Genomic DNA, 72,089 nt, shown 5'->3' with positions numbered 1-72,089 from the left:
AAATCTCGAAATTTGATTCAAGAAATGGATTTTCATAAATCTTTGTAATCTTAGTTCAAAATATTTTATTATTCAAGAACTATTTCTGTTTCAAATGGATCATTTGGGAATTTCCTAAGCAATTATATTTTATGTCTATGAAAATTGAGAATTTTTCAAAACATCAATAGAGATTTTTCAGAACTATTGATATCTGGGCATAAGTTAGGTACGCATACCCAGTACGCATACCATGAGTTATGAACTCGTGAGGGAGGGAGGTACGCATACCTAATATGCACATCTCAAGGTCCCGAGTTCGTGAATAGCTTAATGGGTATGCATACCCAGTACGCGTATATTGGCTCCTTGAATTCACAAACTAGTTCATAGGTACGCGTGCCCTTTCGCATACCTACCCGGCAAGAATTAAGCAGATGCTCATGAGTTATTTTCATAAATATGTTTGGCGTTGCTACAACTCTCATAAACACCTCTAGTACATTTTTGATCATTAAATTATTATGTGTTTGTGTATCATGATTTAAGTCTTAAATGCTAAATGAACAAGATTTTCCTTATAAGTTCTGAAGGCATATTTTCCATGAACTATCATTATACACAGTTCCGGTACTCTGGACCATAGTGGATACTATTCTATGTAATTTCAAGACAAACTTCTTACATGCTTATATGAAATACTAACAAGAGTTTCATCTAAATAGAGAAAGTATTTACTTGAATCTCAAGTTATCTTAGCTTGAATTCAAATCACCCTTGGTCTTGAAAGTCTATAAATAAAGAGACTCAAATAACCGGGAACTTCAATCCCTGAAACTTCTGTGTCCTAGTTGTATGTTAGAGTCATCTTATACTAACCTAGGTTCCCTCTGATAAAAATAATTAGGTTTAGGACCTAAAAACTTCATTTAGGGATTCGTAAAGCCAATTCCAACTATCTTTACCTTGATAGTTCGTGTATTCTGATCTCGTTCTTTCTATTATCGAGGTTTTTTTTTATCTTCTCAGGAATGAGATAGATAAAAATGACAAAGTTCTCTTCGTCTCAGACTTTGTGATTTCTCAAGATAGATATCTAAAACTCTTCTTTATTGATCGGTTTAATAATTTTCTTGAGAGGTGGTTAACAATCCAGGCTTCTCAGTTAACTGAGTGTATGTGTTCTGGATTTGTGAGGTTCGCTAGCTTTGTCTATTGCAAACAAAATTCCAAGCCTTCATCTATTCGATCTAAAGGGAAATCAATAGGTTTATCTGTTAGAGGCAGATTGGTATGAAAAGTCTTTACTTAGGTTGAAGTAACTTTTAGGCTGTAAAGTACGCAAGAGCCTTGCGGGGTTCAAGAGACCTAAGGTGAACGACTGTAGATGAATTATTTGAAGGGTGTTCAGTCTCAACTACATTCCATTATGATCGTAGGCTAGTAGTGTCTACAGTTTGATGTTCAAATTTGGACTAGGTCCTGTGGTTTTTCTGCTGGTACAGTTAATTTCCTCGTTAACAAAGCTTATAATGTCTTACGTATTTCCTTTTCCGCATTATATTTTTGTATCTTTATAATAGGAATACCACAAGTAGTACATAATCAATGTTATTGGATAATTCCATACTAATTTTGATCAACTACGAGACTCCTTCTTATAGAAATTATATTTTAAAAGATAGATAAAAAGTTTCATACTTGGCAGAATTCATATCCTCTCTATTAAGCTACGACTACATTGATCTTGGATATTGACTTTTGAAATCTTCCAAGTAATCTTATATACAATCAAGTTCATGAGATTTATTGTCCCGACTTTCTGATTGTGAAGAGAAAGAGATATAAACTCCATATATGTATTGTTCAAGAATCCTTAATTGGATATACTTGCAATAATATTAGGTTTTGTCCATAGAGGTTGTTGAACGGAAAAGTTAGTGATGTACTTGGTACCCTCTCCTTTTCACTCTATAATAATTGGTAAGGATAGATTTAAAATATACTACTTAAAGTATCCCCTTGAACTTCCCTTAGTCTTGCTGTTTTGGTATACACATTTCTTGGTTAATTAATCTTTGGAACTTAAAAGTAAAGAAGCAAAATAATAATAATATTTTACCTCAAAATCCCAATAATGGGTTCCATTTTGCCCAAACCATGTTTGTACTTTACCCGCTATACAATCCCCACATGCTTTACGTACCATATAATATATTTGTGCTAATAATCAAGCAGTCAACTCAACTTCTCATTTTAGGTTCCAACTCTCTAGATTTATTTAGAAAATCACAGTCACTATTGTTACTAGTTGATTTCTTCAGAAATCATATATTTGCGTTAAGAATCAAGAACCCAACTCAATTACTCTTTCAGGCTCCGACTCACTGTAGTTGAATGAAAACTCACACTTGCAATATGACTATATCAATATGTGATATCAGACACTAGGGCTGCACAACTGTAAGTCGGTCGGGTTTTCAGGAAAAACCATCGACCGAACTGTATGTTGGTCGGTTTCCTTCTTTTGAAACTGTAATTGAACTGTGGTGACATCTATTCAGTTATAAAAAATTCCGAGTGGTGCAGTCGTTTTCAATTTTTCAGTCATTTTTTTTATCCAAAATCAATACACATAGATATCATAAATTTCATCTCCTCAATCTTATCACCATTCATAAATGCAATTTCATCTCAATTACACGGAGATTCATCAAATACAATCAGGCAAAATAAAACTAAAAACAGGAACTCTGTGGCCGTTTTCAATATAAATCAAAATGATATTCTCTGGAGATAAAGACCTCCACTGCTTACATGAAAAATGCTTCAACTCATCTAAATTGCTCTGCATACTAACACGGAAAGAGGTCGGATGCTTATCATAATTAAGAATAACATATACAACATTCTCATACATGGTTGATACCTTGTATATTACGAATAAACATATATTGTGTACATTAAAGTTCACAAGTTATATAAACTGAAACATACACAGCGTACAAGAAAGGAGACATGCTATATAATCATCATAAAAAGATCTTAGTTACTTCATCAATTAAACACCATGGAATAAATTCATCTTGTTATAAAAATACAAATATAGACACACCAAAGATCCATATCACATATAAAAATCTGAAAAATAGTTATCCTAAGGATTAACCAGCACGTGGATGACAAAATCAAAAGATCTGAATTACATCTAAAAGATCCCAAGAACCAAAACAACTAACAAATAGATTTAAATCAAAAGATCTGCATCATGTTAAAATATATCAGAGAAGAAAGCTAAAAACACCATAAACTGAAACATATACAGTATAAAAGAAATTACACATTCAATATAATAAGAAAATAAAAGAAACCAATCACTCTATCAGTTAATCACCATAAATTACTTTCAACGACTTATAAAAACACACAAATGAAGAAATCAAAAACATCTGAATCACATATAAAGGTATCAAAATTGAATCAACTAACACATAGCAAGAAATATATGGTGAAGAAACAAAATCATATATTTGCATAAAATCAAAACCTAAACATAACAAGAATAAAAAACAGATCTAAGAAAACGTGAAAGATTAAACCAATTTCATATCACGCATTTCAAAAAAACACAAAATCGAAAAAATAAACAAACTCGAACAAAAGGTTAAAGATTGAAAACTAACCTGAGATCAAATATTGATGAAGAAACGTATTAATCCCCCCAAATCTCTTTCTTTTTCTCTCTCTCTCTCTCAATCTCTGCTGATTTGAGATCTCACGTCTAAATTTAGGTCCATTTCAAAACAATCGCATATATATGGTAACTCTGCAATGGTAATTTTAGTACTCGAAAAACACGAGAATTTTTAAATCGGCATGAGTTTGGACTAACTCGTCCAAATTTTGGACCAGGTCTACACACGGAGGATATTTGGATAACGTGTACCGGGCTTGGGAGGGGAGGAAGGTCAGGAAAATGAGACTAAATGATTATTTGAAACCATTTTTTGGGGACCATGAGTTTTTTGAGGGGACCATGATTTGATTAGGCCACCTTCCCTATAATTATAAGGGGTGTCCTAAAAGATGGAGATGACTAGTTTACCCTTTTACCTAATTAAAATTATAACTAATCTACAACTTGTTCTTCCTCTATTCTACAATTTTTCTTCTTCTCTTATTCATCGATTTATGATCATCTAAACCTGATCATATACAAATCTAATCAAAATCATCAAATATTCATCGTCGATTAATCAATCTTTTATAAACAAACCTATCCATAAGTATTTTCCGACAAACCCATTACTTCTAATTTGTTTTTGATTGAAATTTGAGCCGTAGTCATCAAAAGATGTTGAATTTGGAAGTTACAGTAGTAAGTTCGGTTAGGAAAATTTTGAAAAAAACCATAGTTTTATAACTGAACTTTTAAAAATGAAGAACACGAAGAACACTTAGGCTAAGATTTTTTTTTTGCCTAACCGAACACCTGAGTTCGGCTGAGTCGCAAAAATAATTTCAAAACCGAACTCTTCTCTATATAGCCAAATGTTGAGTTCGGTTTAATCGCAAAAAAAAAAAAAAATCCTAACCGAACTTTACTCTGAAAACCTATATAATGAGTTCGGTTAACTCGCATAAATAATTTCTAAACCGAACTCTTCTCTATATAGCCAAATGTTGAGTTCGGTTTAATCGCAATTTTTTTTTTGCGAACTTACGAACTCTGTAAACTCAAGCATAGTAGTTCGGTTACGTTTGATTTTTCATCAGCTAGCCGAACAAACAAAAACTCCATTTTAAAGCTCTGGCTCGGTTGCCTGTGATTTTGGATTTATTAACCGAACTGCATTTGCAGAAAGTTCGGTTACATGTTCTTCATATAATATAACCGAACTTTGTTGACCTGGTTGAAAATTTTTTGTTACAATTTTGATTTTGAAGATATTTTAGGCCATTTACAACAACATTCACTAAGTTACAAGCATACTTAGGTATCCAGAGGATGTTTTTTCTCCATATTCACCCATCTCAAAATAATTTTTTTCTCCATCTTCTTCTTCTTCTTCTATCACTTTAGTCACGCAATAATTCTACTTCTTTAAAAAAGAAAAAATCTATTAATTTAACCTTAATCAATCATTAATCACAATAACTAATCATTATATAAAAATAATCAGGAGGATAATTTTTATATTAAAATAAATATTCAGAAAATGGGCGATTTAGAAAATGTCTTACCAAAATAAAACAATGGTCCCAAAAAAAAAAAAAAAGTCTGGTCCCCATTACAGGATTGTTTCTGCCTTCTGGGTCACCAGGATCCAACTCCCCTTATCTTTTATTTTTTTTAATCATTCCAGTTTCAAGTCCGTTTCACTTTTTCCGCTAAAATGGAGAAAACCTAGGAGGAGGACGACGTCCGAGTAGTAGTTATGTTTCATCATTACCGAGTTTCCTCATTGAGTTCTCTGTTAGAGATTATCGGTTTCGTTGTCTACATGCACCAACAAATCCCAGCGTAAGCACCAGCCCCCTTCGGTTTTGCATGATGTTTTTTGTTCTGAATTTCTTTTAAAATATTGTTGAGTTAGTAATTGAATTATGGAGTAGGATTCCTCTTTTTGAGATTAAGTCAAGTTATGTCAAATTAGCTTTCCTCTGATATTAGTTACATTTCTGAAGCATTGTGCAAGATATCACTATGGAATTTGATTCGATGCAGAGAGGACGTAAAGAATTGGAGACTTAGCTGAGGAAAGATTGTACGGTGCATTATAAATAGTTTTTTGGATATGATTTTGATTCTAAGATTTATAAGTTTTAGGAAACGGGAGGATGAGAGGACCAGGAGACTGCAAAATTTGACGAAACCTTTATTCAACGTGTAAACTGCTTTTAACTGATCTTGATTCTTGGTGAAAGCAGCAATATGTTCTCAAAATGTTACTCTACCATGGAAGGATTGTTGCAGATAGTACACTAAAAGTAGAATTGCGGATGCACTTTCATAGAGGGTTCCTGTTATCTTTACTCTGCTTATGGAAATATATCTTGTTGAAGACTAATGCCAAAATTTTTTTTCTCTTTTCAGGCTACTAAGGCACTGATCTCAAACAAGGACGGATCATTTTCTTATGAAGGTTATCTTCTATGCGTGCCTTGCAAAGAGTGTTGCGTCAGCTATGAACCACTTGCTTTTACAAAGTTATATCTTCTGCTAAAAGCTCCCGCAACTTTCAATATGCATTTACATTTTTCCTAAACAGGTCTTAAGATGCGACAAGAAGGTAAAATGTCTTTGTATGAAGCCGCAGTGTCCTTCAGTTGTTCATGGAAACAAACAAACAACCCATGTTAGTATCTCCGTTGTAGTAGTTAGTGGAAGAGAGGGGGTCAAACACGTATCTGAACAACTCTGTGCTAGTATTGTGATAAAAAATATCTTGTATGCATTTCAGACTCAACGATGATTAATTATTTCAGAGGATTTGACGACTTGTGCCTACTTCTTGATGTTTAGCTAATTTAGGACCCCTATGAATTCCTGCACTGTGTACTCTTTCACATAATTACGTTCAATTTGCGTATTAAGTGCAAGTTTGACGATCACGACATGAGCATTCCAAGTCACTCTTTGAATGATTTGAAATGGTATTATTCTACTTGTCATGAACGTTCCTTCATTGTTTTAGAATTTAAATGCCCTAGATTTCATGGAATGACCAAATCTATAAGATTCTTTTCTTCCATATCTTTATCCCTTCTTTGTTATCATTGCAAGTTTCACTGTAGACACACAATCGAAAGCCTACCTTCCAGGACACCAATACACGATGATTGGATAAAGGATCAGCTTCATCCACGATTAATGAAGTCATTAGCAGCTATGGTGATGAATGTATAGGGGATTAACATCAGCCAAGGTTTGAAGCTTCAACTAATATTTGAATATTTGCCACTTCAACAATTCCTAGATTTGAACCTTTCACGTACCACTTCTCTTCAATAAATTTTTACAGTCAAGAATATGAAATCGGGAGAAACAGTAAAATTGATATCTGGCTATTAGTATTCTCAAGATTGTTGTGTTCTTTAAGTTTACAATGACTAGTATATGAAAAACAAGTAAAATAGGAAGAATTGGTTCACTGAATTTAATGGCTGTCTTAAGTAGTTTTTGCTAATTTGTTGATAAAAAGGACTTGATACAGTAATATCATTCATATACTATATGCTAGTTTGAATAAGAAAAACTACTAGCACTTTCAACATGCACAAGACTCGGACTATACTCTGTTTAGTCGTCTGATGGTTCAGCTTCAACATCATATCATCATCATATTTATTATGGCCATCATCGTTTCATCGGTAAAATGTAGTAATTCATTTGATCCATCATCTGATTCAGCTGTTTCATAACTATCTGAATCATCTGAGCCAGTTGACTCGTCAGAGTTATTCGCGTCATCTGAGCTATTTGACTGATCAGACTCATCTGAGCTCTCTGATTTATCAGACTCATCCGAGTCATCTAACTCCTGTCTTTTGTTCTTCCTTCCTTTTTTCTTCTTGGCCTTCTGTTTTTCTTTAATATCAGACCCTAATTTCTTCTTGGTATCTTTCTCTTTGTTTTTGTTGTTCTTCGTATGCAATCTCTTCTTCAGCTGTCCAACCACATTTCTCATACCCATGTCTGGATCTTCATCATAACTCATTAAACACTCGGCAACATCAGCTGGTGTAATCTCAACTAAGCCCAACAGTTCTTCAATTTCTTTCATCAACTCATGTTCTTCGAGTTTCAAGTAATTCTTGGCTAAAACCTTAAATGATTCCATGTTGCAATAAGAAAGCAAAATATGTTTGTCCATTCGACCTGACCTCAGTAAAGCTGGATCGAGTTTCTCTTTATGATTTGTAGTAAATATAATCAACCTTTCCCCTGCACAAGGTGACCAAAGCCCATCAACAAAGTTCAAGACACCAGACAAGCTCACAGAATTAGAGTCATTGTTCCTTCTGCGCTTGTTTTTCTTTTTTCGATTGTCAATATGTATCGAACAATCAATATCTTCGACCACAATAATTGATTTGCTTGAAGTATTTATTAACAGCTCTCTTAAATCTTCGTTCCTGCTAACAGAAGTTAATTCCATGTCATATACATCAAATTCCAAGTGATTAGCAATTGCAGCAATCAAACTTGTTTTTCCTGTTCCAGGAGGACCATAGAGAAGGTAACCTCTTTTCCATGCTTTTCCAACTCTAGTATAAAACTCACTTCTGCTAACAAACTTGTTTAAATCATCTTGAATCTCCTTTTTAAGAGAAGGATCAATCGCAATTGTATCGAATGTAGAAGGATGACTGAAAAGACAAACCTGTGACCAGCCATCTCCATATCGATTGGTATAAAGTGTCTTCTCTCTATTGCGGAATTGGAAAACTTCGGCTTCTTTGGTTATATGAGGAAGATAAGTTGAATCCACTATCTCCTTATATTTACTTTCAAAAGAAACTTCCAAATAGAATCCTCTAGCACTTTTGTATCGTTTTGTCTCATCATTCTCCAACAAAGTCCACCTGAATTGGACTCCATTGAAGAAATCTTTGATTACTTGCTTCGGAACCATAGCGTAAGTGTGATTCTTTGCGTTTTTGATCTTCGAAAGCCTTAGCAATTCAGAAGAAGATGTATAACACTTGGTACTAAGATAACATTCAGCTGCTTTGAAAATTGAGTTATCATCATAATCGTTTTCATATTGTTGAATATGTATTGTAAGAAACTTGGGTTGAACTTTAGAAAAGAAGTAAGAGTATGAACTTTTTGCAGCTTGATATACTTCAGGAGGTACTAAATCTCTAACAGCACCTCTCAGTAATGTCAGTGCTGCGTACATAGAAGCCATAGATTTCCAATCTGTGAGAGCATCTTTCCATTTCCCATTCATGATATCTTCCATTGTCTCTCGCGCTCTCTCTCTCTCTCAATCTATCTCTGGCTTGTGATGGTGTGAAGCTATGAGTTGATAACTTGAGTATTTAAATTATGGTTGAGTACATACTCATGTTTATCACTACAGATCAGCTAATCGAAGTAGGCTTCTGATAAGTGGTTAGACGCATTGAAACAAGATAGTAATGGTATCGTCCGTATAGTACTACTGATGAAGAAATGGTATTGTCAGTATCGTTGTCATGTTGTGACGTGTAAGTGGGGGACAAGAAGCATTTTCGTGTAAGGTTGGCATATAGTTTTCATTTCTCCAGAGAGGGTAAGGATATAAAGTGAGACATAAAGAAGGCCGGCTCTTTTAAGGAAACATTTGGACTGATGCACGCGACCTGTGAAGCAGCTCACACTTCAAAACATGTAAATGGTTTAAAATATGCAAAAGGTTTAAAGAAAGCACACATTTATGATCCATGCATGCCAATGGGTCATAGCTTCACAGTTCCGTACTTTGATTCCATAGTAGATGGTACAATTTGGCTTGCATGCATTAAATTTTATGGCCCACGGCACTTTCTTGGATTCAAAAATGAAAACTTGTTCTTTGGTTTTGGTAAACCAATTGTGAAACCCTGTGTAGACGGTAGAGCGTAGAGTATGCAGGCAATGTGAAAAATGAGAATTTTGATCATCCACGTGGATGGTCAAATACAGTTTTCCACTATGGAAAATGCCCTCAAAATGAACAAATTTGAGTTTAGTGGTCCGGCAATTGAACTCGTCTCTACCACTATCACATCATCCCACTGAATTCGTCCAATCACCACTATCATATTCTATACAATAATAATAGAATATGTTTATTTATAGAATATAAAATATTTTTAATTGTTTAAAATGGAAAAGTAGTACCTGATTAGCAGTGAGCGTTTGTTCAAAGAACGCCATCGTCTGATTGTTGATTGCGCGTTTCTGGCTCAAACACAGGCTATTATGCCACGGTCTTCCGTCATTTTCACAGACGCGTGTTGGTTCTACCATCTCGATGTTCAAACAACAAATTTGATGGTTTGAACATCCATTTTCCATGTTTGTTAATTCCATAAAGGGAGCAAAATGAACAAACTTTGAATTTGTTCATTCCATAGGGATTGCCCATAGAGCAGTTCCTATGGACTCAACAAACTTGAAATTTGTTGATTTTGATCCTACTATGGACTCAACAAACACGAAAAATGGATGTACAGACCAACAAATTTGTACAAACCAACAAATTTGTACATCCCGTACGTAACTCACTTTCAGAAACCTTAAAATCTCTCTTTAGCTCTCACCAATTTTAGGTAACTATAGAAAATAATAACGATAATATCTTGAAACTTTTACTGATGGACAGGCGGCCGCACAACTAGTCTCAATCTTCCTGCGACACGTTTTTGTATGGCTTTCTCTTAGCATCTTCAAAAGTCGTAACTTTTGAAGACTCTTTAAAATGATTTGACATTTTACCTGCAATTGGTGTACCTACTGCCCATATATATCATTAGAGCAACTGCAGTGGACGACTAAACCCAAATTTTTAGTCGAGTAGGCTGGCGTAATGGGACGTACCATTGATCAAAATTTGATCAAAGAGTAAAACCCAGACCAAATTTGGTCGGCGATCAAGACCAAACCCAAATATAGTCGGGAGTTTATATGATGTCCGCCTACACTACGAGCGTTAATATAATCTCCGCCTTTCATCGCGCGTTGGTATACATAACGCCTCTCTTTGGGCGTTCATATAATGTACGCCTCAAGTTTGCAAGTTTTTCAAATCTTTCTTTGGGGCGTTATATTTATCAACGCCCCACTTCTTTTTTCTTTTTTTTTTAATCTCCCCGCCCAAACTCAGGCGAGATCTTTATAAACGCCCCATTTTAGGCGTTATCTTTATCAACGCCTGATTCCAGGCGTAAGCTTTATCAACGCGCGACCAAATTTACTCTTTCCCCACTGCGTCACAAGACGGACTAAACCCAAATTTGGTCTTTTTTTTAGTCTTTGGTCTTTGGTTATACTCGCACCACTGTGGACGCTCTTAGAGCATCCACAGTGGGCGAGTATAACCAAAAATTTGGGATGAGATCGTAACACAGTGGGACGGAGTAAAGATCAAATCCCAACCAAAGATCAAATTCCAGACCAAATATGGTCGCGACCAAATCCCAAATTCTAATATAGTCGGGCGTAAATTTAAAGTACGCTTGTTGCTGGGCGTAAATTTAAAGTACGCTTGTTAACGGGCGGAGATTTAAATTACGCCCGATGAAAATTCAAATTAAATAAAAAAGAAAAAGAATGAGGCGGACTTTTAAAGTCCGCCTGATGAAAGCCGAAAAGAAATGGGGCGGACTTTTAAAGTCCGCCCGATGAAAGTTACAAAAAAAAAAAAATTGGGGCGAATTTTTAAGGTCCGCCTGATGAAAGTTTAAAATGGGTTAATCATGTACCGTTGCGTCACAACACGGACTAAACCCAAAATTTGGTCTTTTTTTTGATCTTTGATCTTTGGTTTTGATCGCACCACTGCAGTTGCTCTTAGGAACCCTGCACCAAAGACCAAAACCCTTTTCCAGTAGCAAGTATCGGGTCGGGTAGGAAACTTAACTCCCGCAAGTTAGACATAGTTTTATCTTAAGAGAAATGCATTATCTTGAGTCTTTCAGTGGTACCTTAGTCCACGACTTGCGTCATAACGGGGCTAAGGAGCGAACAATTACCCCACAGTCGCTTACGAGCGGATTGGCATTATCGCAGTCCGACTTCCCTTCTAATTCTGAGAAGATAACAGAAAACTTCCCTTTGTTGGCATTAATCAGTGCATCCAGTCCAAGCTCTCGTGTTAAGCTACCCACGTTCCTCGATGTGAGTGTGGTCTAGGAAGATGAAATGGATCGGTTTTATGAGAAGATAATAATAATATAGTTATATAACATGCACGTGAGTTTTAAGCCATTTTTTAGAGTGTAAATAATAACAGTCATGGAAATATCCTACACTTTTTAAGATTCCCAACTAATATGAACCACATACCTTGATAATGCTTGCTAAATTAAACTTAATAATTGGTCAAACAATTTATTTTCATCTCGCATAACAAAACTAAGAGCGCAAACCAACATGCAATAATCTATAATTTCATTAATAAAATATACGACTAATAATTTAATCCTACTAAGCTAATACAAATCATTCCACCCTACAAAAATAGTCAGAATGCGACAAATAATTTGATATTTCATTCGAAAATGATATATTGACTAAAGGAAATGCACCGAACGTGCACCTTGTGAGAGGATGGTAGGATCCATTCATGCGCATCCCTAGCCCAATGCAGAGAGGGTGACCTTGAAGTCGTCAGATTCCTTCTCGGTGCACAGCTCCGTGTCCACCTTCCGTGGATGTATCATAACTGTATTTCATTCAAACTAAGGAAACAATAACAGTATGTACATGCATTATCTAAGCACGATCCGTACTTTAATGTTAAACAGTTTTTAAAAATCTCTCTTACCTGTACTCTATTCAAGCATGGACTAAACATAATTTCAATTTTCTCCTCATTCGATTACCTTAACCACAAGAAAATCTGCTAAACAATCACTATTATCTGTTAATTGTCATCATTATCACCGGTAATTCGTACATTCTCCTAACAGGTACTTCATTATCAAAGCAACGTAAGACATAACAAGATGATGGGTCATAACGATAATAATGCATGCATCTGTGATATACAAGTGACCACACAGTCAATATCAATCAATTAACTTAACTATTTAAGAGCCATAACTCTAAACAACAAAACGAAATAACAAGGGACAAGCATCGACAAGGTTTGTACAAAATGGAGAAATAAATGTGGAAGTATCATTTAAAAGAAACTATAACACACCCCGTGTGCAACCCACTTACTCTAAATCTAGACAAACAATAGCTTTCTCAATTGGTACAAGATGCAATAAAAATGATCTGGAGAAGGAAAAGGCGCGTCGTTAGGGCGACCCTGAAATTAGGGGCGATTAATAAGATAAAATAGGGTCACCCAAAACTAAAATAAAGCCACCCCTTATTTCAAACTTTTTGAAATGTCTAAAATACCGTCCATAATTGGTAGACTATGTTGGTTTATGTTACAAAATTTATAATCGGTAGTTAAAATAGTAGTTTCATGGTGTTAATTTTCTACCTATTATGGTAGTATCTCCAAATTCAAATTTTTCAAAAACCAATGGAATTTTGAATTTCTCTATTTGCACAATTAGTAGACTCGTGATGTTTATTATCTACCGATTGTGTAATCGGTAGTCTCGTGATGTTCATCTTCTACCGATTGTGATAGTAGCCCCAAATTCAAAATTTTCAAAAACCAATTGAATTTTGAGTTTTTTTATTTTCACAATCGGTAGACTCGTGATGTTTATTATCTACCGATTGTGTAATCTGTTGTCTCGTGATGTTCATTATCTACCGATTGTGCTAGTAACCCCAAATTCAAAATTTTCAAAAACCAATGGAATTTTGAGTTTCTCTATTTTCACAATCGGTAGACTCATGATGTTTATTATCTACCTATTGTATAATCGGTAGTCTCGTGATGTTCATTATCTATCGATTGTGCTAGTAGCCCCAAATTCAAAATTTTCAAAAACTAGTGGAATTTTGCATATTTCTATTTTCACAATCGATAGACTCGGGATATTTATTATCTACCGATTGTACAATCGGTAGTCTCGTGATGTTCATTATCTACCGATTGTGCTAATAGCCCCAAGTTCAAAATTTTCAAATATCAATGGAATTTTGAATTTTTCTATTTGCACAATCGGTTGTTTCGTGATGTTAATTATCGATCGTGATGTTATTTATCTACCGATTGTGGTAGTAGCCCCAAATCCAAATTTTTCAAAACCAATGGAATTTGGATATCTCAAAGAAGAGAAGAACATAGTCACAATCGGTAGATAAAAAAAAAACTAAACTACCGATTATGAAGGGATATATAAGTATTTTCAACCTATTTTGTCTTATTTAGTCGCCCCTAATTCTTTCAGGGTCGCCCCTAATGACGCCAGGAAAGGAAAAGCATCAAAAACTCTCAAAGCGCCATGGTTGGAAAGCCCTGGATTAGACATCTTAATCAAATTCTATTCTTTCTGGAGGTATTCTTTGCAGAGGAAACCAAGCCAATTTATAGAATGAAGGAATCTTTGATTTACAGTGGTTATATCATCAACATTAATGTGAGGCAAACTAATCGATTCAGAGGAGAATTCAATACTCAATACCAACCCAATTCTTTAATTTCTGAATTCAGGAAAGTGTACGGTCTCACGCAACACTTGATGTTCTCTGCATTATCTAGCTTCGGTTACTCAGAATTCACATTGATTGTGTATCTGAATCGGCAAGATAAGTACAACAAACCCGAGTCACCTGACTCAAAGGTTCGATCATGGTTCCTTTAGACTATCTCTCAAAGGATTGGTCCTCATACTGTTGAGAGTACAGGATCCGTTTTGGGTCTACGGGCTACTAATTACCGTGGTAATAAATTGAATGAGAGTTTTACTAGTCTCAATCCAAGCATAAAGATTTGCTGGTGCAACAATTACATAAGTTTTGGCAAAAATGAATTCATGATGTATACACATCTACCACAAAATATTTCAAGAATTGAAAGGCTATCAATTAGAAAAACACATAGATCATATAACAAAGCGATGAGTGAAAAATATATGATGAGATCCTTAAAATGGTTGCGAATTACATCAAAAACAAGGCGGGTCGGATCAGATCTAATGGAATACAAAAAGCCCGATTCCTCCTCAACGGCCATATTTCAACGGCACTATAGGCGCAATATCCTCCCAAAAATCTCCATCACCCTGATACAAGTTATTAAAAATGGGTACCATATGGATACAACAATCCAAGACAAAATTGGGTCACACGGGACTACTATGCACAAGCAAAAAATGTATATGGTCCCGACAACCAATTTCAGAAACATTGAATACCACTTTAAAGAATTGGCATTGAGTTACCATACTCCAAACGGTAATAAAAATTATTTTAATAACAACAATTCCTAGAACACTTCTATGATGTCAGTTGAGTCAAACTTAACATCTGAACACATTAAAGAAGGAAAGTCATTTTCCTACGCAATGAGCAAAAGTCTCACTCTTCGGAACACTAGCATTAATAATCTGAGAGACGTACCACATCACGGGCGAACACAGCCTGCAAAGCTGGTATGCATGCTCTCAGTTACCAACAAAAATTTGGGGCATGCCATCCAATGGATTGAGAGCAACAACAAAGTTACTGTCGGATGTTCTAACACTAAAGAGTTGTCTTGCCTCTATCTCGAGAATGAATTAAAGCAAAGTAACAAGTGGTTGCTAGGTTCCAAACAAGTTACTAATCACTGCAATAAAAGTTACAAGGGGTCAAGTTGATTGAAAAAGTTGGGAGCAAAAAATGTAATAACTCTAGGTCAATATTTGTCCACATCCAGCAGAGCATAATTGATACAATGCTAATTAAGTTCATTTCACCAAAGAAGTCATGAAGATACTTTTTAGTCTCTAAATATGTGGTTATGATATACTACAGTTGGCAAAGTACAAATATGTCATGCCAATTCAAAAAAATCCAGGTGCACTATACCAGAGAGCTGTACATTATAAATCACTATTGCAATGAGAGTATACACTCCCTGGGTGTTATCTTCATCAAAAAAATGGAGTCATATCAATCCCTACTACAATCTATTTGAGGGGTTTCTGCCAGTTTCCCTCAAATACCATAAGATAAACAAAAAACTGCCCATCCTAAGGAACCCACGTGGTCCAATGCTTCCAAAATTAACTTATACCCAAAGGGATTTTTACACAAATGAAGTAGTTCTAGTTATTGGGGATAAGAGTTTTCACCAATTGACTCAATTTTCTCAGACAGAGTCAAAATTTCAAAACACTATCTCTCTCAGGGGAATCTCTGCATCTCCTATCACTTTCAGTTGCAGAACCTATCCTCACAGAGTTCATGGAAATTTCAAAATTCAAAAGTTGTTTCTCTTCCTCCATAAATTTGATACAAATCAGTACCATACAGAAAAACCCACAACCTCTCAACCTCTACCTAGGAGCTACACTTTCAAAATCTTCTTTCTCATGGTTGAATCAGAAAACACCATAAATCTCCTTGCTGAAAAAAATGAAAAAATCTGTTACTATTTTGGATTCTGGTGAACCTTGTATAGAAATAGATCCATCTTACCTCAAAACCCCTGAAAAGAAAGAATGGAAACTCAGCTTTGTAGGAAGATTTTTTAGCCCTCATAAACCTCTTCTCATGAATCTGACTGATTGCATCAAAAGAACCTGGGATATTTCAAAGGGTTTCAACATCTCAAAATTCAACAAAGGGTTCAATTTATATGTAATAAAAGTTAATGATTATTGATTTAATGTGGGTTGTAGTTGTAGTGGTAAGGGGTATCGTTCAAACTCGAACTTGTGAAGGTGAAGGATTTTTAGATTTAAAAATAAAAATATATACAAAAAAAATATTAACAATATGGGCAAGAGTACTGGGACTAAAGATTCGACCATTTTTCATTTTCAAGCGGTTCAGAATTTAATTCTAGGCGATTATAGTTCAAAACAAAACAAATATTAACTCTAGTTTATTGCCAAGATAGATTTTATAAAATATTACTTGTATTTATTAAGCATGGAATATCAAAAATCCCTAGGACTAAGCATACTCCATCAAATGAAATCACAAGTAATTAATTTAAAATCTTATTTCAATTAAAATTGGTGCAAAAAGTAAATAAAGAATTAATTTAAATTACCACATGGATGAAACACGGCCTCCTCCGTCGTCCCAGTGTTGGGTTTAGCTCATCATGTTGGAAAACCCCTCAAAGAATTTCATTGATGCTCAAAAGTGTTTTACAATGAAGAGAAAGATAAGCAAATAGTATTAAACAAGATTCTGCAACCCACAAAAGGCGTCCAAAATAAACGACACAGAAGAGGTGCTATTGTTACTGAATCTCTAAGACCCACACCTACGACCCACGCCTGTGAGTCTCTTTCACTGTTGATAAACGACTGCTGCTGCGAGTCCGTTCTTCGTGTTCATCAGCAGCAGCAGCAGCAGCAGAAACCGAGTTTGGGAAAACTCGAATTTCTTCTTCTCTGAACCTCCTTTCGACCCCAAACTCTCGACAGACTCTCTGTAGAACATTAGGAACATATTTATACGTAATTGAACCATTGAATCTCCTCCATTAATCCAAAAAATCTTCCCATTACTCGGCAGTGAATGAAAATATTCCCGATATTTTTTTCTTTAATTCTCTGATTTGTTACGGATTGTTCCATGTTTTATCTCTTCTCACGCGTCATCCTTGAGCTGTAGGGATTGTTTCCAGCCAATAAAATCAACCCATGCACGTCTCTTCCATCCAAGAATTCCAAGAATATAATATTTTTCTTATTTTAGAATATCTTCCCTGATTTGATTACCACCGGTTATCTAACCAATTTTGACCGAATCCAACACCCATACCAGCTCTATCTAGGCCCTAGGAACAAACCCATTTAATTTGGGCCATTGAATCTCCTTTAATCCCGTCCAAACTGCCAACCCTAAATCTGCCAGTTGATAACAATTTTTTCCCGCCAATTTTGTTTTTTTTTTTGAATTTGGGAAGAAGATGTCCTCCCCCCTAAACAGAAATGGGGTGCGAATAGCAGCTTCCTTGGGGTGACCTGGGGGTGCCCCTTAGTAATTAGGTTACCCCTTATCCAAAAGCGAGAGTCCGAATAACACTTGTCCTCCGGGTGACAAAATCAACTTTTCGAGCCGAATTTTCCAAAAATGTTTATTTCCAAAAAATACCTACAAATACATAAAATAAAAAAATTAGTACAAAATCGAGTGCCAACATTATATAGTATTGAGATCAAATTAGACACAAAAATGTGTCTATCAGTTAACAGTGAAGAAGATAGAATTCATTTAGCTACTAGAGGTCCTTGGATTGCTCTGGGAAAATTCATGGTCCTAATAGAAGTTCCAAAGTATGGTTTTACAAATTTCAACCCAACCTGGTTTGATTTTGTTTTAATGAAGATACATCTCAAGAGAGTTCCAGTTAGAATGACTGGATGGGAAGCTCTATATGAAATCTGCAGACCAGCCGGAATCCTTAAGGATTCAAAAAGACCATATGGGAGAGATGACGATGAAAAGAATGTAGATGTGATAGTCATGATCAATCTGAATGAGAAAATGCAAACAGGAATGTGGGCTAAAGTTGAAGGTAAGAAAACAAGAATTGAGTATTCTTATGCCATATCCCCAAAACTGTGCCAAATATGCAGAATCCCAGATCACAGTTCAAAAATTTGTGTACTGCTTGAGGATGAATCCATCCAACAAAAAGAGTTAACTGAGAAAAGAGCCATGGAGTTAGGTGGTCCCTCAAACATTAAAGCGACAGATGCCCCTCAAAATGAAGATGATGAATCTGACTCATCAGACTCACACAACATCACAGTGCAAGTGACTAAGAATGAAATCCCAAATGCCCTCCGTATAGTGGGATTCACAGGCAAAGAAAAACAAAAGCAGAAAGAAGTAGAAGAGGAAAATGAAATGAATAGCAATATGACGTATGAGGAAGAATTTCATCACAACTTACTGCCATATGATCTCTCCGACCCATTCATACCCACTAGTGGTAAAAAGTTGGTGGAATGGGGAAATGAAATAATGTTCTCAGCAGGTGCAGAAGGAAACTCGGCTAGCAAAAAGGCATTTCAAGCTAGAAGAAGTCCAAAATTGGCCTCCATAAAAAATGCTGCTAGAACCAAAATGAACAATGTAAAGATCTCTCCTTCATCCGTTCCTCCTGGTTTCGAGAATGTCATCCCTTATGGATTCGAAAATGTTAGTCCTCAAGCTACCAGTTTGGGCAATCCCACCAAGTCTTGGACTAGACAACATCGTCCAACAAACCTCATAAACAAATTTGAAGAAGAAGGCCAAGAGGAACGTGCTCAGAATCCTGGTCTCTCAAAGAAAAAGAGAGGATATGAAGAACCAAAACAAGCTACCAACAACATCAGCTCAATGGAGGAGCATGGTAATGAAGCACTAAAGAAGAGGGAAACAATGCAAAAGGAGACTCCTGAAATCAAAGTTGAATGGACTCCAAATGCGCAGAAGGTAACTTTAAACTATTGTATCTACTATAACAGAACAGAAAACCATTTGCATATAACCATTACACTTAATTCCAGCACACCATATAACCCACTTCCTAGGAAAAAAGGATAAGGAATACCCTATAATTTCCTACTTTTGGGAGTTTATTATTGTCATTACTTGGAACTGTTAGGGTCTTGGCCAACCAAATACCCAAAATTATCTTCTAGAGTTATTAAACAAGGAAAACCCTGACATTTTATGCTTACTAGAAACTAAGCAACAAAATCATAATATGCATAAGATTCTAAAAGTTGTTAATGTACAACACTAATGGCTAGAACCACCTAGAGGCCAAGCTGGAGGTATGACCTTTATTTGGAAACATCACTTGAAACTCACCATAGAAAGCTCTACTCACAATCAAATAAATTCCCTCATAACTGATAATTGCACGAACAAGTTATAAATGATTTTTGCTTTTTACGGTAGTCCTTATACTGTCGGGAAAATAGATTCTTGGAACACGTTGCGAAGAATATCTAATAATATTAATATACCCTGGCTTGTAATGGGTGATTTAAATGTTGTTCTAAAGCAGGAAGAGAAAAAGGTTGCAGACCTTTTGATAGAGGTGAAGCCGATGTGTTCAATGACCTTATAACTGATATGAACCTCCAGGACTTGGGTTTCAGTGGATATCCATTCAAATGGTGTAACCAAATAACTGATAACTCAAGAGTGGAGTAAAATCTCGACAGGGCCCTAAGCAATGAACTTTGGATGGAATTATTTCCAAAATCTTTCATCCAACATCTCATAGATGGGGGTTCAGATCATGGCTCGATAATCCTAAAAACTAACCCTGATTGGAAATATGGAGCATACCCTTTCAAGTATTTTGGCCCTTGGATGGAACATCCATATTGTTCTAGAATTATAAAAGAGGCTCGGAAAAACCACCAACATGGTCTTACCGGTTTCTCTTTTGCGAAAAACCTCAAAAATGTGAAACATTCCCTGTATAGATGGAATAAAAACACTTTTGGGATCATACAAAATAATATTGCTAATATAAAGAAAGAAATAGATCAAATGGCTGGTAACAGCAACAAATGCAACAGAAACATAAAGAGGCTTGGAATTTCTTTGAACAAATGGAAGAACATAGAGGAAAACTTTTGGAAAACAAAGAGCAGAAATAATGTGATAAATTTGGGTGATAGAAACACTGTTTTTTTCCATAATGCTGCTAGAACCAGATATCGTAGAAACAGAATCGATGTTATGAAAGACACTCAGGGTAACTGGCTAAAGGATAGAAAATCCATTGCTAACTGTCTTACTTCCCACTTCCAGAGTATAGCTATAACCAATAATCCAACTCTAAACAGGGACATGTTAGAACCGATTCCCACAGTTATTACTGCCACTGAGAATGCTAGTCTTATAGAAATACCCCTTGAGGGAGAAATCAATAGTACGCTCTTCGCTATGAAAGGAAATAAGGCACCTGGTCCAAATGGAGTCCCTCCAAATTTCTTCCAAGATTCGTGGGAGACCATTGGAAAGGACCTAATTGGACTAGTGCAAAATTTCTTTAAATTTGGTTATATGCTTAAGGAAATGAATTCCACATTTATCTCCCTCATTCCTAAAGTGCAGTTCCCATCTTCTCCGGGTGATTTTAGACCAATATCATTATGTGATACTACTTACAAACTGATACCTAAACTCATGGCTTAGAGGATGAAACCTCTTCTAAGCAAAATCACCTCCCCCTATCAGTCTGCATTTATACCAGGCAGACAAATAAACGACAATACCATGGTAGCTCATGAAGTGATACACAATATGTGAACTAGAAGAGATAATCAAGGCTGGATGGAGGTAAAAATAGATATGTTTAAGGACTTCGATATGGTGGAATGGCCTTTCCTCTTAGCTGTATTAGAAAAAATGGGCTTCTCCAGTGAATGGCGAAATAGAGTCAATTAATGTATCTCCACCACCAGCCTTGCTATTCTTCTAAATGGTGTTCCTTTAGACTTTTTTAAACCTTCTAGGGGACTCAGGAAGGGGACCCCCTCTCCCCTCTCCTATTCATACTATGTATGGAAGTCTTCTCTAGAATCATAATAAAAGCGGAAAATGAAGGTAATATTCATGGTATAAAAATAGTAAAAAAAGACTCTACCCATAAGCCACCTGCTTTTCGCAGATGATTGCATCATCTTCTGCAAAGAAAATATTAATTAAGCTAACAAGCTACTGCAGCTAATAGCTTAGTTCAGTGAATGCTCAGGGCAGATGATAAACCTGGATAAATCAGGCATTTTTTTTCCAGTAATAATACTTCTCCTGAGCTAAAATTGGACATTACTGAAGTAATGCAGGTCATTCCTATCTCCCCAAAGGACAAGTACCTAGGATCCCCTCTTTTTACTAATAAATCCAAGGTTAAAGCTTTCAACCCTGTGATTGATAGCATCAAACATAGGATTCATGGATGGAACAACAAAACAGTAAACCCGGCTGGAAAAAGGGTCCTTATAAAACATGTTACCTCCTCTTTGGATAATTACCAGATGAGCACATTCAAAATACCAAAAACTATCACTAATGAAATAAATAAAATCCAAAGAGATTTTTTCTGGGGAAAAGATAAGGAAAAATCTAAAGGAATTTACCCGAAAGCTTGGGTAGGGATATGTAAACCTTTGGAAGAGGGAGGCCTAGGCTTTGTCAACTTAGAGAAATTCAACAGTGTCATTATCTCAAAAATGGGCTGGCGCATGATGGAGCAACCAAATAGTATAGGAGCTCAAGTCATGAAAGCTAAATACTATGAGAAGGAAGATATTATGCATATGTATACCCTTCCAAAACCAACTGACTCTTGGTTTTGGAAAGGGATCCTCTCAGGTGTAGCTAACATCAAAAAATATGATGAATGGGAAGTTGGATCTGGAACCAAAATCCACATTTGGAAGGATAATTGGGTAAACAGATTAAAGGCTCCTCCAACTAGGCCAGACAACTTCCCAGAAGGAGTGTAAATGGTAGATGATCTATTAAATGAAAATAATCAGTGGAACAGATCCCTTATCTATAATCTTTTCCCACATAATATAGCTGATAAAGTCATACACACAACAATAAGAGCCATCCAGGAGGATAGGGTAAAATGGTCTCTAACTAAGGATGGTACTTTTACTGTCAAGTCTCTATACAATAAATAAACTCATAGAGGTCAGTCAAGTGCTCAAAACAAATACTGGCTGACTATATGGAACATTGGAGTTTCCCCTTCCATCAGAATCTTCTTATGGAAAGTTGCTCATTACATCCTCCCTACTGGGGAAAGAATGGGAAGGCATCTGAGCTACATAAATGCTAGCTGCAAAATATGTAACTTTCAAAATGAGTCTCTAACTCATTTGTTTATCAACTGTCCCCTGATTCAAAATGTTTGGAGAGAACTCCACTTTGAACCTTATGATGTTTTCAATCACAACCTGTATTTTCATGAATGGCTTACACACTTTCTTCTCTACAATAATCAGAGAGAAAATCATTACAGTTGGGATGAATTGTATGCTACTGTCATATGGCATGTCTGGAAATCCAAATGTGACCTAACTTTTCAAAATATAGCTCCTAACCCAAAATATATTGCAATTGAGATTATGAAATTCATGAACAATCATAGGGCGGCTAGAGATAAAAAAAAAAAGGAAATCACTGTTGTATGTGGACTACTCCAGGGATGATGTAGAACGAAAAATCATTGAATATAGAAATGCTTGGACAGACCCAGAGCTGTATACTATGAAAATCAATGTAGAACTAACCATGCAACTAAAATCACTGGTTTGGGAATGCTCCTTTTTGATCACACAGGGAGATGCAGAGGAGAAAGGGGATCAAGTTTTGGCCAAAGCTCCACAGAAGCCATAAAAAGCGAAGCCGCAACTGAATCCTACAACTGGGCAGTGGAACTAAGAAGCAGAATGGACTTTGAATCTAACTCTTTCCAACTAATAAAGCTGATCAGAAGTAGGTATCCAACGAAGATAGGAGAAAGATTCACCTTACAGCATGATGGGAAGAACTTTTTGAGATCGGCACCTGGAGCACGATCAATGACAGAGATAATCACATAGCAGTAAATCTTGCTAGGCTCATCTTTAACTGCAATTTTCACAGACAATGAGATTAATCCTCTGTTCAGTACCTGATCCCGATTATCTCAGGAATTATAAACATTAGCAGTATTAGCCTTTTAAACAACAGTATGCTTTATTTAAATTTTGGAAATGTAATATTGAGCCATGAGAGGACTGACAGTCTGCTCAGCAGTACCAGTTCTCAGGTATTGTAGGTCTTGAGGTTTTTCCTCCTTTCTTATAAAAAAAAAACCTATGTTGGTGAATGAAGTAAAAGACCAAAAAGAAAAGAAAAGGGAAAAATAATAGGTACCCTTAAAAGATGAAGTTGCTGGGAATACATATGGGTACACACCCTCATTGTTCCCAACCAGACTTTCTCCATTTGGATTCTATGTCTTTTGTGTTGGAATGAATTTTGATTTCTATCTGTTTTGCTTTATTTTCTTTCTTTTCCCCTTAATTATTGTAAAAAAAAAATGACCACTTGTATTTTCCCCCTAATGAAAAATTATTTGGACATATAAATTTGAATTTCTCTAATTTATAAGTTATTATTAAATATTATTTTTTGACATGATAATATATATGTATATGGTAACCAAAAATTTATCCTTAATAACTATATATTCTTTTGTCAGCATAAAAAATTCTTTGTGATGTCATTTCAGCAATCATTGAAATCATGAACTGCAGTGAAATTATAATGTCATTAAAAATGACTAAAGTAATCAAATTCAGTTCGTTGCAAATGTTCTTTATTATGATGATTAGAAGTTGATACTATATAAATATTTGCGACAAAACTGATGGTCACTAAAAATAAACATGGCATCAAATTTTATTTTTGTTACTATGAAATTAGTTGACGAATTAATTTTGTCATTATATATATATTTGTAACGAAAGTTATAGATTATCACCTTTATGTCAATGTTCTGGCATCATCACAATAGAATTAAATAATGACAAAAATATATGATGTTACAACATAGCTCGGTTGAACTCACCAAGCGTTGGTATGTCAAGTTTGATTGTCATATTTTAGTATCAAAACTCATCTAGAGTCGCTTGATTAAATACTAGAGTCAACTTCGTTTAAGTTAGACTAGAAAGTCTAGGAATGTTGAGACATACAAGTAATACTCCGAAGACCTTAAGAATGTAAAGAAGTAATGAACTACAACGACGACATCATCCTTCCACTTGAGGTTAGTAATATTCCCTTGAACTATTTCATTCCTAACATATCTTTCAAGTCGTGTTATATTGAAAACATAACTGCGAAGATGTATATACTGTACATATTGTAGATAATACTCTAGTGATGAGACATGATCATAGTTTTAAGGAATTATACTACGAAGTATAATGATTATCTTTTGAACTTCGTAGATATGACATCGACATAATCTTGTATATAGTTTTATGATTATGTGTATGGGTTATGGTGAAGATTTCATCTTAAGAAACAATATTTTACATTTGTTTAAAGGAAGTACATTCATGGACTTGTTTCGTGAATCGAAAGGAAAATCAATAGGTTTATTGGTCCGTCTATTCATTGTATACTCTTTGATGACCAATATGTGCGAGTTGGTAGAACCGATCTTAACTTAGCTTATGTATCTTGGTATAACCGATTAAAATACCTAGACTTATAATTTGGTATGACCAGTCCTGGTAATTGGTGTAACCGATCCTAAGTAATCACCATGAAATGGTATGATCGATCCTTGTAATTGGCGGTACTTGGTGTGACCGACCATAAGTGTTGTGTGACTGATCCTTGTAATTGGTGTAACCGATCCTAGTGAATGGTGTGACCGATCACAAGTAGATACCATGTTTAGGTAGAACAGACCCCGGTGATTGGTATAAGCGATCCGAGCCCATGTATGTGACTTGGTAGGACCGATCACAACTAACCATTATGATTTAGTATGACCAATCACATAGCATCCTTGGAATACTGATAAATCAATTCTAAACTTGTTTGGAATGTGGTAGAACCGATTTCAAGAAGAAAATCCATGTAAATTTGAAATAACGATTTGCAGTGAAAAGATGTCAACATACTTTGAACACGAGCAGTAACTCTTATGATTTATTATTCAATGATATTCATTGATACTCAAGGTGATCATGTGCCCAAATAAATTAAGAATCTTTTAATTAAGGTTTTTGGTTTTATATGCTTTAATTACCAGCAATTAATGCATAGCTCTAAAGAATAAAAATTAGTAATGTGCATTTACTAATTGGAGATTTTCTATTGAGAGATTTCTGAAATATTGGACCAACATTTATTAGAATTATGAAAAACCAAATTTGGGAATTCATTGCATATCTTGAGAATATTTTCGATTTTGGAAATTCCTTGGTGTCCAAACATCCTTAGTCTATAAATACTTAAGTTTGCATTTCAAGCAAACTATCTAAGAGCCATGCAAACTTCATTTCTTGTTATTTCTGGTGGATCCGTCTATTCGGAGAGGAAAGTATCCTAATTAGGTGAAATCTCTTACGACCGCTCGTTTAAAGACTTCTGTGAGATCAAAAAACTTTATGAGTACCGTTGGTGGGAAACCAGATAATTACAGTGTTATTAGTTTTCGATTTGATTGACTAACGGTTGTTGAAACTTTGATTGCACCTAGTTTGTTTATTCTTGAGAATCTTCTTTTCTGATATAAGATTCACTCAGACTAGATCAAAGTATCGACGGGATTTTTATAACTTTTGTTAGATCTAAAGACATCTTGTGATAATCCATTGTTAACAGACTACGTTCTGTACGTGATTGATCACAAGAGATTCAAGTGGTGTTGTGCAGGTATTTGAAGGCAATAGAAGATTTGAAGACGGAGAAAATTTCTTATTAGTTTTCGTATCTTGTGGATTTAGTGCACAAACCTTGATCGGCTGGGATCCAACTAGAATCATTTTATCTTTGATAGATCTGATTGACTAGTTGCGTGAGATCGGCGTTCTCTATATTTCTCTTAATTTGAGATCTATATTGATTGAGTGTGAATCTATACATGACTATTTTGGTAGTCATAGTTAGATTGATCTAACCAGACAAAAGAGTTTATTAGATTAAACGGAAGAGCCTTTGTCAACAACTCATCTATATATTATAGCAAGATTGATTAAAGTGATTACCAAACAGATTCTTCTTTTGCTGTTTGGAATACGATCCAAATGACTTGTTATTCACGTGCGTGACTCTAGAAGTCGAAGGTGCAGGGATACTGAGGGAACTAAGTATCTAGGATCTGTTTGGTCTCAACTATACGAATTTGTATTAGATTTTGTATAACGACTTAATTCCGAGATTATTCAAAATTGGACTAGGTACCATGATTTTTCTGCATTTGTGGTTTCCTCATTAACAAAATATTGCTGTGTTATTTACTTTTCTATTCCATTAAAAGTAAATTAACTTGTACGTTAACTCCGCAATACTTGATAGTGATCTTATGGAGTTTGGTTATTACCGAAACTATTATCAAGTACACACTTTATTTTTGTATTGTCTCGATCTTGTATCTATAGTCAATCACACAAGTTATCTTGTTGTTGTATTATCTCGATCTTGTATCCATAGACGATCACACAAAGTGTGAACCGAGTCATAGTATTGTCTTGACTCTGTCCATAGACAATCACATTCGGTAGAGGACTTATAGGTTGATAAATAAAAAGATTGTGGTGTATTTGGGTACCCTCTTCTTTTCGTATGATTACAAAGAACTTATCAATGACTAAACATTATTTTGTCTCTAAATTTAGTCGCTAAAACTTATGAGGGACTAAACCTGAATCCCGCCGCGGAAGAGCTAAAAACAATGACAACCATTTTTCTTTTTGTCAAAAAAAAAAAACTTTAACAGTGAAATCTTCTTTGCGGCAAAAACTATTGTCACTAAAACCATATTTGCTATAATATAAGGTTTACATGGATGCCAAAGACAATGCGTCGAGGCACCGATTATAGCTTCAAATGTTCTGGTTCACGGAATATACCGTGGGGGGCTCACCTAGTTCCTTGGACTCTAAAGAGCCAAAGTAGTAGGATAATTGTATTTTTTTTTTTATGTTTATAGAATTTATTGTGGATCACAGAGCAAATTTTAGGTCACAAAATACATTTTATGTAGAGCTGCACAAGAACCAACCCATCAAACCGAATCTGCGCGCACACGATGTAACCGTGGGCCTTTAAACCAAACCCGCCCATAACGACTTGCTAACTGACTCTAACTATTCTAGAGTAAGAGATACCCTGAATATCATCAACAAGCTTATTGACAATTTCATCTGGTGGATTATCGATCCAAACACCCTCCAAATATCTTTCAGACGTCTTCTTCGCCAAAGTATCGGCCACGAAATTAACTTCTCTATATTGTTGTTCAAAGACAATATCTTCAAACATCCTCTCCATTTCTTCAATGTCTTGTAATAAACCCTTAAGATGCCATGGAGCTTGGACCTCTCCTCTACAAAGTTGGATCGCATATGTCGAGTCGCACTCAACTTCCAGTTTCTTGATCCGCAGTTGGATAGCAGTTTGAAGCCTATCTCTGACCCCCAAACTTCTGCCATATTGCACCCATTTTGGTAGATATGTTTTGCAAAGCCTTCCACGAATGAACCGTCATCATATCTAACAACTCCCCCAATTCCTGCAAAAAGAGAGTTCGAGGACGCGCAATCAGTTAAGCTTAAAACATGTGTATGAATGCTTATTGAATATATGGTAGGTATAAATATAGACATACAAGTAAAAACGCGCAATCAGTTAAGCTTAAAACATGTGTATGAATGCTTATTGAATATATGACAGGTACAAATATAGACATACAAGTAAAAAGATTGGCAGGAAATTCTGAAATAATTCACTGAAACCCAAACCCGGCAGACTCGAATTGAGGCGGTTTGAGACCAAACGAAAGATAGGTCGGGCAAAGTTAGTTGCACTAGCGGTTCCGTCGATAATTTTAGGTGAAACCTGAACCGACCGACGCATATGGAGCTCCAACTTCATAGGTGATGGGGTGGATTTTGGGTCACCACGATCCAACTCGCCCTTATTTTAACAATTTTAAATCAGTTCCACTTTTTCTCGCTAAAACGGAGAAAACCAGAGAAGAAGGAGAAGGAAAATTAGAAATGAACACAATTGTTAAGGTGGTTGATCTTCCAATCAACAAATCGGTTCAATATAGGATTGTGCTTCTCTCGTACCCGGATCCTATCAGGTAGCTTCATGTACATTAAAACAAGCTGCAATCCTCAACCTCCTCTCCTCAAAGAGATTATCCGTTTCGTTCTCTACGTGCACCAACAAATCCCAGCGTAAGCACCGACCCTCTTCAAAATACTCCTCGATTTCTACTTTTGAATTCCTATTATGAAATTGGTTTTGCATGATTTTTTGTTCTGAATTTCATAAATATTGTTGAGTACTTGAGTTAGTAATTGGATTATGGATTTAAACTTTTTTATTTTGTGGAATGACTCTGCCTAACATAGTCGAATGACTCTGTCTGAAATACGAAGCTAAAAGGGGAAATGGAGTTCATACTTACTCTTCCTATTTCTCTCTCCTATGTTTACTAAGAATTCCTTGACCCCCTCTCTCTTAGTGGAGAGGGGTATTTATAGGGTTGATACGTGGGGCCCACCGTCAGAGATAGTTGCAATCTTATCTTCTCGTTCTTTGTACCGATGCCGCTGGTATCCTCGTTCTGAACCGATGCCCCTAATGGCTATGCCAGATGACGATGGGTCACTTCTTTCTCATCCACAGATCGATTGACACGTATCCTATGCCTATGGTATTTCATATTGGTGGTTGGGATGGTCCGCACGCGTCAGACAGATGTCTGATGCCCCTGTCACATCTTCGTCAGTGGAGTTAATCTCCACCGTTGGTCTTGGGTCTGCCTTGAGATGGGATAAAGCAGATCTTTGGGTGCTCTTCAGTACTTCGCGGTGGCTTGTTCCTTCAGTACTCCCTGATCCTGAGCCATTGGATCATCGTGAAGATGAACAGATATAGACGATAGAGGTTTCCTGGATGTTGGGACGTGGCATCGTATCTTGATGACCTAATGTTGCATGTCTTCCATGTGTACTTCCTTCAACACGTGGCGGAAGATTAATCATGTGTATACATATTTAGTAATTGATACATTTTGGATAGAGTTCCTACGAAGCATTGTGCTAGATGTCACTACCGACTTTGAGAGGGAAAGTAAAGAATTGGTAACTTAGCTGATCAAAGATTGTACAGTGCATTATATACAGTTTTTTGGATATGATTTTGACTCCAAGATCAGGAGACTGCAAAAAATGATGAAACCTTTGTCCAACATATAAACTGCTCTTTTAACTCATGTTTGATGAGGTTCATAATATTCAATGTTTGATTCTGATTCGTGGTGGAAGTCCACCCTGTCCGCAACATGTTACGAATTGTCATCTATCGTGGAAGGGTTGTTCCTGATAGTACAACAGATCATACTAATAGTAGAATTGCGAATGCAGTTTCAGGGAGGGTTCTCCTGTTTGTAGTAATTTTTAGGGGATTTTAATAAAGTGCCACACTTCCAATTTGCAGTTTAAGAAAATGACACCGTTTTTTTCAGAGTTTATTTAATGCCACACGTTTGACCTTTTCCATCCAAAAAAAATGTTGCCATCAGTTAGTGCATAGGTGGCATTTATCCAGCTTAGTAAAAGACATATACACCCTCAAATCTGTCACAGCTCATCTCTGCTTAAACATCTCAACTCCATTTACTCCAGCCATCACCCTGTAATCTGGCATACTCATCTTCACCAGGACCACGACCGGCTTAACCTCCTTTCTTCATTTCCAACAATCTCTGCCTGCGAACACATCAGAACTACCACCAAACTGCAGCGGCAACAATACCAGCTGCACCATTTCATCTCATAAACATACATCTCCTCATACCATTTCCAGTGCCAATTCAATTTCATTACCAGCAAATCTGTTACTCATCTCGCTTGCAATCTCGCCATGTCCAGTTCAACAGCATCATACCCATCCGTAATCCATCACCGATTCCTCCTTGTTCTTGGGTTCACTGCACCTGCAACATCCACCAGTAAAACTCTCCAGCATCAACACTGTCATGTCACCTGTCCTAGCATTCATCTAAGTCACCAAATACCCATGGAACTCTGTAGCAACACTTCAGTTCCATGGCAATTCATCACCAACCATCGCAGTCATTTTCTCTTGCTTCATCTCAAGAGCCTACAACAACTCCCTGCAGCTCCTGTGACATTAACCAAGCACAAACCACCTTCAATTCTGTTGCAACTACCACTGCAAAACACACCTGCAATTCCAGCTCAAACCTATCTTCAGTTCATCTATAATATCAACAGCAACATCATTTCCTCAAGTACCATCAATGGCAGTAGCAGGAGTGTCTTCTTATCCCTTGTTCTCATCAACTTCCTTTCCTTGAGGATGTTCTTCACTGAACCCTAAAATTCAATTCGATATTAATTTCATCCCCAAAATCACTCAAAACTCGAATCCGAGTTGAACTCATCTTCTATTCAACAACTTTCAGCAACATCCCTTGTACACAGGCTCAACTGGTAGAAACTGAGCTTGAAGAGGTGAAGAAAAATCCATTTAGGACTTTTATCGAACACCTAATGTGCCATTCTCATCTTGGTGTAACATTGAAATTTCTAGCGCTTCTAAACTCACTGAAACACCTGCAAATTCAATTCACAACAAACCCATAGTTCAGAAACTATTCAACAATCATAAATCTCCAAATCCAGTCCAAATTATCAACCAACAAGACCATTATCTTCACTGGTTTAATTGGTCTTCAAACTCCATCAACTGCTCAGCATTTCGAACTCATTTCAGCCTGGAAGTCGAGATATAAAAGCTCTTGATAGACCCTGGCAAATACCCATTGTAGGCTCTGAAAAATGATTCACGGAAGCAACACATTTCCTCCTGTTATTCTTTTCTTTTTTTGTTTACCGGTGATAAAGACGGTGAACCCATGACTAGTATAATAGGGTTTTCAAGGGTAAATATGTAAATCACGAAAGATTCTTTTGACCGAGTCAGCGAAAAAGACCAAGTGTGTGGGTCCTGACGGAAAAACTAACGGTTGTGGCATTTAATAAACTCTGGAAAAAACGGTGGCATTTTCTTGAATCGGGATTTGCAAGTGTGGCAGTTTGTTAAAAATCCCTAATTTTTACTCTGCTTATGGAAACATATCTTGTTGGAGGCTAATGTCAAATGTAATTATTTTTTCACGCTATTTGAGAACTTATGCAGATGGTGCCTTCCAGATGGTGCTGCATAGGATATGAACCACCTACATATCTAAAATTGAGCTCAGGCCAAACAAAGTTTATATTTTCTGCTGAAAACTCCCACAACTTCTAATATACTTTTACATTTACTTCCGGAAGGGTCTTCAGATACAGGTAACAATGTCTTTGTCTGAAGCCACGGTATCCTTCTTTTGGTCGCTTACCAAATAGGGAGTTTCAGTTGTTCAAGGCCACAGAAAAACAACCCATGTTAGTAACTTCGCTGTAATAGTTAGTGGAAGGGAGGGGTCGAACACATACTGTATGCATATCTGACAACTCTGTGCAGGTAGTGTAATCTGCTGTTAAATGACGCAGTGATTTTACAGAGACAATTGTGACAAAAATTCTCTTATCTGCATGTCAGACTCAATGATGATTATCCATTGCAGAGGACTTGTGCGTGTGTCTTCTTTTGGATTGGATTTGTTTCATATTGACCATTAGATGCCTAGACTTCTCTTTACTTTTGATCCAATTCAATCTCCCTACTCTCCTTAAAAGGTCTAGCAATTTGATGTTTAGCTAATTTAGGACCCCTACTTATGTGCTTGCGTGAATGGGCTGACAATATTCAACCCTTGGTTTCGAATGATGCTGAATTTCCATACTGTGTACACTTTCAGATAGTTCCGTTCATATATGTATCACGCCTTGAATGATAGAAATTGGTATTTGACATCTTAACTCTACTTATCAGTATCTCGTGAACATTTCTTCACTGTTTTAGAATTTGAATGCCCCCAGATTTCATGAAATAACCAAATCTATAAGATTCGTTTTCTTCCAAAGGTTCTCAAATCATTATTTCCACTGCATCTTCGATATCTTTATCCCATTGTTGTGTTATCATTGCAGGTTTCAGTGTAGAGACATACAATCGAAGGCCTACCCTTCCAAGACACCAACACACGATGCGTGGATAAAGAATTAGCTTCAGCTACGGTGATGAATTATGGGGGATTAACATCAGCTGAGGTTTGCATATTTGTTCCCAAGTTGTAGCTAAGGTTTTCATCTTGAATATTAGTTAGTACACAAATTTGAATTTGCCGCTTCAACTAGTCCGATGATTTGAACCTCTCACGTGTTTCATTATGCACAACAATTTATTAGTTTGTTTTTAAATTCTGAGTTCGCGCCACTTCAAGTGGTCCAATCTTAACTAACTCGTATCTAATTATGAAAAACAAGTAAGATACGAAGAATTGGTTCACTGAGTTCATGTCCATCTCAAGTAGTTTTTACTAACTAGTACAGTAATTTCATTAATATACGTATGTATGCAGTAAGAACAAGAAAAGCTATGCTAGTTTGAATAAGAAAAACTACCAGAACTTTCAAGATGCACAAGACTCTGGAATATACTCTATTCAGTCGTCTTATAGTTAAGCTTCAATATCATATCATCATCATATTTATCGCCATCATCGTTTCATCCGTAAAATGCAATTCATCTGAAACAGCCATCTGAATCATCTGAACCAGTTGACTCATCAGAGTTGTCCGAGTGATCTGAGCTCTCCGAGTTATCTGAGTCATCTGACTCTTCTCTTTTCTTCTTACTTCCTTTTTTCTTCTTCATCTCTTCTTTTTTCTTCTTGGCCTTTTGTGTTTCTTTGGTATCAGATCCTGATTTCTTCGTGGTATCTTTTCCTTTGTTTTCGTTGTTCTTCGTATGCAATCTCTTCTTCAGCTGTTCGACCACATTTCTCATACCCGAGTCTGGATCTTCATCATAACTCATTAAACACTCTGCAACATCAGCTGGTGTAATCTCAAGTACGCTCAGTAGTTCTTCAACTTCTTTCATCAACTCATGTTCTTCGAGTTTCAAATAATTCTTTGCCAAAACCTTAAACGATTCCATATTACAATAAGAAAGCAAAATATGTTTGTCCATTCGACCCGACCTCAGCAAAGCCGGATCGAGTTTCTCCTTATGATTCGTTGTAAATATAATCAACCTTTCTCCGGCACAAGGTGACCAAAGTCCATCAACAAAGTTCAAAACACCAGACAATCTCACAGAATTACTGTGATTGTAATTGCAACTGCAAGATGAAACTTAGCTTATATAAAGACAACTCTCTTTATTGATGTTTAGAAAATCTCTCAAAACTAAACACAAGCTCTAATCTTGCTCATATGATCAACCACAACTTTGGTGATCATAAATATATATAGAACTATGAATTCCTTTTCCTAGTCATATTACCTTATTACATGTCTTTCATTTTCTTAGAACTAGATAACTTCTAATTCCCTTAGGATTACATCAATTTCCTAATCTTGTCCTAACCATCTTGTTAGTGACTTCTATGTTTAAGTTTAACCAACATTCTCCCTGTTAAGCTTCAACCTTACCCGTGACATATCTTGTACTCCAATCAATTGTCTCATTTCTTCAAACTTGATCCGAGCTAATGCCTTTGTCAATATATCTGCCTTCTGCTCAGTTCCAGGTATGTGTTCTACGTTAATGACCTCCTTCTCGATGCATTCTCGTATGAAATGATACCTTTTGTGAATGTGTTTCGTCTTCCCATGAAACACTGGATTTTTAGCGAGTGCAATTGCAGACTTATTATCAATCTTGATGAGAACTTTTTGAGGTTCTCTTTCTTTGATTTCACCCAACAGTTCTTGAAGCCATATTGATTGTTTAGCTGCTTCTGTTGCAGCCATAAACTCAGCTTCACAGGATGAGAGGGCAACAGTGTCTTTCTTCTGTGAACAACATGTAATAGGTGCTTCTCCTAGATAAAATATATGACCAGTTGTACCTTTTCCATCATCTTGGTCAATATTATGACTGCTGTCACTATACCCAACAATTCATTTTAATCCTCCTCGACCATACTTCAATCCACAGCTGATTGTTCCTCTTAGATATCTCAATATCTGCTTTATTACATCACCATGAAACTTGCGTGGACTCTGCATATAACGGCTTGCTACTCCCACAGAGAAAGCCAAATCTGGTCTTGTGTGTAATAAGTATCTTAGGCATCCAACATTTCTTCTATAACTCGTTGAATCAATCTCTGCTTCTTTTTGTGCCTTTGAAACTTTAAGTCCAAACTCCATTGGTATCTTAGTTGGATTACAAGTTTCAAGTCCTGCTTCTTTCAGAATTCTCCTTGCATAAGCTTCTTGTTTAATCTGAATCCCATCTACTCCTTGATGGACTTCTATGCCAAGGTAATAAGTGAGTTTTCCAAGGTCTGACATCTCAAACTTTGATGACATTTCTCTCTTGAACTCATTGATCACCTTAAGGGAGTTGCCAGTCAAAAATAGATCATCTACATAGACTGCAATCACAAGAAGCGTTCCCTTTTCTTCTCTTCTGTATACTGATGTTTCTTTAGAGCACTTAACAAATCTGATTTCTCTTAAGATTTGATCTAACTTTGTATTCCAGGATGGAGGAGCTTCTCTTAGACCATATAGAGCTTTTGATAACTTATAAACCTTATGCTCTTGTACTTTTACTTCAAAACCTTCTGGTTGTTCAACATACACATCTTCTCGCAATTCACCATGTAAGAATGTTGTCTTAACGTCTAAGTGGTAAATTTCCCATGAGTTTGATGCTGCTTCTGCTATTAAGAGACGAATTGTCTCTAGTCTAGCAACTGGTGCGAAAACTTCATCAAAGTCTATGTCTGATTCTTGAACGTATCCCTTAGCTACAAGTCTTGCCTTATATTTGTTGACAATACCATCAGCATTCCGTTTTATTTTGAAGATCCACTTAAGACCAATCACTTTTACCCCACCTGGCTTATCAACTAGAAACCAAGTCTTGTTTCTGTTGATTGAAATAATTTTTTCTCTACATGCTTGTGTCCATTTAGTCGAGACCTTTGCTTCCTGAAAATTCATTGGTTCATCATTAACAGAAAGTAGCATAATCTCACATTCTTCTGCAGCTTGAAGAACATAATCCTCCGGATACTATGGCTTTTGTATCTGTCTTGTTGATTTTCGCAGTGGAATGGGTTGAGTTATTTCATCGATCTCTTCTTCTTCTTCTTCTTCTTCTTCGTTATTCTCAGTGTTTTCATTATTCTCTTCTTCTTCTTGATTAACTAATGATGGATCCCTACTTGGTCCATCATTAGTTTCTTTCCAGTTCTAGTTTGCTTTTTCATCGAATACCGCATCTTGACTCACTATTACTCTTTTCGTTGTTGGATTGAATAATCTGTAAGCTTTGGATCTAGGCTCAATTCCTAGATGCACAAGATTCTGAGATCGATCATCCAGTTTCTTAAGAGTTGCAGAATCAACTTTTGCGTATGCTTTGCAACCAAACACTCTTAAATGATCTATGTTTGGTTTTCTCTTTCGCAAACTTTCATATGGAGTCATGTCTTTCAGAGCTTTCGTAGGTATCCTATTTATTAGGTATGTGGAGTGTCGTACAACTTCTCCCCATAGATAATTAGGTACCTGCATAGCCTTTAAAGAACTTTTTGTCATCTCCATTAGAGTCTTGTTTCTCCTCTCCGCCACTCCGTTTTGTTGTGGTGTATATGGTGCTGTGAGTTGCCTTTTGATTCCATTTGACTCACAGAACTTGTTGAACTCTACGGAAGTGAACACTCCTCCTCTATCAGTTCTAAGCATTTTGACCTCCTCTTTTAACTCCTTTTCTATCAGATTTCTGAAAGCTTTGAATCTGTCAAATGCTTCACTCTTTTCTTTCATAAGAATAGACCACATATATCTTGAGAAGTCATTTATAATAACAAATATGTATTTGTTATTTGCAAGGGTTTGTGGTGTAATAGGACCACATAAATCAGCATGAAGAAGCTCTAATGGCTTTGAGGCTATGAATGTTGTTGCTTTTGGGAAACCTTGACGAGTTTGTTTCCCAACTAAACATGATTCACAGATTTTTGCGTCATCATTTATCTGTGGTAGTCCTCGAACCATCTTGTTATGAGACATTGCCTTTAAAGTTCTAAGGCTTATGTGTCCTAACCTTGCGTGCCACTTCCATGTCTGATCTTCCAGTCTCATATTCATACACAATGGCCTTCCAATCATGAGACTTATCTTGTAGAGTCTATTCTGTGAGCGTGAGACTCTAACTAAAAGTCTTCCACTTGGGTCATTAGATAATCTCGTCGCATTCTAACATCACATCCAACTTCTGTAGCTTGTCCTAAACTTAGAATGTTGCTTTGTAAGTTTGGGATGAAGTAGATGTTTGTGACAAGCTTCTGTTCTCCGATCTTGCTCTGAAATAGAATTGATCATTTCCCTTCAATTTCTACAGAATATCCATCCCCGAACTTCACTTGTCCTTTGATTTTCTCATTGAGTCCAGAAAAGTAGTGTCTCTTACCAGTCATGTGATTGCTGGCTCCATTATCTAAATACCAGATTCCTTCTTCACCATCCTTTGATTCGTAGTTCTTTGGTATTAGTTTCCCTTCTTTTAAGAATACAACTTCGTGCATGAAAAGAGCTGTATCTGCTTCCCTTGTTTCATTCTTGTTTGCTTCTTCCATCTTTTGTATTCTTTCAGGGCATACAGAGGAGAAGTGTCCTGGTTTATCACATCTGTAACAAATAATGTTTGATCTATCCTTCTTTTCTTTCCCTTGGTTTTGATCATTCTGACTTGTTGTTCTATCTTGTGAGTTAAACCTTCCTCCCCTTCCTCGGCCTCTGTTTCCTCTACCACCTCTTCCACGACCTCTTCCTCTTGTCGCAGAGTTTTGTTGGTAAGAGTTTGTGTACAAGAGTTTTCCTTGAGTTTCTCCATTGTTTTCTTCTTCAAGGATTCTTTCTTCATATGCTTTCAATCTTCCAATTATATCTTCATAGCTAGTCTTCTTTAAATCTAAGACTTGTTCGAGAGAAGCTATGATATGAATATACTTGGATCTTGGTAAACTATTGAGAAACTTCTTTACCTGTTTATCTTCATCAATGGATTGTCCAAGTGACGCAGCTTTTGAGGCTATCTCTGATAGCTTTCCTGCAAAGCTATCAATAGTATCAGTGTCTTTCATCTTCACTCTTTCAAATTCAGACATTAAGGTTTGCAGACGGGCTTCTTTAACTCGATCATCTCCGAGATTACGTGCCTTTATTGCATCCCAAATTTTCTTTGAAGTTTCCTGTTCACCAACTTGTAGAACAAGACATTCTGGTATTGCTTGAAAGAGTAATCCAATGGCAACATTGTTTTTGTCTGGGTCCAATGTACCAGGATCAATTGTTTCCCAAACTTTGTAGATTTTCATCAGTACCTTCATTCTCATGGCCCATACTGTGTAGTTTGTGGCGTTGAGGATTGGAACTTGTATTGATGGTGGCGCGAACTGTTTTGCACCCACAATGGTGGTTTCGTTTTCCATGGCTCAGAAACAAGCTCTGATACCAATTAATGGCAACTGCAAGATGAAACTTAGCTTATATAAAGACAACTCTCTTTATTGATGTTTATAAAATCTCTCAAAACTAAACACAAGCTCTAATCTTGCTCATATGATCAACCACAACTTTGGTGATCATATATATATAGAACTATGAATTCCTTTTCCTAGTCCTATTACCTTATTACATGTCTTTACTTTTCTTAGAACTAGATGACTTCTAATTCCCTTAGGATTACATCAATTTTCTAATCTTGTCCTAACCAGCTTGTTAGTGACTTCTATGTTGAAGTTTAACCAACACATTGTTCCTTCTGCGCTTGTTTTTCTTTTTCCGGTTCTCAATATGTATTGAACAATCAATATCTTCAACCACAATAATTGATTTGCTTGAAGTGTTTATTAACAGCTCTCTTAAATCTTCATTCTTACTAAAGGAAGTTAATTCCATGTCATATATATCAAATTCCAAGTAATTAGCAATGGCAGCAATCAAACTTGTTTTTCCTGTTCCAGGAGGACCATAGAGAAGGTAATCTCTTTTCCATGCTTTTCCAACTCTAGTATAAAACTCACTTCTGCTCACAAATTTCTTTACATCATCTTGAATTTCTTTTTTAAGAGAAGGGTCAATTGCAATTGTATCAAACGTAGAAGGATGACTGAAAAGACAGACCTGTGACCAGCTACCTCCGTCCCGATTGGTGTATAGTTTCTTCCCTCTGTTGTGGAATTTGAAAACTTCTGCTTCTTTGATTATATAAGGAAGATAAGATGAATTCACAACCTCCTTGTATTTGCTATCAAAAGAAACCTCCAAATAGTATCCTCTAGCGCTTTTGTATTCTTTTGTCTCCTCATTCTCTAACAAAGTCCAACTGATACGAATTCCTCTGAAGATATCTTCAATTAGTTGCTTTGTAACCATAGTGTAAGTATGGTTCTTTGCATTCTTGATTTTAGATAGCCTTAGCAATTCGGAAGAAGATGTCTAACACTTCGTACTAAGATATCATTCAACTGCTTTGAAAATAGTGTTATCATAACCGTTTTCGTATTGTTGAATATGTATTGTAAGATACTTTGGTTGAACTTTAGAGAAGAAGTAAGAGTATGAAGTTTTTGCAAGTTGATATATTTCAGGAGGTACTAAATCACTGATGCATACATGGAAGCCATAGATTTCCAATCCGTGGGACCATCTTTCCAGATGGAATCCATTGTCTCTCTCTCAATCTCTAGCTTGCAATGGCGTGAACCTATGAAACACGAAACCGAACTTACAAAGAATACTAAGAAACCGAATTTGCACCGGAAACTGAATAAAAACACAATTTTAATACAAACCAGAAAGAGAACCTTGGTGTTATTCAAGGTTGATCAAATTGGAGATCCCATGTGACTATATATATATATATATATATATATATATATATATCTTGTGAGAGTTTTGCGGCTCAAGTAATATGCAGCTATGTAAGCAAAATATGTTTGTTCTGCCTAAACCTAATTTGGGGCTCAAGTAATTATAATTAATCAATATAATCTTTAAAAGGAAGAAGTTATTGTTAGAAAAATCCCCTTTCATTTAATTTTAAAAAGAAAATAAAAACGTGCAAACACCACTATGATTTAGCACAGATGATAACTTGTCTCGTGGCCATAAAAATTCTTATTTGAATATATTTTATGGGCTTCATCAATTGGATACTAGCTTTTGACAAAGGGTGTTATTCCATTGGGAAAATTAGGGGAGACCTAAAATAAATAATATTTTCATTGTCAGACCCACAATTAATTTTGGGTACCGTGACACTCATAATTATCTGAAAATTTTAAAAACGTATGCATGACGGATTATGCATCCGCATGAAGGGTTATGCATTAGGGGTATAATTGGTAACGCAACTTGGATTAACATATCTAAAAATCCGCGCCTTGGATTTTTACAAATTTTATATCGTTGGAAATCTTTTTAAGAGAGCTACGCAACGAGTACAAACAAGAATATCAAATTTTTGTTTTTCACGAAAAAATCGGAGGTGATCATCATTTTAGGTAAAATTTTCGAAAACTTGATACATAACCATTATGCAGCCACCAAAAAAGATGCATAACACATTCTGCGGACGTATAACAAATTATGCATATTTTTATGCATCTATAACAAGTTATGTAACCATTGTTTTGGTTAATTTTAGTGCGTACATAAAAGAATTTGATGCATAATGCAGTATGCATCCATATTTACGGATGCATATCAGGTTATGCATTTATTTTCTCGATGCATAAAAGATTATCCAACAATTTTCTCGATGCATAATGCATTATGCAGTCATATTTTCGGATGCATAACAGGTTATGCATCCATTTTCTCGACTGCATAACATGTTATGCAGATATTATTATAGGTGCATAACATGTTATGTAGTCTATTTTTTTATTGGTTTCAATAGTAACAAACATCCACGACTTTACTGTGAGCATTGTAACAAAGTAGAACATACAAAATATACGTGTTATAAAATTCATGGGTACCCGAGAAAAGCTAAGGAATGTACTATACTTATTTCATCTTCTCAAAATCCATATATAGATACTGCAACATCAAGTTCACCTTCTCCATTGTTCAATCCCACTCAAGAATAATATTCGCTACTGGCTATGCTTCCCACTAATGTTAGTATGGAAGATTCCCTTAGTGTAAGTTTAGTGGATTGGTAGGGTAATATTTTCAACGGTCTGGTCAAAAGGTAACATCATTCATAATGTACACAACAAGCTAGCAACTATACCAATTTAGTGTAAGTTTGGAGTGTTACGTGTACGTACCTCAATCCACTGCAGCTCTCTCTGCATTCACAAAGTGACCGAGTGAAGCTGAGACGAAAGTGATAACTTGGCAGCTAAATTGCACAATCACTTATACTGTATTCCACCAGTACTAAATAGTAATCACCAGATCTTCCCAAAACAACATTACTAATTCATTCCATTCTTGAATTCAACTCCACAGTGATAGCATAATACCTTGTCTTCCATCACCGAGCATCAGTGCCAGTAATCAACCAATTCTAAATTCAAAACTTCCATCGCTCTTTGTAATCAACATCCACGCCACTGTAATATCTGCTCCATTCCCTAGCCAAGACCTTCCAAGTAATTGCCATCACCAGCTCAAAGCACTCTCGACTGAAATATGGAGGCACTGTACCTCTTTGCCGTACACTCTGCTTTGAACACCAGCCCAGACAACCATCAGTTCATCCACCACCGCCATTTTCTAATTTTCCTTACTAACAGCAACACCATCTCACAGGATCATCTTCTTGTTCTCGGAGTAAAGCTCAAACAAAACCCATTTCCTATAATTTCAACTGCGACCACAATTCTGTCCGAATCACACACTCATATCAATTGTTGCTCAAACAAGATCCTTACTCACCTTTGGAAGAGTTTATGATCAATTCTTTTAATGTTGCTTCTTCAAAATTTCTCCAATCATAATTGAGATCTAAAGCCTGGTATCGAAAATTCCAAATCAAAACCAAAACCTAAAAATAAAAAGTCGAATCAGACTGAACTAAATTTGAACGAAGAAGAGAAAAATTGATGAGAATCAAAAGTTGGAATCTCTGGAACTTGGAGAGAATCTCAATTTGAAACGAAATCTACATCTTCTAATTTATTCTCGCCTCTCCCCGTATATTTTTCTATTTAAAAATAATGGGTCTCCTAATAATCTTTTCTAAATAAATGGGTGCGCCCGTGAGGTTTTTGGACGGTGGGTTTCACAGTGGGAAGAATTCTAAAAATGGGTGTGGCTGTAGTTTCCACTATTCCATTTCGATGGGTCAAACAGAGTAGCAGATTTTTTTGGCAAAAAAAAGCTAGCTAGTAGGAGGAGTGACTTTGATTATGACGAGGATTTAGCTTAGGATGTTCAGTTAGAGCGTCCACAGTGGTGCGAGTATAACCAAAGACCAAAGATTAAAAAAAAAGACCAAATTTGGATTTAGTCCGTCATGTGGCGTAGTGGGAAAAGAGTATATTTGGTCGCGCGTTGATAAAGATTACGCCTGGGATCAGGCGTTGGTAAAGATAACGCCCGACGTGGAGCGTTGGTAAAGATAACGCCCGAGTGGGGTGTTGGTATAGTATACGCTTCAAAAAAAAAAAAAATGGGGCGGAGGTATAAAGCCCGCCCCATGCCAGTTTCAAAAATTTTAAACTTTGAAAATGGAGTGGGGCGTTAAGTATATGAACGCCCCATTTCGCGCGTTAAGTTTATGAACGCCCCATCGGGCGTTATCTTTACCAACGCCCCATTCAGGCGAAGTTTATATGCACGCCTGTTCGTTGGACGTTAACTATACCAACGCGCGATGAATGGCGGAGATTATATCAACGCCCGATGTGTAGCGGAGATTATATTAACGTCCGACTATATTTGGATTTGGTCTTGATCGCCGACCAAATTTGGTATGTATTTTACTCTTTGATCAAATTTTGATCGATGGTCCGTCCCACTACGCCAGCCCACTCGACTAAAAATTTGGGTTTACTCGTCCATTGCAGTTGCTCTTAGCAGTAGCAAATTACCAAGCTCTTAATATAAATTTCTTGGACCAAAAATAAATAAATTACCAAGCGAAAAAACTACCATCGTCTCGAATCCTTTCTATGGCTAGGGGACTCGAATATTTACTACTACTATAAGCAGAACAAAAATAGATCGTTCTTTGATCGGAAAAGACCCAAGTTTAAACTCAACTTAGTTTCGTAACAGAACCAGTTTCAACCACAACTATTTCAGGCTGCGACGCCCAGAATCTTGAAAGGAAGGAGGTGTTCAGGATGTCAGGACAGGATGATCGTCACTTGTCTCAGTTTTTCCTAGATTCTGGTGGAATTGCATCAATGTTATGCAAAAGAAAACTAATACTCAAATAAATGGTACAACAACAACCATTTAATTAACTGGTAAAGTAAATATAGATTTAGAGGGAGTAGCAAATCTAGCTTGCTCATATTCTACGTCTCCTACAATAAACCTGATGTTCAGGAGGAGTTTAAAGTCTGACTAACAGAAATTAAAAGTTAATTTTTTTTACCCAATCGATTACTCCCATCATATTAAGAGTTGCGATATATCCTCCGCAATCAAGTCTTTAAGATCTTTATCACTATCATCTTCTTCTTCTACTTCTTCATAGTCTCTGTCTTCTGCATCATCTTTTTCTTCTTCTTTTGCTTGTTTCTCCATTTCTTGCTTATCATCTCTGAGCAATCTTTGCTTCATTTGTTCATAACCATCTATCTCTTCTTGCTCTTGTTCTTCTTTAATGAGCAATGTCACTTTCTTCCTCATTTCATCATTGAGATCTTCTATGTTGATCAATTTCAGTCTCTTCTTCACTTCTTTAACCACATTTGTCACTCCCACCTCTGCATCATCATCACAACTCATAAGAAACTCTGCGACATCAGCTGGTGTCATTTTAACCAACTCTATCAGTTCTTCAACCTCTTTCATTTTTTCATGTTCTTCTATTAAAAGGTAATTCTTAACCAAAATCTTAAACGCACTGTAACCGCAGAAAGAGAGATTGATATGTTTATCCATTCGTCCAGGTCTCAGTAAAGCAGGATCCAGTTTCTCTTTGTGATTCGTCGTAAATATAATCAATCTCTCTCCAGAACAAGAAGACCAAAGTCCATCAACAAAATTCAAAAGCCCTGACAAACTTAAACTGCTTCCAGTGCTAGTAGTGGTATCTCCTTGAAACTTCATACCGACTTTATTTTCAATCGGATAGACATTCTGCTTCACATTTCGGTTTGAAAGATCTAACGAGCAGTCGATATCTTCAATAACAATCACGGATTTGCTTGTCGTTGCAATCAAGAGCTTTCTTAACTGAGAATTGCTTGTTACAGCTGTTAATTCTATATCGTATATATCAAATTCTAGGAAATTAGCGATGGCGGCGATCATACTAGTCTTTCCTGCAAATCACAAACCTTAATTAGCATATATACTTTAAGCCTGCAAGTAATTTACTCAACAAAGAATACAAACTACATTAATAGATAACGTTTTTCACACAAAAATTACTCGGTATTACTAAAATTTCAGAAGATCGTGAATTTTGGCTGAAGATGACTCCTCGGTCTATATTACTAATAAATACTCGAGGCTAAATTAGTTAAAGAGGGTAAAAACATACAATATAATATCAAACTGTCTGTGACGATGATCTGATTCATCTGAATGAATGTGTAAATGTGTGAAAGACCTTTGGGTAACTAACTTGTTCTCCTGACTTACCTGAATCCTCATCCAGGCTTTGACAGACTCATTCTAAGTCATTTTAGTCCTTACCATGTGATGTTGTTGGAATTAGATGAATGTCATATTATCAATTCAATATACCAAAAACCTTTATCTGAGTAGTAACCAAGTCAGTTTTAGCTAAAACCTGTGAATGACCAATGTCAAATGCCACATTTCTGTTATTTGTACATTCAATGTGCCGAAAGTGAAGGATTACTAAAAATACCCAAGATAAGGCTCAGCAGGCATTACTTTTACTTAATAACCAACTGAAATTTTATGCATGAAAATTTACCAAAACAAATTACAACTAAATTAGATCAAACTCTTTCAGTGACATATCAAAAACAAATCGGTTCAAGATGATGACCTCTGTTGCAACTAAATTTTAAGGTTAATATCGAAGACCTTGGTGCATTCTGGACCCGAGACACTTGAAAAGGAAATATCCAAGTTTAAGACAATGGACCTTGAACAGATTCAAGTCATGCATCTTGTCTAAGGTCTAACTAGACCCAAGCAAGACATTTCATCTAGTTCATTCTCCGTTGAAAGTCTTGCCTAATTTAGACACGAATAAGGCTCTTTCCAAAAAAAATATTCATGAAGGTAGGCTCATTCGACTGGTTGGTGGAGATACGAAGGAAACAAAACAGGAACAGCCTTTGAATTGTAAATCTGAGACACTTAAGACTATGAAATACTCCATAAAACTTGATCCAGTGACCCTTGAATCAGACAAATACGTTTAAGAATATCCCAAGCCATATATTTACACAGATTCAAACATTCCAAAATCAACCTTTGGATTCTGAATCAGACCCATATAGTATGACACTGTCACTTAGATAACTTACCCCCATGATGGTTGATCCGTTCTCAAACCATATAATTTATAACAGGCCTTAGAAATCAAACAAAAGGATCAAAAACATCAAGTGAGATTCACCCATGGAATCATAAAAATAAACAACATTCCATCTACAGCTTATGAAATCTTACATTTCAGTGTACACTTAAAATCAGCATGTTATCTACTTCGTACCCAAAATCAGCATTTGAACCAATTCAATTCAGATATTCCGTAAAACAACCAAAAATCAGGTAGTCAGATTCATATAGAATCAGCAAATTAACAAAAACAGCCTATTGATTTCAAAGTACTAGTGAAAGCAGTGATAAACTCTAAACTAAGCCCAAAATTAATAAATGAAGATATCAAAACAATAAACCCCTAATAAGAATAACAAGAAATGAGTGGAATTAAGTATTATACCTGTTCCTGGTGGACCATAAAGAAGATACCCTCTTTTCCATGACCTCCCAACTCTAGTATAATAATCTTTCCTGCTAACAAACTTCTCTAAATCCCCTTTAATCTCTTTTTTAAGAACAGGATCGATCGCGATCGTATCGAAAGTTGACGGATGTTTAAAATAAGAAACCTGTGACCAAACAGAACTACTATGACCAGACCCCTCACCAGCACTATTAGTATACAACAATTTCCCTCTATTCTTAAACTTATATTCCTCAGCTTGTCTTATCACATAAGGTAAATATCTCCCATGAACAAATTCTTTCTTCTTCTCATCAAAACAAAGTTCAAAATACCGATTAATCTTCGTCGAATTCTCGTAAGAACTCGACGATCTACGAAACGTAGATGATTCAGTACTAGAAACTAGAAATGACCATTTAAATTTCACACCCTCGAAAGTATCAGTCAAGGTTTGGTTAGGAACCATGTTGTAGTTAAGTGTCTGCGAGTTTCTGAGTCTTGAGAGTTTAAGAACATTTGTTGATGATGAGAAACATTTAGAACTCAGGTAAGTTTGGATTGAAGTGAAGATATCGTTCATGAAATTGCCATTGTCGTATTCTTCGATTTGGATAGTGAGGGTGTTCCGGCTATGGAAAGTGAAGATTCTGGAGAAACGAGTTTTCAGGAAATAATAGATTTCTGGTGGGAGTAATTCACGAAGTGCTGTTCTTATGAACATCAGAGTTGCGTATAATGAACCCATTGATCTCCAATCGAAAAAAGAACCCATTCCTCCTGGCATCATGATGATGATCACAAGAACAAGAACTACTGCTGCTGCAAGTTTGATGAGGAGGAAATGAGGGAGAGTAAGAATCCCTAGTTTTTAGGGTTTTAATAAGTGATAAGAGGAAAGTGAAGCGTTATGAATTTCACTTTTTATTTTCATGTGATTTGGGAGGGAGTACAACAGAGGGTGCAGAACAATAATTGTACTTTGCACTTTGAAACTCTTAATTGACAAGTATTCGATGTACTTGATATCTATTGTACTATTAAATGATAAGGGGATACATGCTTCAATGTTGCACACATTGGAACAATGTTGGCAGGATGAGCGGTACATCCAATGCCAATACCATCACAAACTCTCTGTACTGGTCTTATGTGCCTTTCTAGGCCTAAGCTTTTTCTATAAAAAAAAAAAACACACACACATTGGAATGGGTTACCAAATTCTGTATTGAAGTATTTGTTTTTACTTGGTACCGTTGATCCCCGTTGAATTTGGTTAATCTAGTACTAGTATCTTTACATTTTTAGGGGTAAATGTAGTGACTGCCTATAGGGATTTTACATTTTTAGTGGCAAAACTTGTTCTCTGTTGATGTAAAATTAGATTCAACTGGCCGGATGAAAAGATAAGAATGTTTGGAAAAAAATTCTAGCTTTGTAATTACTGCAGCGATCTAGAATCCGACAATAACTCTATGATCCTTTTAACGTTTGTACACTGTCGGGAAAATGAGAAAATGAATGATCCTTTTAATGACCATTAATTCCTCATAATAATAAATACCTCAAAAATCATGCTAATAAATATACTTATATTGATGTTGGTTCATAATCAAAATGTATAATAATTATATAATGGACATTAGTATTAGCCAGGGTAGGTGTTGGTGAGTGATCCTGGTGGTGATGATAGGTGTTGGTGCATGGTGATTTTTCTTTTTCTTTTTTTTTCTTCTTCGCCTTGACATGATCAAAGCGCAGAACAAAAACTGAATGGAGTCGAGTTAAATAATGTCATGGGCGATATATGAAAGCATCGCAAAATATGATGATACCTATGTTTTTTGTCTACTAGGCTTCTGTTTAAAATATATTTAGCGATGCTATTTTAGCTAAGAAGACGAGGTAACCGGCCAACGTCTACTTTGTGATTGTTAAGAACAAGATAAGTATGACATTCTGTTAAGGATCGAGCAAGAGAGATGAGAGCATAAACGCACGGAAACAATAGATTGTTAAGAAAAGAAAAATAGTGACTATTATCTTTTGTCATCTCTCACAAATGATTATGGATCATTATTTTTTGTCATCTCTCACAATCTTTTAATCACATTCATTTGTAGAAGGTTGCCACTTGCATTGTGACTATTATGTATGATAAAAAAACATGTATGTGTTGTGTTCGCAAATTTGAGAGTGACATTTTCTTCATGTTAGCTTCACACACAATTTGTTAGTCAGCTAGTGGCACCTTTCTAGATTCATAAACAGAAAATGAGTCATTTGTCCAAATATTTTTAAAACATGATTTTAATGGACGAGTAAAAATTAGTATGGATGAAATGGACACCAAAAAAATAGCAAGGATGAAACTGGATTCATCCTGGCTTAAACATAAAAAAGATGGGTTATTTTGTTTTTGGTACTCAAGTTTTGTCCAGCTTTTGAGTTTGGTCTAACATTTGTCCAGCTTGGCGTTTGGTACCTGAAACAGACGTTGACCCACGTTGACCATGTCAAATGATGACGTGTACTTACTTTCTGTTAACTAAATATCTAATTACAAAAGTATATTTGACTTTATTAACAATGACCAAGTAAGTCCTTAACACAGTTTACACGTGGACTATTTTTGTCCGTCCAAAAAATGAAGGGCTAAGATTAAAGAAATCTGTTGTACGATGTTCTTCCCCAAATTGAAATTGAAGAACCCTAAAAATTTGGCAGTTCCCTTCTTGATTCCACCTATCACTATCTCCGCAACACCACCAACACAAATTTCATTTTTGCTGTCGTTAATCCATCAATCAAATCTGCTCTTTCTCATAGCACAGTTCCATTTGCATTCGATTTTGGATCACACATAAAACCCCCAATTTGAATTTCCATGATTGTTGTACCACAATGGATATCACCCATGAATGGATGTTTAATCTCATCTCTAATTCACGTTTAAGCTCTACCCCACCAAGGTAATCAGGAGAACCACCACTGTAAACACCCAATTTTAGACGACAGACGAACCCTAGCTTCCTACCATAAACACCCTTGTAACCGCTCTTCCAATTGATGTTGTTCTGAACCTTGCATTAACATCAAACTCATCTGTTTAATTCACCATGCATCTTTGTGGTTTAAATTAGCACCACCTCCTATCAGCAACCAATTTCTGTTTACATCAAGTAATCCCATCTGTTTTGGTGCCTCAGATACATATCAATACCCCATCTGTTGATATTGTACCATTAACTATTAATAATACTCTCTTGAATAATCAAGTTGATTAGTTGAATCTGAACATGGAAGAGGATGAAAAAATTCTCTCACATTTTGTTCTTCCTTTTTATCTCATGCTTCTGGTTCTTGAATCCTTTTTTTATATATATAGAAAACAGATTAAGAGGATGATAACGGCATCTAAACGGTGTTAGATTTATTTAATTTTTTTAGTAATTAACAAACAGAAGTTATGTTTGACATAGTCAATGCAATTCAACGTCTATTTCAGGTACCAAACACCAAGCTGGACAAATGTTAGACCACACTCAAAAGCTGGACAAAACCTGAATACCAAAAATAAAATAACCCTAAAAAAATAGCGAGGATGAAACTGAATGCATCCTGATGTAAATTAAAAATAAGAAAAAATATTTGAAAATGGATAGGATGAAACTGTTTACATCCTGATATTTTTACATTTTTGTCCATTTAAAGAGTATCAAAATCTAGATGTCTTTTTCCCTCAGGAATTGTTGATTTTGGTCTTTTTAATCAATTTTGTGTTTCATAAAAGAAGTGACTGCGTGATATATATACCTCTCTAGATTCACACAAGTTCGTTACAACTTCAAAACCTACAAGGTCGCGAAGTATTATCCATGTTAGGATCACTCTGGATCTGTTTGCTTCACATAGAATTTGTTGGTGGTAGCTTTTTAGCTTCACAAAAGAAGTATTTGAGTGGTAGTTGCACCTTATTAGCTCCACGCAAATTCTGTTACAATGATACTTCCACTTTTTTGAAAGCTAAAAAAAGGTCACCAAGTTTCAGGAAGATAAACCAAGAACACTACTACTTAGCAGCTTCGATTTAATGCTCACTATGGGAAAATAGGATCTTTGATCATATGGTACTAACCGATTTTGAAAAAGAAAAAAAAGGACTTCTTACCATAAATGGACATGAAAACTGGCATGGTTAATGGACACTTTGCATCATCAAATGTTATATGGACCACTTTTAATTTTTAACACCGCTAACCTGGTTATACGGAGGTAGTCGAACGAATTCTATATACTTTCATATATTATTTTATTTGAGCGAATCTTGGAGATTTCCTGGAAATTTAGATATTTCTAGTGACTTTACGAGAGAATTATAGAGAGTTGTTGTAACTCACAGATACAAATTTTTTAATGGATTTTTAAGAGTTTTTGTGGTTTGTAGAGACAAAAAAATGGATAATATCTAACCATGAATTCAAAATATCTACCAACTTTTTCATTATGGAAGTCACAATGTTAACATAAGTATCATAAATAAATCGTAAAATACGTATCGGTTGTCAATGTATTTTTAGTGTATGCATTACACCATCTGTGCTTTCTTTTCTTATTTTTCTTCATTTTTATACCGAAGAGCATCAATCCAGAATTGGTTGATGTGGACATTCATATAGACCGATTATGATTTAAGAAAATGCCCAATTTTTCTGCATGTTTTATAGGCTACAATTTTCCAATTTAAACCTTTATATGTGCCGATTATTGCAATCAGTTTATACAAACATCCTCATCCGCCGATGGTTACAATCGGCCTTTATATAAATTGTTGTCGCAATCGGTTTATAAAAACATCCACAACCACCAATTCTAACAAACGACCTATTTAGTAAGTAATATCCACTGAATCTAGTTATTGTTCGTGAATAAAAAACATCAAACCAGAATCTACCAATTCTTGGATGATGTTTTTATAAAATCGAAATATTATATGTTTCGGTCATCAATCACCATTATTTGATTTCTAGGTTAATAAGATTAAACATCATTTAATCAACTGATTTCTAGGTGAATCATACAATGATACTCCGGATCAAAGGGGAAAATGATAAATTGTTTTTACAATTCATTTGCCGTTTTTTTTTTGTATCAATATTCTAAGGAAAAATGGTGTATGTATATCCAAATCAAAGATCGGCCAAAATTGTATGGAAATTTGGACGACAAAGATTTTGTCCCGACCCATTTATAACTAACTAAGCTAATCCTAACATTGCACGTCCCTTACTAACCCACCCATTTATAACTAACTAATCAGAGTATCTCAAATGGTATTAGAGAATTGTGAATCCGGTAATTGGAATACAACGGGCCAGGTCAGGATGCCCCACCCAGGCCGGGAAGGTCAGGGATGATCCTAAGGCTCCATAAATTTTATCGGGCACAACCAGGCTGGGTAATACTAATAATTTTGTGCCAGAAAAATATCCACCCACGACCAATCAAAATATTCAGGCACACCAGGCCAGAAAAATTAGGTGACGGACTTTAGGTGTTTTTACTGATCATTAATATCAATACATGACAAATCTAAATAGTTATATCTCCGGGTTCAACCAACCATTAGTTAAAAAAATTACTTGTTTCTTATAAGTAATACATGTAACAATATAATATTGTGGTTGCAAAGGCCATGTACAAGCTTAAACATGCTATCAGGCTATGTATACAGAAAAGCCACTCTTAATTTCAACCATGCAAATATTTTAGTCAAATACCATTGACCAAGTCTGACATTATTCTTTTTAGTGTGTCTATGATTCCACCATAAGACTTGAGCTTCCTTAAATGATTCCAAATGCTGAGGTGGCATGGAAGATGGAAGATGAAACTCTTCCACCATAATACTTGCTTTCAGACAGAATATACCAATTTTAAGCTCATACGCACAAACGTGAATTTTAAAAAGAAAATAAAGGCTACATAGAGCGAACATTGCTTCTTCTTTTTTTCATAAAAAGAGGAAAATCCTTCGCACATTCATTCATACAATTTTGGTAGTCAGGAAAACGTTACAGATATTTTCAAGTTCATAATACAGTGATGGAATCCATAGTTTTCCCCATAATTCTTCCCTAACAACTATGCACCTACAAACATTTCAACTGTTTCATAATTCCAAAAAAAACAAACCACATAATGTGGCCAAACTATCCAAACAATAGTTTGCATCACTGCAAACAACAATAATGGGATTTTGAGAAGAGTTTTTTTTATAAGCAATAACAATATCAGGTGGCCAAACTAGACTAGTATGCATCACTCCACATAACAACAATGGGACCTTAGTTAGTTCCAACCAACTATTGCTAATAACTAATGAAACAAAGTTATAACAACTAAGATTATCAAAATAATAGTAACTTAAGGTTTCAAAGTAACGGTAACATGAACATAGGTCCGCTGAAACGGTATTAAAAGGTCTAAATCGGGCTGAGTCAAGCTGAATCGTCATGGGAGTCTTTGTAACCGTTGATGAACTAGATGATGTTGATAATAAACTTGAATTTGTTATTGATTTTGGTGTCTTTGTTTCCGATGCTAAGGTTAATGTTGTTTTTGTTGTAGTAGTAGATTTTCTCCATGAGAACTCATAAGCCAATTCTTGAACAGACTCTACATAAATGAGCCAAAACCCAAATCTAAGCTAAATTAAACAAACCTAAAACTAATCAAATAAGGGTAAGAAATCACATCCTAGAGAAGAAAAAAGCAAGAGAAAAAGAAAGTAAGCAGAAAAACAACGAGAATAACTTAAATATATCGACAAAGTGAATATAAAGCACCACATGGTAAAAGGGGAGATGAAGATGATGATTGTTTTGTTGGTGGTCGGCTCATATCCATTCCCATGGAATAATTCTGAACCGCCGACAAGTTAGGGTTTCTGATTTTTTCTTATCTTCTCTCTCGTTTTCTCAACCAAATTCTTTCCAATTTTAGCGCCAACATTGCTAACAGGTGTACTAATGTGCCTGGGGATATACAAAATTTCATATAAGACAAAACATCCTACACCTTTTGAACATCCCCGGTCAAATTAGTACCCCCTATTAGCAGCCACTACATAAAGGACTACGCCGAGGCAGTTTGAACTTTTTGAGTTGATTGAAACCAAGGGGATCTCAAAAGGAAATCAGAAGGGATAATAGATCACACACAAAAAGATCAGAAGGGATAGACTTTATCGTATGTGCTCCCAAATAAATTTAACGGCATCCAATATATCTTCGATTATTTCTGTCCTCTGTTGGCACTTCGAATTGGCAGATGCCCATGCTAGTTTTATGCGATCATGAATAACCCGTTGTATTAAAATATCAGATCAAAATACGTAGTCCACAAATTTGTCCATCCAAAAAAGGTTATTCTTTTTCAGTCAAGATCGACCAATTCAGTTATGATTGTATGTAAAGAAAAAAAATAGGGAAAATACTCCGTTAAAAATAGACTGGTGTTATGATGACCACAAACCTCAACTCAATTAATTCTCCGTTGGAAATACTATAAACAGAATTTGCACTTTAGAAACATAGCTTTAACCACATTTTCAAATGATTAACAGTACACTAGCTAGTTCATTACATTAGCTAATAACTTCATGAATTATCCGAAAATGGGTCATTTGTCCAAATATTTTTAAAACATGGTTCAAATGGATGAGTAAAAATTAGTATGAGTGAAATGGATACCAAAAAAATACAAGGATAAAACTGGATTCATCCTGACTTAAACTTAAAAAAATATCAAGGATTAAACTGGATGCATCCTGATTTAAATTAAAAATAAGAAAAAATATTTGAAAATGGTTAGGATGAAACTGTTTACATCCCATCTATTTTTACATTTTTGTCCATTTAAACAGTATCAAAATCTAAATATCCTTTTCACCCAGAAATTGTTGATTTTAATCTTTTTAACCAATTTTGTGATGAATTATAGTTATTTTAAGACAATTATGCAGTAAGGGTACCGCATTAAGTTAGGAATTTTAAATCAAAGAAATCCGTTCCGGTATCTATTTTAGTAATTTAACAGAGTTTATATGCAAATGATTTTCCACTTCGAATAAGTCTGAATTCGCTGGAGGGTTCGATTGAAATGACGCTTTACAAAGGAAAAGAAGGAAAACCACCAATTATTTACAAACTAGCAACAATTACTCAACTAAACGCGACTTGTCAATACGAATAGGCTATTCGGTGAACTCGATCACGGAGAATTCCCTGGTAAAGTGATGAACGATTCGTGTGCATTGCGGCACAGATTCCCCGATCTTCAAACTGATAATCTTGATTACTTCTAAATGTTTCGCTACTGATGTCCTCATCATCCGTCACAACTCGAACAACCACATCGTCAGCGAAACGAACTTTCTTCTTCTTTTTCTTTTCTCTTGTTTTCTTATCTAAACGAATGAAGAAACTATATGAACAACAAAGGTATAATATATAGTAATTGATTGAAAGATGGGATCAATGAAACTCAACTCGACGTACCTGAAGATAAACAAGGTCTTAATGTTCGTGCGTTCGCCTTAGAATTTTGATCGACCAATGTCTTTTGCTTGTATAAGGTAATCAACACAAGGGAACCAGAGATTGCCATGGCAGTAGCTAAGGCTAAACCTTGTGAGCTCATAATCGAAGCCATTAAAGAAGTGGGAATAACGGGAAACACGAAGAAAAATCTGTAATCTGATGGGCTTGAAGAAAATTTGATGGTTGAGTTTAAATATGCAATCAAAGCCTCGAAAGGTAAATAATGGAAATCAACAAGGGCGAAAAGAAAAGAATAAGTCTGTGTGCTCGAGTGTCATAGAGTCTTAACCAACCAATGTGTTTATAATGGGATGGTTCAAAGCAATGGATGACAAGTGAGCATATAACCACATAATTCCACTTTTGGGTTCCTAAGAGCAACTGCAATGGACGAGTAAACCTATAATTATGATCTAGGGACGAGACGCAACGGGACGGAGTAAAGACTAAAATCTGGACCAAAACTAAATTACAGACCATATTTGGTCTGGGACCAAGACCAAAACTATATATAGTGGAGCGGAGGTATAATCACCGTTTGGCATCGGGCGTATATATAATCTACGCCTGTTGTCAAACGTAAGTAAAGTCACCGCCCCATAAAGAGGCGTGTATATAAGTTACGCCCGGTTCAGGCGTTGATAAAATGTTCGCCCGTTGGGACGTTGATAAAGTCTACGTCCCACGTCAGGCGTTAATAAAATGAACACCCCATTCAGACGAAGATTATACAAACGCCCCAGCCCGGCGTTGATATTCTTAACGCCCCACGCCAGGCGTTGATAAAGTGTACGCCCCATTCAGGCGTTGATATAGTTAACGCCTCACGCCAGGCGTTTATATAGTTAACGCCCCAGACAGGCGGTGATATAATTAACGCCCCATGCCAGGCGGTGATATAATTAACGCCCCATCCCGGCGTTGATATAGTTAACGCCCCACGGCAGGCGTTTATATAGTTAACGCCCCAAGCTTGAGTTTAAAAATAAAATAAAATACTTAGACAAAATTGATTTTGAAATTTTTTTATACCGTTGGTAATTCGACCGTTGAAGAAAATGGAACGTTGAAGAAAATGGAACGTTGAAGAAAATGGAACGTTGGATAATTTGGAACGTTGGAAAGTTTGGAAGACATTTCGGTTTTTTCGGAAGAAACACCTATATATACACATGAGATCCTGTGACATTTTCCCACGACCAATACTTCAAACTATCCACACCAATAAGAAGAAATATTGTTTCTGCTTTCAAATCAGTTGGAAAATTTTCACGGATTCGCTTACAATGGCACCAAGAGTAGCACGAAGTCCAAATTTTACGACAATCGAAGATGTAACAATGTGTAAAATTCATTTATCTATATCTCAAGATTTTAGTGTTGGAGCTGATCAATCAGAGGCGACGTTGTGGACTCGTATCAAGGATGATATTGAACTTCATTTACCTAATAATCCAGAGCGGTCTTGGAGTTCTTGGCAAAAACGATATCAGGGAATAAGTAAAGATGTGGCGTTATTTTCGGCAAAAGAGGCAGAAGTTGAAGGTGAATATCATACTGGATGGGGTCCTGAAAAGAAGGTAAGCATTCTTGATTTTTCCAACCATTGTTTTCTAATATTTAATAAGCGCCCATGTACTTAAGTGTTTTTAAAAACATTAACAGCTTGAAGAAGTTAACAAGAGGTTCAAGGAATGTAACGATGGGAAAAAATTTAAGCACGAAGAATGCTACCAAGTTGTGTTAGAAAATATAAAATATAATCGACGATCGACTTTTGTGTTCGATACGACGCATGATGTGTGGTTGTCTTCACTTCCTTTGAAGTGGGCAAACAAAATACGTAACAATGGGGAACTTTTATCTTCTAGCGAGTCCTCATAATATTAACAAAAATAATGTAGTCAAAAAGATATTCGACCATGGAGTGAAGCGAATCACATTCAACGGTCAGAAAGAAATGAATCAATGAGCTAACTATAATAATCACAAAAAGGTAGGAATTAATGGTTGATTGATTGGTTCACTTATAAATTTGACCAGGTAGTAGTACTTGAGCAGGCTTGAGCTTTCACCGTTTCTCGTTGTGATTTATAGCGGGGGAGGACCGGGAGGTAGCCCGGGTTTCAAAAGAGAGAAAAATATTGAACTTTTTACAAAAAGAAGGAACAAAAGAAAAGACTTGGAAATTTATTTGAGTTTGGGGTTTAGCCTTAGCATAGATATACCGAAAAAATTGATTTTGAACTTTAATTTGGGTAAATTTTAAAAAGATATTCGGATTTGCTGCAACTTGTAGAAAATTCTGAAATGGGCTTTTAGAATTATTGTCCATAAACTCAGTACCCGAATTTTAATGAGCAAGTGGGTAGACTAATGCAAAATTGGCACCTTCAAAAATAATTGACAATTGCCCGTGGAGGCAACCAAAGGTAATCTTAACAGAAATTTACTTGTTAATTCTGTTACGACATTTTAAGAAATCCGTAGTTGCACCAATCAAGTCAGTTTCTACTGTAATAAGTTAAGAAAAAATTAAAAAGATGCCCATGTAAGAAATACATTTAAGAAAATACCCACGTTTTTTTCCTAATGTATTTAACGCTCATGCCGCTAAGATTCCGTCCGGTCCTACCATTTCAATAAAATCTCTTTCACATAGTCAATTTCTCATATGAGGAGATGAGATTTTGGGGGACGCAATTACTAAACTGCTCACTACTCTTGGAAATCAAAACACCATCTGTGTGATTAATTGACGGCTCATATTTAAGTTCACGAGATTGTTACACCTGTTTAAGAAAGTCCATCTTACCGTTCAACAAAAAGCATGGGGGTATGAATATTCACTTGGACCTGTCGTCTTCTTCACTTTTTCGTTGTTCTTTCTGTTCACATCCTGAGAGAATAATGGTTCTTACCATCACCAATCACCTTCATACAGTGAATGGGCCAAATGGGATTTAACTTAGATTTTGAAATTAACTCCATATGATATTTATTGCGCTAGTTAGTGAACTGATGCTATGGTTATTGAAAAAGCGGGGTCTAACAACACCACCCAATATTTTGCTTAGCAATTTGTATGGACAAACTCGAATATACTTTTAAGAGAATCAATAAGACTCAATCAATTAAAAGTATATCAACGAGTTTATTTCTCTCTTCTTGATTTGATTTGCTCAAGCAAGAACTGCGAGTTCTAATCAAATACAAGGAATAACTTGGATGGTACCAAAGACCAATATCCAAGAATCAATCAATGACAATCAACAACCAAAGGTTGGATTAGTCTAACTGATGATCTAAAGCACAACCTGTATTATTTCAATTATAAAGATAAACAGTATAATGTGGAAATAGAAATAACACAGACACCATAAATTTTGTTAACAAGGAAACCGCAAATGCAGAAAACCCCCGGAACCTAGTCCAAATTGAACACACATTGTATTAAGCCGCTACAGACACTAGCCTACTCCAAGCCAACTTCAGACTGGACTGTAGTTGAACCCTAATCAGTCTCTCACTGATCCAAGGTACAGTTGTACTCCCTACGCCTCTGATCCCAGCAGGTTACTGCGCACTTGATTCCCTTAGCTGATCTCACCCATAACTAAGAGTTGGTACGACCCAAAATCGCAGGCTTTGACAATAAACAAATATGTCTCACACAGACAAGTTTATCAAAGGATTAATCTGTCTCGCACAGATAAACCCTAAAAGGTTTTGTTCCGTCTTTTGATAATAATCAAGGTGAACAGGAACCAGTTGATAATCCGGTCTTATATTCCCGAAGAATATCCTAGAGTAATCAATCACCTCACAACAATCTTAATCGTATGGTAGCGATACAAGATGTTGTGGAATCACAAACAATGAGACGAAGATGTTTGTGATTACCTTTATATCTTGCCTATCGGAGATATCAATCTCAAGCCAATCAATCTGATTGTACTCGTACGATACATGATGCAAGATCAGATCACACAACTACGATAAAAGTAATATTTGTCTGGCTTCACAATCCCAATGAAGCCTTTAAGTTGTTAACCTAGTTTTAGAAGAAGAAAACCAAAGGTTAAAGGAGAACAGACTCTAGTATGCAAACTAGTATCACGCGTGAGGTGTGGGTATTAGTTTTGCACATATTCTAGAGTTCCTCTCATATAGTCTTTCAAATCAGGGTTTGCAATTAAGTTACCTTGGTAACAAAGGAATCAATATCCTCCGTTAGATGAAAACCTGATTTAGATAATATTTATCAACCGTTAGATCGAAAACTTATCTTGTTATACACACTTGATAATGCAAGCTTCTAGGTTTGTTAACCGTACCCAAACGTATGTACTTGTTGGTTCAACAATAGTTAACCAAAGGTTATCCATATGATCATTTCATATCAACCATGTTCTTCTTCACCATAACTAGTTAAAATGACTTCAAATGAACTAGTAAGAGAGTTGTTCAATTGCAAGAAAATCTCATGTACTACACAAGACACAATTGAACCAAAGATGATTTGATTCACTCGAATCGGTTCATGAACTTTTATAGCCACGGTTTGCAATCTGCATTACTTAGTCTTTTTAAGTTTAAGTTCAAAGATCATCTTCAGATATATAACCTTCTCAAGTTCGCAGACTAGGTTCGAGGACTTAAGTTACCGGGCAGAGTTTACAAACTCCAGCAGAAATTCTCGGGTATGAGAACTTCGCCAGTTCGCGGACTGGGTTCGTGGACTTAGTTTCATGCAAGTAGTTTGTCAACCCCAGCAGAAATTCTCGGGTTTGAGAACTTCGGCAGTTCGCGGACTTGGCTCACGCCATTCTTCCGGTTCTCTTGATCAACAAAGTTCGCAAACTTTGGTTCAAGGAATAGTACTTATACATAAACGTGTTTCCACAATAATGCTTATGTCCACCATTGGTTATGTAATCTAAACTCTTATTTCAATCATTGAAACATTCTTGTTGTTACACCATTTCTCGTCAAAGCAATTTTCAAGATGATTGAAACATATCATGACTTTCGTCACATGGTAAAGATAAACTTGGTTAACGCAAAAAACTTACCAACTCATATTTCGAGATATAGATAGGCGAGGTATACTCGACTCTAAATAGAAAATGTGTATAATCAAAGTCTATATATATAGCATACGACTTCTTGTCTCAAAGAGTAGAAGATAGAGTAGATAGACTTTTGAGTGATAGATAAGTTCAAGTCTTCACATACCTTTTTGTCGAGAAGTTCCACCAGTTCCTTGAGTAGTTATTTTACTTGTATGATGAATCTCCATGAAGTCCTTGAGTTCAACTACACTTTCTATCCTAGTCCGAGACTTAGCTATAATAGACTAGAAATCAAGACTTATAGTTTTGGTCACTAACATTGACAAACATTCTTGAGATAGCAACGCATGCGAGTTCGACCGAGCAATGCTCTAACAATATGCCCCTTTGTCAATTTTAGTGACAAAACTATCAATACATATGGAATACAAAAAAGATAAAGAAACTTTAGTAGCTCCAATTCCACATGTCTAATGTTCAACATTCCTCGAAATCTTCGTCACTTCCAAGTACTCCAATGATCCCAAAGGTTGTAAGTTTAGCATCACCACTGTTGAAGATCCGTAGATATAACAATGGGAAAGCATTGGTCTCGATCATTATTATATAGTGTCCTTGTATTATTACACAGCGTCAAAGTTCAATTGTATCACAACTTCAACAATAATACTATGGTGATATGTATCACTCCCCCTTAGTCAATACTCCATCTCACATGGAAACCACTCCCCCTTACACAATGATCCGAAAACCATATGTATTTGTAGTGTGAACTGCATATTAATTCTACCCCTTTTTGTCAATAAAATTGGCAAAGGTACAAGAACGGGATCATAATTAAATTTACGAGAGAGACATTTCATGACAAAAGGAAAAATATATACCAACTAATTTAGATGCAATCATAAAGCAGAAGCTTAATGCATTCATCAAGGAGTTTAAAGATACAAGATAACCCCTCTAAAATTCCACATCCGCACACCCCTCAAGATATGACCATTAAGCACAAGTTCAAAAGAACTCTCCCACATTTGATGTCATTCCCGAAGGAAAAACAAGTGCGACCTTAATTTCGAAAGAAAAGAAGGATTTTGAAACAAAAAAGACACTAACGAAACAAAAACAACTCTATAGAAACTGAACTGGAATAAACCTATTGGAGTTTCAAACTCAATTGCCCAAAAGATAGAGATAAGCATAGGGGAAAGAGTTATAGAAACGTTTTAATGAACCAAAACAACACCAATAGACTGCCGCAAGAGTTGAAACTTAGCAGTGTCTAATGGTTTGGTAAGAATATTAGCCAATTGTTGGTCGGAAGGCACAAATTCCATACTTCTGATACCATTTTCATAGAGATCACGAATAAAATGGTACCTTATGTCAATGTGCTTTGTTCTTGAGTGCTCAACGGGATTCTCAGTGATTCGAATCGTACTAGAGTTACCACAAAAGATCTTCATTATTCCAGTATCAACTTCATAATCATCTAGCATTTGTTTCATCCATAGGAGTTGAGTACAGCATGATCCAGCAGCAATATATTCTGCCTCACATGTAGACAGGGATTGAGAATTTTGCTTCTTGCTATGCCAAGCTACAAGATTCAGTCCTACATAGTAGAAACCCCCTGATGTACTTTTTCCGTCTTCTACACATCCTGCCCAATCAGCATATGAATAAGCAGAAAGGTCAGTGTTAGTATCAAAAGTGTAAGATAGACCATACCCGGCAGTGTGATTAATATATCGAATGATCCTTTTTGCAGCTGCAAGATGAGATTCCTTTGGATTCGCCTGAAACCTAGTACAACAACCAACACTGAAAGAAATATCAGGTCTAGTAGTTGTAAGATACAAAAGGCTACCAATAATATATCGATACATCTTTTGATCCACTTTTGCTCCTTTCTCATCTCTATGTAGTTTACCAGTAGTGGGCATAGGTTTCAATTTTGGAGAATACTTATCCAGGCCGAACCTTGTCACAAGATCTCGAGCATACTTCTCTTGGGATAAGTAAATTCCATCCTTATGGTGTTGAATTTGTAATCCTAAGAAGAATTTTAATTCACCAACATTGCTCATTTCAAATTCTTTAGCAAGATAGACTTGGAAGTCCTTTGCAAATTTTTCAGAAGTTGATCCACAAATGATATCATCTACATAGACTTGAGTAATGACAACATCTTTCCCCCTCCATTTTGGTAAACAAGGTTTTATCAGCTCCACCTCTTGAAAAACCTTTTCTAATGAGAGAAGTGGTAAGTTTTTCAAACCAGGCTCTAGGTTCTTGTTTCAACCCATACAGTGCCTTTTTGAGTTTTAGCACATCATCTGGGAAATCAGGGTTTTCAAATCCCTTAGGTTGAGTGACATAGACTTTCTCCTTTAAAATTCCGTTTAGGAACGCAGATTTTATATCCATTTGAAACAGCTTAACCTTAAGAAAACAAGCATGAGCTAACAGAAGACGAATGTACTCAAGGCGTGCCACAGGAGGAAAGGTCTCGTCAAAGTCAATCCCTTCAATCTGTGAATATCCTTGAGCAACAAGTCTAGCTTTGTTTCTGACAATCGTGACAAATTCATCAGACTTATTCTTGAATATCCATTTGGTACCAACAATATTGATATTGGAGGGAAAAGGTACAAGTTCCCACACATATTGTCTTTGAAATTTATTTAACTCTTCATGCATTGCATTCACCCAAAAAGGATCGTTCAGAGCTTCATCAATATTTCTTGGTTATACTTGTCAAAGATAACAACCAAAATTGCACATTTTTTGAAGTTGTCCTCTTGTTTTGGCTGTACAATCTCTTCCTCCAATAATACTGTTGGGATCATGATTCCTTTGAACCCAGAGATGTCTTGGAGGGACACGTTCTTGTTCTTCAGGAATGGCTTGATCAGTGATCTTCTCCTCGTAACTAGAAATGCTAGGATCAACAATAGTTGTGATAACTTCAACTGATTCTGGGATTTCTTTGACTTTCTCAATTGTCTCGGTTGGAGGCAATTCAGCAAGAGGATTATCATGACGAAAGTTACTAATGTCGTCGATGATAACATTAGGAGATTCCATCATGACTTGTGTTATGATATTAAACACTTGAAAACCATGACTATCAGAAGCATGGCCAAGAAAGATACCTTCATCACTTTTGGTGTCGAATTTCCCTTTCTGTTCTCGATCTTTCAGAATATAGCACTTACTTCAAAACACACTGAGATAGTGTAGGTTGGGTTTTCTTCCGTACCACAACTTAAAGAATCCATCTATAAATAGTTAATCTATTTTCCAAGATAGGATCATCTTTCTCATAACCTCTCAGAGCAATAACTTGTTCCCTGATCTCTCTCTTCATCTGCTTCCCTCCCTAAGACCAGCCCTAATCTTTGAACGGCCACTGTGCGTGGTTTAGGCGAAGACTGTTCGTGCTCAACCTCCCGAAAATCACTTTAAAAACCCAGAAGGCCATATCTAGCCTCTCACCTATTTTAGGTAACTGCATTTTTGCGACCACAGTGGGAGGTTGTTCACTCAGTTACAGATATCAATCAAGGTCTCTTCGGAAGGAAGACGATTCCCACAATCCCTACCAGCACTTTCTCTCTCTTTCGAGCTTGACCTTAGTAAATAGGTTAGTGCTACCCGGATCACATGGATCTCTCCCTGCATAACAAAACGCCCCAGTAGTTTTTTTCCATAAAAATCTACTGTTAATCCTTGAAAACGATGGGTAAGCACCAACGCGAGATCCTGAGGACTCAACAGAATCTTGCAAAATCTCAGATCAACATCCAAACTTATCTGAAAACACCTTTAGAGTTACCAATAGGGACAGATCCAACAAATATAGATCGAGTACACATTTCCTAAAGAAGGAGTACTAAAACTGCTGAGAATAGCACTGACGGGATCTTTCCTGCAATCGACCTCACCGGAGAAGATAAAGCTCATTACGAACGCGACGGAGCAAAGGAGCAACCATCCATCTGACCTTATCACTCTCAAGGACCTTAAGGACCAGATGACGCTCTAAACTTGGAGATTGTGACGAATATTTGTTCCAAAATTCGTTTAGGTCATGGGCCCTCAAACTGATCACAGGGGACTCGGGAAGTTTACTTCACTTTACTATTTTACTTATAATTCTTTCATTCTGTATCCGATTGGCCTGGTTATTTTTCCGTCGGATTTGTCTTTTTGTCATCTATAGGATAAACTTAGCATAAGCTTGGAAAGGCTCCAAGAAATTCGTGACCCAGTCAAAAGCGTTGCAGAGCCACGTAGGGTTATAAACCGCGAAAAAAGATACATGTTGTCTCCCTTCCTTCTCCAGAGTATCGTGACAAGAACACGACAAAGTATGAGGCGAAACTAGACCCCAAGACGAGGCTCAACCGTAACTCAGCTTTATCCGAAGAAGAAAAGATGCTAGTTGATATGCTACCTCAACACCCGTTCTGTCAGAAATAAGAGGAACTAGATATATGAGTTATGACCAAGTCTCGATGAGCCTCCATCTCAGTTACACCAATGATTATCCAGTATCATTTTTCGATTGGACCTCAATTCACCCAAGATGGAGAAGGAGAATATCTTCACACCCGAACCTATCAAGGGAAAATAAATATGAAGTGATACTCGTGAGGCCAACAATTCGGATAAAACTTCATTACTCGACATGAAATCATAATCAACTACTGTCACTGAAGTAAACATGGGAAGGAGATCGAGACCGCAGCTCTATAACATAAGTTACTCATCCAGAAGCTCGTAGAATTTCCCGCAATTAAAGCTTCTTCTCTCTAAAAAAACGGCTCAACAAGTTGCCTTATGTGTCAAAGTCAGACGTAATGACCGAATAACAAGATGCGACGATCACTTATGTCTCCCCAAATCAGAAAACTACTTCCTCAAGTTGGGAAGTACCATGAGGACTTTCGAAGAACTCCATCACCAGCAACAAACCATATTTCTGTTATCCTTAAAGCACGTGTTTTGCATTAATATCTCTATAATGCGTTCACTGTTGTATTGGTCATATGACATGTCTACTTCTCTTAATTTTGGTTTACCATCTCCCAGAAGAAATATAGATCTCGATAAACGATTTGGCTAAACAAGTTCACATGAATCCTTTTCAAGACACCTAGTAGAGGCGGGACAACAACTTCATCTTTTCTAGGAAGACTCATGCGGCCATACACTCTACATGACTCTCCACAGACTTCTCCAAACCGCGGAGTATCGCTTTCTCACCTTTAAGACTCAATCTCTTATGCTACGAAGGTTTTACTTCATTTTTCCAAGCGTCTCGAGTCGATAAGAATCCCTAGTCATGAATCAAACTGGGGACTAAAGAAAAACCGTACTACACACCTTTGCATGACCAACAAGAGGTGACCCTGACATCCAGTTTGTTCCAGATAAAGATTTAGAAACAATAAATACAAGAGTCTTTAAAGATTGGGACACATCAAGACCATTCAAATCCTCAAACCCACATCATGAAAAGTTATAACTTAGGGACTAGGAGACTAGATATCGTCCTTCAAAATCGTGAATGAAACTTATCTGTGACTCGATATATCAAAGTCTCCCCTCTTCTCAGTTTCATTGAATCTGTCACAGTTAGCATGCTCTCTGCAATCAGGCGATTATGTTCCGGATCCTGACTAAAGATACGAAGATTCAAATCTGAATATTTTCATATGTTTTAGGGTTTTATACGCGCGCACCGGGACTAAGGTTTGCAATAGGTTTAAAGAGGAGTCTACAGCTTCCACTCTACTCAGACGCGGCTCATACTTTATCCACATAACTCGATGAACTAGGGAAATGGGTAGATAATTCGACAACACACCCTTGATGAGAAATACACGTTTATGTCTCTCCTATCACGTGTTAAAATGGCATGATGTTTCAAAATACGATCCAAGAGATATTATCAAAACACTTGAAGGAATTGTTGCTGAATCTCTAGATACCCGAGTTCAACTTCACATGTGCTTACTACTGACTAAAGAAGATCGAAATATATATTTGTCACTATTATATGAAAGTTGAGTCTCTTCTGTTCGATAGTTAGGGTCAACCACTAAAATCGGACGTCAAATGGAGTTTTTACAATATCCAGATCGCGCAAGGAAGGAACTCCTACTACGAATTTTACTTAGGGTTTTTATCCACTCGCACAACAACAGATCCATGTAGGGTTTGCAAAAATTAATAAGTCATGTGGGCCTTCTTCCTTTACAAGATGCGTACAAAAAAGGTCCAGAAAGGAAAAATATCAACCCTGAAGAACAGAGACCCCTAAATAAAATCTCTTGCTTCATGTTCAGCTTCTTCTCTTTGGCCTCTGCAGCTCGGGCCGAATGTTTAGCATGTTCAATCTCTTCATCTACCGTGTTTCAGTCCAGATTAAGAAACTCTATAAAAATACGAGGACCTGAACTCAATTCACCCGGACGGATCCTGACAGAATTGAGCCTCTCGCAACCACCTCACATTGAAAGAAAAGATTCTCGGGGGATTTCACCAAGCTTCCCAGGTTTACAATATTATCAGAAGCAAGACCATTCAGAGTTATCATTCTCATGATATTAAATCCGTCGGCAAGTGTCTCAACTGAAGTCAAGACATGGATCCCAGGAAATCACCCTCATGTCGATCAGTTATCTCTGAACTTCGAATCTCTTTCTGAAAGTCCTCTAAATTTTTTGAAGCTCGCCCCATCTCCATACTACCAAGGGAGAACTCATTCTCACCATGAAGAGCATCTATTGAAAAACGAGGGTAATAGTGCAACAACTTTTCAAATTCGGCTTGGATATTGTTGAACCATTCTCAGAGCCATCTCACGTTAAAGCGAAGATTTTCACAAGTGGTCACGAGATTTCCAAGATCTATGAAGTAACAAGAAGGAATGTTGTTCAGATTCAAGTCTTGTACGACATCGATGGTCTCCAACAAGTCGTTAACTATTTCGATCATAGGATGAACAATATAAGTTATTATCCCCATTGTAGCAATGTGGCCATATCTTTTCCAAATCGACCGGTACAGTTTGGAATATTTGGTAGCAACACCGAATCCCCTACGAGTATTTCATTTGAGCCCAGGGTTGCACTAAGGCCAACAAAATCAAGACCTGCAGTAGGATATTCAGCGATATTCGATGACAATGTTTCATCTCTTCGGGTTTCTTCGACACGAGAATCACCAGAACCTGGGGACTGATGGGTAGCTGAAGCATTGTTAAGAGAGGATATTTATGTTGTATCTTTAGTAAGTACATCTTGAGTCATTCCCACGTCATGAGTCTACAAAATAAGATGGAATCAAACAAGTTATATTGAGATATGGAAGTAAAAAGAAAATTTAGAGTTCATGGAGACAAAGGCCACGTATTATGCTAATATAAGGAATCTAGTAAAGTCATAATACCCCAAGAGGCATACTCAAGGCGTCACAACATGTAAAGGATCAAGGAATATGGGAATCCTCTTACAATCAGGATTTTTGTACACTTCCATGAGAAAACGCGCTAACTGACGGAAATTCGTAAGGAATTTTGGGGTATTGTCTTGATAAAATATGTTTATAAATATATATGATACAACATATCCGAATTGCGCCTAAAAAGGACAAGCGATCTAGGATATGTGGTCCTAACATCGAAGTAAGCGCAATCTGAAACGCTTCTGAAATTCTATACGGGATTCCTGATGACAAAAGTACGTGACTGGTTGACTGATCTAAACAACTCGGAATTGGGTCATTATTTTTGTGTAGAATAGATAATTATTTTCTCTTTTCAAATTGGGGTTGGGATATCAAATCCGACATGGTGTGAAGATTTTACAGCCATTCTATGCAAGTCTCTCAAAACTGAAGTTTTCTGACGAACACCCAAACGGAGAGTCCTGATACAAACATAACGAGTAGAAGAAGGGAAGAACGACCTCCATAACTACGTCACGCCCAAAATAGATGGAAAAGAGTTTTATTTTCAATCCTAGCTCAAAAGGGAAGCCATCAATAAAAAGGAAAATGAGTTGGAGCTAAAAGAGAAAACTAGAGGAATTTGAATCAATTAAGGAAACTGAGGGGTTTCTTTCTTCTAAATATTCCTACAAACCATGGACAATCCCTTTTCATGCGTGAGGATATTATCCTAGGCCAGTGGGACGTGATTTATTCTCTCGGAACTTTTTCAGAGGGATCAAAGTCGAAGAAAATTAGGGTTTTGACGAAAATAACCATAATTTCAAGAATTTGGTGGGAAAAGGGATTATTATAAAAGAGAAAGGACCGAGCCTCTCCCTATTCTCTTGGAAGATTATATAAACCTATTTCAATCCCTTTTATCTCATTTCTCTTCAACAAAAACGAGCTCATAAGGGATTTTGACCAAAATACCCTTATATTGTAGTTTTGAGTATTTTTCAAAGAAGAAAGCCTTAATGCGGCTAGAGACCAACCAAGCTCTCATATACTCATTTCAAAAGCCTCATACACGTGAATATTGAGTTCTCTAAATGTTCAAAGAAGAACGAGATTGAAGCGGAATCCAGAAAAGCAGAATGGCAGAGAAAACAGAGGGATTTTAGCTAAAACAGGGAAGTCGGAGTTCACAATTTTCAAAACCAAGACCAAACATGCGCCTCTCTCCCTCTGTAAAAACGTGAACATGACTAGAGAGTCTCACGAAGTCTTTCATGTCATAAAAATCATGCTCATATTAAGCTTTTGACGAAAATACCCTTGGGTTTCAACGATAGGTATTTTCTCTCGAAAAGGAGTGTCTGATTTGTATATGGGATTGGACCAGTTCTCGTCATACAATGCGCGAACCCCACAAGATAGATTCAAACCTTCCAAGCCTCGTCAAACCTATCCAGAATGTATGAAGGAGTTTGATGCGAACAAGAGAGAAATTAGGGTTTTGGTCAAAGAAACCCTAATTCGCAAGTATGGTCTCTCAAGAAAACGGAAATTTCACTGCATCAAGGATCAAGAGTCGTAATAGTAATGTCTCCTAATTCAAAATTCCAGAAATCTCCCAAGTCCAGAGTAAAAATTTAAAGTTCAGAATCGGAGCAAGCAAGGACTAAGCATCGGGGAATCCCCACAAAGTTGTAAATTCGTGCCTGAACGATATGCAACCATCTATATACTCATCATAGAACAATCAAGGTTCTACTATGAGTAGGAGACTTAGTGTAGATGGTGAAATTTGTAAAATGGACAGAAGCGTCATGTCAATAGCGTAGACAAAATTCAACTCTCACGAGAGAGATTAAGCCCTTGGCCCTCAAGGTATCCTTAGCCACGATTTCTAGTATACGTCCACCTGAGAAACTGTTGGTCTTGATGCCGTGGCTCCTACCGCACATCCTCAACGAGATACTGCTGTTCACGTAGGTTCTATGGAGCGTAAAACGTCCCCGACAGATATATGAACCAGAACAGCCACAATTCCATCATGTCTTCGCGAGATGCAGCTGATTGTGATTCCATGATTCCCAATATACATCCTCAACGAGATGCTGCTGGTCATGTAGGCTCTGTAGATGCGTAAAAATGTCCTCGGCGGACTTATGAACCAGAGCGGAGATTTGCATATCTCCTATAAGCATGACTCACCCTATTTGAGATTAAAGACTGATTCCTAGTACATCATCAAGAGAGATACACTGGTCATGTCTGATCTAGAATCTGACTCGACTTACTGAGGTTCCCCGATAACTCCTAGGACATCCCCGCGAGATACGCTGGTTATTCTACCTCTGAGCCTTTCTACAGACTCCTAGGACATCCTTTCGAGATACACTGGTCTTGTTGGATCATCATATGGACACACAGATTGATTCGTAGCACATATCTGCAATATACGCTGGTCAAAGATAAGTGAGCCAAAGTCTCGCAGAGACATTAATCAGGCGAACAAAGCCTTTTCTTTCTCTCCAGGCCGAGTCCCAGCTGACCGTAGAGAGATACAGATCCGTTAAGAAAATCTTCGGAGAGATTTTGATCCGTCCGCAAAAATCTCGGAGAGAATCAAATCTCTCTGCAAAATCACAGAGAGATTTTTGAGTTGTCCGCAAAAATCTCTGAGAGATTCAAATCTCTTTATAAAAATCACAGAGGGATATTTGAGCCGTCCGCCAAAATTTCTGAGAGATTCAAATCTCTTTGCGAAAATCACAGAGGGATTTTTGAGCCGGCCGCAAAAATCTCCAAGAGATTCAAATCTCTCTGCAAAAATCGCAGAGGGATTTTTGAGTCGTCCACAAAAAATCTCTGAGAGATTAAAATCTCTTTACAAAATCTCGAAGAGATTCGAATCTCTCCTCAAAATCTTGGATAGATTCACATGATAGGCACACGCCTTACCTAGTGCTCAAGCCTATTTCTCAGCCTCTCAAACACACTCACAGCTAGTAAACTGAGACTGAATTATACATATTTATCCAAAACGTGGATAAGCTCTCTTGAGCTTCGCATGCTCAACAAAAGGAACCACAAACGATAATGCGTTCTTCACATGATATATGTGACCGGCCATGGAGAGAGGGAGAGCAACCTCAACTTTTCTCACACTCTGCACACGATTCCCGAGGAATTCCATGCGTTTTCCCATGACTCATCCTAGTCATTCTCACAAAACATAGAATATCTCTCTATCTTGGCCAACTCGTCTAAAGAGAATATTTCTCTCTCTCAACACATCATCAGAAAGGCTGACTCAGCTTCACATAAATGGGGGGATATCAATTAAGGTTTTGGTCTGGCGGTATACTGCACGTGTGAGAAATATCCGGCTTATTTCTCACCGCAAAAGAGAATAAAGGCGGTGGAATAATGAGATAAACTCAACCTAGTTTATCCTTATTCCTGAAGAGACGGGAGAATTGTTCCGCACGACACTGAAAGCAATCCTTATCTTCACCGACTTGAGATTAGAGAATCCATCTATAAATAGGTCATCTATTTTCCAAGCTAGGATCATGTTTCTCATAACCTCTCAGAGCAATAACTTGTTCCATGATCTCTCTCTTCATCTTCTTCCCACCATAAGACCAGTCGTAATCCTTCTTCCATGTGACTAAAGCAACCATTTGAACGGCCACTGTGCGTGGTTTAGGCGAAGAATGTTCGTGATCAACCTCCCGAAATTCACTTTCAAAACCCTAGAATCCCATATCTATCCTCTCAGCGATTTTAGGTAACTACACCAGGTATTCTCTTACATGAGAATTTCATTTTCATATCTATATTGGGGTTATACGAATGTAATGATTATCAAACCTAGATATTTCACGAATATATTTTCATGAATTTTGGCTATGATCTAGCATATTAGGTCACAAAATCTCTTCTAAAGTCTAATAGTATTCTCCAATAAATTCATCCGCAAAAATTTGCAAAAAATAATTTTGTTTAGAAGAACCCTAATTCCGAACAATATCGTAAAACCTTAATAATAGATTTCCAACCGTTAGATTATGTTGAATCTTCGGTATATGTTATAGATTGAGGTTATTCATGTCTTGTAAAACTTCATAAAAATCAACCATGGAAAGTACTTGAAAGTATGTGATATCTCGAGCATGTTCACAAAAACGTAATCTAGTTTAGTCTTATGGCATCATACATTACTCCTTATCTAACCGCTAAAATACTCGGAAATTTTAGTACTTTTGGATAATATTTTGATAGTTCTATAAAATATTTATAATTTTCGGACTATGGAATGAGTTCATAAGGATCAACACAACAACAAAACCGTTGGATAATGAAATTTTCAACTTTTAGAGTTAACATTGTGAATGGACACATTGGTAATTTCAAGTTTATTATCAATGAGACTACAAAAATCATAGATAATAGATCATATATTGTTGACCATGGCTTAGTCAACCTCATGGGCCGGGATTTAGTTGAACTAATTTGTTGATTTTGACCAACCAACTAAACTAGAATCTAATCATTTCGACTCATAAGTACTTGAGTGTACCGTTATTGAGACTTTGATGTTGATACCATATTTGTGGAAAATGCTTACATTTCCATCATTAAACCTTCTACTTACGACGACGTAATAATGTCTGTGTTTCTAAGGAAATGTAAACCTAAGTTTGCATTGAAATCTTTGTTGAAAACATCCTATATAGTTACGAAATCCTAAGAAGGAAAATTTTCAAAACATTCTTAATATATGACCATTTGAATGTTCAGTCTGATGAAATCAACTTGTGGCACAATAAACAATCAGTTACGTCAACAAATATATGTTGCAAAATTAGCAGGTCACAACTTTTTTGAAAATTCACAAAAGGTGACATGGAATATGATGGATCGGAAAATCAACCTTGGGTGCCCAGCTGCCAGAACGAAACTCCCCGATGCGCCACTCATAAATGAAGTGACCGATCTTAAAACTTCACTTCTTGTTATCCAAAGACACGTTCCTTTTCCTTTGCAAGCGTGCTTCTTAAACATGATTTCTTAAAAAAAGCTTCCGCATCGTTCCAACTTTATTCTTGTTTTACGAAAGGTTTAGATCCATGAGATCTAATTGTG

The 72,089-nt window shown here is 36.5% G+C and overlaps 4 protein-coding genes across 4 annotated transcripts; all 4 read right to left on the bottom strand.

Moving 5' to 3' along the window:
- Positions 1-7,026: 7,026 nt before the first annotated feature.
- Positions 7,027-9,123, bottom strand: LOC113358586 (AAA-ATPase At3g50940-like). The gene has a single exon (XM_026602185.1). The coding sequence runs from the start codon at positions 8,949-8,951 to the stop codon at positions 7,311-7,313; it is 1,641 nt and encodes a 546-aa protein (XP_026457970.1). The 5' UTR covers positions 8,952-9,123; the 3' UTR covers positions 7,027-7,310.
- An 18,520-nt stretch (positions 9,124-27,643) lies between these two features.
- Positions 27,644-41,472, bottom strand: LOC113360607 (AAA-ATPase At3g50940-like). Its single transcript, XM_026604101.1, is given in 7 exon segments — positions 27,644-27,995; positions 30,266-30,294; positions 30,473-30,586; positions 30,693-30,773; positions 33,494-33,842; positions 38,495-39,349; positions 41,366-41,472. Coding segments are annotated over 7 exon segments (1,887 nt in total).
- Positions 41,473-43,115: 1,643 nt separating this feature from the next.
- On the bottom strand, positions 43,116-46,765 carry LOC113358584 (AAA-ATPase At3g50940-like). Its single transcript, XM_026602184.1, has 2 exons — positions 45,806-46,765; positions 43,116-44,201 (listed from the first exon to the last, which is right to left on the bottom strand). The coding sequence occupies exons 1-2, from the start codon at positions 46,596-46,598 to the stop codon at positions 43,324-43,326; spliced, it is 1,671 nt and encodes a 556-aa protein (XP_026457969.1). The 5' UTR covers positions 46,599-46,765; the 3' UTR covers positions 43,116-43,323.
- A 7,160-nt stretch (positions 46,766-53,925) lies between these two features.
- Positions 53,926-54,694, bottom strand: LOC113362078. Its single transcript, XM_026605075.1, has 2 exons — positions 54,370-54,694; positions 53,926-54,278 (listed from the first exon to the last, which is right to left on the bottom strand). Exons 1-2 carry the CDS (start codon positions 54,521-54,523, stop codon positions 54,052-54,054), a joined length of 381 nt encoding a protein of 126 aa, XP_026460860.1. The 5' UTR covers positions 54,524-54,694; the 3' UTR covers positions 53,926-54,051.
- Positions 54,695-72,089: the final 17,395 nt, after the last annotated feature.

The sequence above is a fragment of the Papaver somniferum genome, chromosome 3 (assembly GCF_003573695.1).
Source record: "Papaver somniferum cultivar HN1 chromosome 3, ASM357369v1, whole genome shotgun sequence".
NCBI classification, from domain to species: Eukaryota; Viridiplantae; Streptophyta; class Magnoliopsida; order Ranunculales; family Papaveraceae; genus Papaver; species Papaver somniferum.
This window is presented reverse-complemented; position numbering and strand designations above follow the sequence as displayed.

Bases quoted from the DNA above. Each gene is read 5' to 3' on its own strand.
- LOC113358586 (XM_026602185.1), bottom strand. From the start codon at position 8,951: ATGGAAGATATCATGAATGGGAAATGGAAAGATGCTCTCACAGATTGG.
- LOC113358584 (XM_026602184.1), bottom strand. From the start codon at position 46,598: ATGATGCCAGGAGGAATGGGTTCTTTTTTCGATTGGAGATCAATGGGT. The intron at 44,202-45,805 runs GTATAATACTTA...TGTGATTTGCAG, and splicing joins TTATGGTCCACCAGGAACAG to GAAAGACTAGTATGATCGCC.
- LOC113362078 (XM_026605075.1), bottom strand. From the start codon at position 54,523: ATGGCTTCGATTATGAGCTCACAAGGTTTAGCCTTAGCTACTGCCATG. The intron at 54,279-54,369 runs GTACGTCGAGTT...TCATTCGTTTAG, and splicing joins AAGACCTTGTTTATCTTCAG to ATAAGAAAACAAGAGAAAAG.